General features: G+C 37.6%; 1 pseudogene; it reads right to left on the reverse strand.

The window, feature by feature from the left end:
* Positions 1 to 38,045: 38,045 nt before the first annotated feature.
* LOC131280728 (AP-1 complex subunit sigma-2 pseudogene) lies at positions 38,046 to 38,773 on the reverse strand (annotated as a pseudogene).
* Between the last annotated feature and the right edge of the window lie 33,316 nt (positions 38,774 to 72,089).

Here is a 72,089-nt window from a genome sequence, read left to right on the forward strand (position 1 = left end):
AGTCTGCATACTCAAAATCCTTTTCTAAGATACCACAGGATTCTCCTCTAGGAAGCTAAATTTGTTTTTATTCAGCAAATTTCATGTACTTTGATGTACCCATACATTTATACTTACACATAAAAATTATACTTAAGAAAATAATGACAGTATTATTTGCAATTTTAAACTCTAGCCTTTTAAAAAGAATCTTTCAGGAATATTTTAAAACAATACATTGATTTTATATTACATAATTTGAAGGCCATTAAACTGAATTTATTTTTTAATAGGTAGAGATTAAAAACAAAATATAGCATTGTGACTTTTTTATTTTCACTCTGTCTCTCTTTGACCGCTAGCTTCTTTAGAACCTCTCAAAATTAAAAGAAAAAAGGATTACTAACAATACAACCAATAATATATGAAAAGTTTATTTAACCATACACTCCCCTGTATTATTACAACTTGTTTTTATTTTTAAAGATTTATTTTATTTATTTAGCCATCTCCCTCATTTGCGCTCACTGTCTGCTCTCTGTGTCCATTCATTGTGTGATTTCTGTATCTGCTTGTCTTCTCTTTAGGAATCACTGGGAACCAAACCCTGGACCACTCATGTTGGAGAGAGTCGCTCGATTGCTTGAGTCACCTCTGCTCCCTGCTTTGTTATGGCTCTCATTGTATTTCCTCTGTGTCTCCTTGTTGCATCATCTTGTTGCATCAGCTTGCCATGCCAGCCCTTTGGGCCAGCTCGCTGTCTTGCTCATGTTCTCTAGGAGGCACCAGGAATTGAAACCAGGACCTCCCATGTGGTAGGCAGGTGCCCAAATACTGGAGCTATAGCTGCCTCCCCATGCAGTATTTTTTAAAAGTCAAATTTCATGCCAAAAACCCACAGGTGACAAAATATCAAAATTTAAAATCAAAACAGGGTTCTGACAGTGCCTGGATTAGGGTGAGGTCAGGGTGAAGTGAGTGAGGCGTGTCACACAAGTGCACGGTTGGAGGGACCTAGTGGGGACCAGAGACTAGCCGCCAAAACCAGTGCGGTAAAGGTCCAGCCACCTCCCTACTCATTACATCTGCTTCCTGGCATGAGCCAGGCTTGGCCTGAGCCCACCACCACCACCTCTGCCCCCTTTGCCAGGTGCCTTCTTTCCAGTCTCTGCTCCATCCAGGGCTGGCTGGCACTGGTCTGGCAAATGAGACTTCAGCTGGAGACCCATGGGGAGTTTCTGAAGGTTTTTTCCTTTTTTCTTTCCTGAGAAAAAGGCCACACTCGTCAGATTTCTCCATGCCCTTCCTTCCTGTCCTGGAAACATCAACAGGATGCTGCAGCCGCCATCTTGAGACCCTGAGGACAAGGAGCCCAGCTGCCTGAGGCAGAAGGCAGGGGGATCCCAGTGCTCACCTCACCAAACCAAAGCCCGGCCTCACCTCCTCACTCCTCCTGGGTCAGAAAGATAACCTCTGTTTCATGAAGCCACTGTTAGTTAGGGGTTTTTGTTGCTTGCAGCCTAAAGTATTCCCAAGTAATTTAAAGTTCAGTGAATTTTATGGAATGATCTGGAAAATCTAGATAGAAGAGGTTAAAAAATAAACCCACATAAAGTCTCTCGACCTCAAAGGTTCACATCTGGGCAGGGACCCATAATCTGAGCTGAGGGCGCGGTCCATGTGCTTTAGTCTGGAGGACAGAGTTCCCGCCACCTGCCTTCCAGGAGCAGAAATCTGAGTGTTAGCCCCTAGGAAGGAGGGATTTGAAGTCCACCTCCTCACTCCCTGCCCAGCTGTCCTTGAGACTTCTGGAGTCCCATTCCTTCCTTCATCAGGTGGGGCTGTGGAAAGGCACAGACCCACGCCTCTCTGGGGCCTTCTCGCTACGAGCTACGGGTCCAGCAGGTCTGGTGGGGCCTGAGACTCTGCATTCCTAACAAGCTCCCTGGGGCACCGGTGCTGCCGGCCTGGGGACCGCACAGATTTTTTTTGAATTATGGAGAACGGCACTGGGCTGCGCGCTGTGGAAGCTGAGGATTCAGGTTGGCGCCAGGGTGGGACAGCGGCGGAGCTCGGGCGCCAGGCCCAGGACAGGAAGAGCGGCCTGGGGCAGGAAGCTGGCGGGCAGGCTCCGGGGCAGGGCCTTGCGCAGCCGCAGTGCGTCCTCAGGGCGGTCCCTCAGTTAGCAGGAAGTGTTTCAGGTTTCGTGGAGGAGACACCAGAAGGTCGAGTATTATTTGATAGGGTTGGAGTCAGCAACCCTGATGGTGCTGGGAGGGATTCCTCCTCGTCTTCCTCCACCGCGGGTTTGGGCGCCGCGAACCTGCAGCTGCAGCGCTTCCTGGAGGTGGAGACGCAGAGGCGGCGCTCTCAGCTGCTGGAGCATCAGAGGCCGATCTTCGTTGGAGAAGCGCATGGACTAGACTGGGCCAAAGTTGGACAATTGGGCTGAGGCCTGTTTTGTGAACTGCCTTGAGCACTTCATTGATACAATCCAATTCATCTTGAATCGACTGGAACAGACCAGAAATCCAAGCCAGTCTTCTCAGAAAGCCTTTCCGACCGATCTTGGCATTACCTCTTTGGAAAAGGAGGTACTTCAAGAAATGAGGAGCTGTTGATGGGGTGGTGGAAGAAAAGGCTACAGCGGGATTGGCTCTTACCTTTTATCACTCGTGGGACATCGTGTCATCTGAGCATGAACAGAGACCAGTTACTTTCGTGTGGGGCTTGAGGCTCATATATGTGCTTGGTTGCTTTTTTTAATGCTAATCTTGTGAAAATAACAGAGATGAATGCAAAACTCTACTAGATGCATATTACTGTCTGTGGGACTTCTTTTCTCAAAGTTCCATCAGCTGCTTCCTGTAACTTAACAGTGGGACCTCAGAGGTAACATTTGTCATTTGTGCCGATTCATTTCACATTTCTGGGGAGATTAATACACATTTTTGCATTTCAGAAAGAGCAGTGGTGGCTGCTGTAACTACAGGCCTTCTTATCCAGTAGTGTTTGAATATCAGTTCTGGGGAAAAAATTATGGAGTGTTCAAACTGTGCACCCTAGCTTTCTAGATCTCCCTTCCACAAACTATGATTTACTTAAAAACTTGTTTAAAGGATGGTCCCTGGACACAATATAGGTAGCTTAGAGTCTCAAGGCCTTTAGTTACAAAGGAATTTAGCCAGTGAGCATAATGTTCTTTACTATACAACCACAAGGAAGAAGTTAATTTAGTCTGTATTTCAGGGTACACAATTCAGATATATGTCTAAATTAGTTTTAAAGATTTATGCCAGTAAAAACTAACAGTGGTTTCATGTTGAGTGTATGCCTAATATAAATAAGTATAGATTTTAGTTGCTGCATCCTTTTCATCACTGAAATAAAAGCTTCCACAAGATTTTTTAAAAAATCATAGAATTGATATAAAATTAAGCCATGATGAGTTTGACAATTATTTTTATCAATATAGTTCTCCCTACCTGAAAATTTTATGCACATGATTTAACATACTTTGGTCTTAATGGTTTTCTCATAAATTATATTTTGTTTAATATTTTAAAAAAACATTAGCTCTATGTCTATGTCAGTTTCCTACTCCTGGTGAAACAAGTTACCATAACCCTATTGACTTAAAGCAACACAAATTTGTTATCTTGTAATTCTGGAGATCAGAGTCTAAAACTAGATGCATGGACTAAAGGAAAGGTGACAGCAGGGCTGGTTCCTGCCTTTCCTGCTTCTAGACACTCTTGTGTTCCTGCTCTGATGGTGCCATCCTTCGTATTCAAAGAGCATCACTCCAACCTCTGCTTCCATCTCCTCATCTCCTTTTCTGATGTTGACCTTGCCTCACTCTTATAAGGATCCTTGTGATTACACTGGATGTACATGAATAATCCAGGATAGTCTCCTCATCTTAAATTCCTTAATATAATCATATCTGCAAAGAACCTTTTGCCATTTAAGGTCGTATAGTCACAGATTCTATGGAGAACTTAGGAGAAACACTCTACTCTCTGCCACGATGTCAATAATTGTTATAAACAATTTATTGTATTGTATCATTTTTATCAATGATGCCAAAGTTTCAAACTTATAATCAAATCTATGCACTACTGTGAAAATTATTCCTTTGCTTTTATTCTTACAAGAATTCTTCTGCTAGAGGGCAAAAACCCTTTAGTATTTGAGAGATGTTTAGTATTTTTTTTAGCGGTATTTTAGTATTTGAGATGTGTTTAGCATTGAGAGGGCAGAGTTGAAACAAATTACAACTGACATGATTGACTAAGGGGAATGGTTTCTGGTCTCACCTAACCACACACACTCATTCACATGGTACTGTTCACCTTTGTGTATATCAAGAGGTTGGCTTGATTGCTGATGTGGGCAGGAATAAAGGTCAGCACCTCTGGCAAGTTAATTTTCTCCTAAAGCTTTTCTTCTTTGCTCAAAGAGGTTTTCTCTTCCCTGTTTTTTGTTCTGTTTACCTCAAATCACATTTTTTATTTCAGAAATGAAATTTTTGGATAGAGTTGAAGCTCGCTTTGTATACCTCTCCCCTTGCAGAGGTAATGATCTTCCTGCACTCTGCTTCTGTTGCTCTTGTCCATTTATTATTATGTACTTACAAGAATGTAGACAGTGCTGCTGTGACTACTCCTAACTTCGCATAAATGGTCTCATACAATACTTTTTCCTTGTTTATTTGTATGTGTAAAATTCACAATTTTTATCTACATTTATTTGTATTTTGAAAAGTGCTTTGATTCTCATAACCATAACCACAATCAAATTAATCACCAACGATTTCTCCCTGGCCTCTTTGCAGTCAACCTTTCTCCTACATCTCAGCGCCTGACTACCATGAACCAGATTTCTATCCCTACAATTTTACCTGAATAATATTTGATTATATAGATATAATTCAGCTATAAAAAGAAATGAAGTACTGATACATGCTACAACAGCAATGAATACCTAAAAGTTTACCCTAAATTAAAGAAGTCACGTACAATAAATTAAAGAAGTCGTATACAAATTATAGGATTACTTTTCTAGGAAATATCCAGATTTGACCAATTCATAGAGATGGAAAGCAGATTAGTGGTTGTCAGAAGCTGGAGGGAAGAGAGGTGTGGTAGGCTGATTCATGTACCCCAGAAAAAAATATATCTTCTTACTCCTAATCCATTCCTCTGGGTTAGAGCAAATTGTAACTAGGGCCTTTTGAATATGTTGTTTTTGGTTAAGGAGTGACCCAACTGAATGAGTTTGGGTCTTAATCCTACTGCCAGACGCTTTAGGAAGAGAAAGCCATGTGGAGTAGCAGAAGTTACAAGTCAGTGGAACTGAAGGAAAAAGGAGAGGGCATAGCCATGTGACAGCCACAACACTACCACAATGTTACCAGCCTCAGGTTGAAACAAGTCTTCTAGCTTCTGAAACCATGAAACAATTCCTATTGTTAAGCAACCCTTTGTGTGGTACTTGTCATTGCAACAGGGACATTAAGAAGGAGATATCTTTAGATTCTTTTACAGTGATGAAAATGTTTTGGGGGTAATGAGAAATGGTGGTTGCAAACCCTGTGAATGTACTAAATACTACTGAGTTGTACACTTTAAAAAGGTTGGTTTAAGTTATGTGAATTTTGCTTAGTTTAGAATAGACAATTCTAGTGTCCATCGAAGGAATTAGAGGGTGGCAAAAGAAAAAACAATGAGACTGCAGAGGAGGCTAAACCATAAATACAGGAGGAAGATTCTATGTTGTTTGTGTGGAGAGATGAGAGGGAAGATTAAAAATATTTTAGTGAACCAAAGTTGACAGAACTTTCTTATGACTTTTGTGAGGAGAGAAAATCTCAAGAAAACAAGTTTTCCCACCTAAGCCTCTGGCTGCCTGAAAGAGGGAATACTGGGAAGGGAACAAAATTTGAGGGAAATTCTGAGCACTGTTCAAACATGTAACATTTAAGATATATAGCATGGTTAGTCTGGGTATTCTGAACAATCAACACTCTTCACACAGACTGTTGGAAAAAGAAGGATGGAATTTACAATAAAAGAAGTACTTCAGTGATACATATGAACACATGTAAAGTTACTTTATACATATAAGTTATACATGTGTACATATGCATACAAAAATATGCATAATGGTCAGAAATGTTAGAAACTCAAGTAGAAAACAGCACCCGCTTAAAAAACATTGGTTTTCTTAGATTCAAAACAGAAATCATGAAAAATTTAAACCACAGAAAAGGAAAACATTCTCACCTTATCATCTGTGTCAGTTCCTGAAGAAATGAGGCATATTTAGTAGGATAAAATTTTAATAATCTACCTGGGTCTGAATGAATGGAAAAGCAGAAATAGAACATAAAGTAAGATCTTGCTATAGTAGGAAAAAGAGTAATTGATTTGCTATTTAGTTAAGTGCCTTTCATGACTTGGAGATATCATTGTCTGCTTATCTTTTAAGTTAGGAATCATTATTATTGCCATTTAAAATAAATAACTAAGTTTCAAAGAATTATCATACCCCAGGTCACACAAATAAATTCAAACACAGCCTAACACAGCTCAATCCTGAGTTTATAATTATTATGCTCTACTGCATACACTATCCTGTTTAAGCATTACCATACTTGCAGTGATTATCACTTTCTACAGAGGGCCTCATAGACAGGAACTATACCCGCTGTTTAGACTTCCACAACTTATTTAAAATTTGTCTGTCTTTGTTTAGTCAACTCTAAAATGTGAACCATTATGGAACTTTACATTTGGGGGGTTTATGTTGATTAAATTAGTTTATTCATATTAGAATAGTGCCTGGCACATAATCACCTTACAATTTCCTTTTGATTTAGTATACCATTATTGTGTCTCATTTTCATTCAAATATGTAGAAGAACTACACTTCACTAGTGAAGAAGAACTTCACTAATCAGCCCCATTTTATCACCAATTCAGTCACAATCCTATTTCAATCTTTTTTCTCTTTCCATCCCTCTAAGGGTAAACAAGGAGTCAGTACCGGTACAGGCCATTCAACACTTTCATTACTTACCTTGCTTCATCTCTCCTCTACATTAGCCACAGTTTCTCATCTGGTACCTGGAACAGTAACTTTGTAGCCTTTGCTCTTAGGAAATAAGATGCTCTCAGAGCAAATAAAAACATTTATAGTTTGCAAAATTGCTAAGAAGCTAACTCTCTAATTTTCCAGTAATCATAAGCCTTTAATAAATAAAGATGAATTTTGATGTTAATTATGCATGTTCCATTTAAAAATAATGGTTCATACCTCTTAATTCAAAAAGAGAGCATTTATATTGAATTGAGTACTTATTATAGTTTCCTGGCTTATCTGTTCTAAACATTCTTTCAGGAAAATTCTGTTTCCACTGAGAGTTGTCCACTTACTCTCTTTAATTTCTGTCTCATATTTATGAAATGTCTCTCTTTCTATGAATTTTATGATATCCACAAATGTTTACCAATAGTTTGTAATTTTGAATTGGTTTGGTTGATTATTTTATACCTTTGTGTTTACCAGTGGTTTTTATACCACCATTCATTGTGCTTGGGGTGCCACGTAATACATTCTGTGACAAATCACAAACAGTGTACAACGAAAATAAGAAATAAAAAGATCACAGGCCTGCACTTTAATAGAACTTTCTAAAATGAGAAAACTAATTTCAAACCAAGCTAAAGAAATAGTAAAGATCAGAGCAAAATAAATGGAATAGAAAAGAAGAAAAAAAAAGTAGAGACAGTCAACAAAACAAAAAGTTGGTTCTTTGTAAAGATCAACAAAATCGACAAGCTCTAATCTAAACTAACAAAGATAAAAAGAGAGAAGATGCAAATAAATAAAGTCAGAAATGAGATGGGTCACATTACCACTGACCTCACTGAAATAATAGAGATGAAAAGAGGTCATTTTGAACAATTGTTAGCCAAAAATTAGGCCATGTAGATGAGATGGACAAATTCATACAAAAATGAACTACCTACACTGACTCTAGAAGAAATAATGAGGTCAATAAACCAATCACAAGTAGAAGATTGAAAAGGTCATCAAAAACCCTCAAAGATGAAAAGCCCTAGGCCGGATTACTTCACAGGTGAATTCTACCAATCATTCAAAGGCAATCTTGCTCATACTCTTCCAAATAATTGAACAGGAAAGAACCCTAGCAAATTCGTTCTGTGAAGCAACATCACCCTAATACCAAACCAGGTATGAAAATACAAAATGACAGACCTATGTCTGTAATGATTATAGATGCAAAACTCCTCAACAAAATACTTGAAGATTCCAAAAACACATTAAAGACTTATGTACCACTATCAAGTGGCTTTTATCCCAGCTATACAAGGGTGTTTTAACACAAGAAAATCAATTACTGTAATGAACCACATTAATAAATTAAAAAAGGAAAATCATATGATCCTCCCATTTGATGCAGAAAAGACATTTGACAAAATACAGCATCCTTTCTTGATAAAAACACTCCAAAAGATAGGAGTAGAAGGAAGCTTTCTCAATATGGTAAAATGCATACATGATAATCCTACAACTAGCATTGTCCTCAACAATGAAAGACCTGAGAGTTTTCCTGCTGAGATCAGGAAGAAGACAATGATGCCCACTTTTACCTTTCTTATTAAATATTGTGCTAGAGCTTCTACCTAGAGCAATTAGGTTAAAGAAATGAAAATCATACATATAAGAAAGGAAGAAACAAAACTAACATTATTTACTGATGATGTGATCCTATACCTAGAAAATCCTGAAAAACACACAACAAAGTTACTGGAACCAATACATGAGTTCAGCAAAGTGGTGGGATACAAGACTAATATGCAGAAATCAAGAGGGTTTCTATTACACTGCTGATGTGCAATCTGAGAAGGAAATCAGAAAAAAAAAATTCCATTTAAAATAATAGTGAAAAGAATCAAATGTTTAAGAATGAGCCTAACCAAGTCAATAAAGGACCTGTATTCAGAAATCTACAAAGCATTGCTAAAAGAAACTGATGAAGACTTAAATAAATGAAAGGAAATTCCATGTTCATAGACTAGAAGACTAAATATCATTAAGATGTTAATTCTACCAAAACTGATTTAAAGATTCAATGCGATCACAATAAAATTCCCAACAGCCTTTTTTGTAGAAATGGAAAAGTCAATTATCAAATTAATTTGGAAGGGCAAGGAATCCGAAATAGCCAAAATCTGTTAAAAAAAAAAAGAAGTAAAGAAGTTGGAGGACTCTCACTTCCTGATTTAAAAGCATTATTTTTAGCTACAGTGGTAAATGCAGCATGGTACTCGCATAAAGACAGATAGGTTGACTGACGGGATGGAATTGAGAACCCAGGAGTGTACCCTCACATCTACAGTCAAGTGACTTTTGACAAGGCTATCAAGTCCTTTCAGTAAACCAAAAGAGACTATGGTTGGAGAAATGAATATTCATATCCAAAAGAAAGAAATAGGACCCTCATCTCACACCGTATACAAAAATTAACTCAAAATGGATCAAGGTCCTAAATATAAAAGCAAAAATCATAAAACTCCTACAAGTAAATTTAGGAAAACACCTTCAATACTTTGTGGTAGGCTGTCGTTTCTTAAAATACTCCCAAAGCACTAGAAACAAAAGACAAAGAATATTAATTGGACCACCTCAAAATTAAAACATTTCTGTACCTCAAAGGCATTTTGTCAAAAGGGTGAAAAGGCAGCCATTTCAATGGAAGAAAAGATTTTAAATCACATATACTATAAGAGTTTAATATCCATGGTATATTAAGAGATACTAGGGAAACGGACTTTGGCCCAGTGGTTAGGGCGTCCGTCTACCATATGGGAGGTCCGCGGTTCAAACCCCGGGCCTCCTTGACCCGTGTGGAGCTGGCCATGCGCAGTGCTGATGCGCGCAAGGAGTGTCGTGCCATGCAAGGGTGTCCCCTGCGTGGGGGAGCCCCACGCGCAAGGAGTGCGCCCGTGAGGAAAGCCGCCCAGCGTGAAAAGAAAGAGCAGCCTGCCGAGGAATGGCGCCGCCCACACTTCCCGTGCCGCTGACGACAACAGAAGCGGACAAAGAAACAAGACGCAGCAAATAGACACCAAGAACAGACAACCAGGGGAGGGGGGGCAATTAAATAAATAAATAAATCTTTAAAAAAAAAAAAAAAGAGATACTAAAACTCAGTAACAACAACAACAAAAAACAATAACCAGCTTTAAAAATAGCAAAATAGACCAAGAAGAAAAACAAATGATGGAAAAACACATTTTAAAAATGTTCAAGATCACTAGCTATTAGGGAAATGCAAATCAAAACAAGAATGAGATATCATTTCACCCCTATTAGAATGGTCACTATTAAAAAGTCTGAGAACTGTAAATGTTGGAGTGAATGTGAAGACATAGGAATGCTTAGTCATTGCTAGAAGTAATGTAGACTAGGATAGCCACTGTGGAGTACTGGCAGTGCCTATGAAAGTTGAATATAGACTTGCCATGTGACCTGACAATACCATTACTAGTTTTATACCCACAAGAACTGGGAGAGTGATAAGAACAGATGTCTGCACATCAGTGTTCATAGTGGCATTATTAAAAAATGACAAAAAAGGAATAATCTAGATGTCCATCAACTGATGAATGGATAAACAAATTGTAGTGTGTACACACTATGGAATATTATGCAGCTATAAGAAGAAATGAAATCATGAAACATATGACAACATTAATGAACCTAGAGGACTTTGTCTTAAGTGAAGCAAGCTAAACCCAAAAAGATAATTACTGTATGATTGTGCTATCATGAACTAAATATATTGTGTAAATTCATGGAGTTGATAATTAGAATATAGGTCACCAGAAAATAGAATGAGAGTAAAGAATGGAAAGTTGAGGGTTAATCTGTGCAGAATTGCTATAAAGGATGTTTATAAATCTTTGGAAATGAATAGAAATGGTAAAAGTACATCATAATGTTTATAACTAGCAAAGCTACTATATGGGTATTACAGTTGTTGACAAGGAAATTCTAAGGCCATGTATATTACTAGAAGGGAAGTTTAAAAATTTAACGTGGGACCATATAACATAGTAAAACCTCATATGAAATACAAATATGGATAATATTGCATATATAAGACTGTTTTTACAAAATAGCTTGGTAACGCGTAACTCATGAAGAATGGTTGCTCAGATAGTTGCACCAGAACATGTCATAAAAATATAGTGTAGGACTGTCTTCAGTTCTTTGTACAAAAACTGCCAAAGAGCAGAGACTCAACAATGTTTCTTGAATGACTTTGTGGGTGAATGGATGGATGGAATTTGTACATTTACACAAATTGTGGGGTGTTCCCTCCAAAGCAGGGATGTGTAGGTGTCAGTAATTTCAGCAAAAGCGAAGCTTTTGTCAGGCTATTACAAATACCACCAAAAATAAAAAAATGATGAGCACTCCACCTCCTTTTCTATCCCAATTCCTGGCCTCCATAATGCATTTCCCTTAACTACAATTTGAAGTTGCCCTTCTGCGACTGGAGATAACCCCAAGAGTTTTTATTACATATTCTGTTCAATTCATGAATTCATTTAGCAAGTATTGATTGAGGCTCCATTATGCATTGCTCAGTGTTTGTGTATGTGTGTATGTGTGTGTGTGTGTTGTGGGGACAGAAAGTAATAGCAAAATTTCTGCCCTCCATGAAAATGTGCTATCACTGTAGAGACAAGAAAGGCACCACACACACATATTGCTATATTGCCTGAGCAAGATAGAAAGGCAAGTGATGTCAATAATTTACAATACATTGATTAACTGTTACACAGCAAAGGGAAGCCAATGTGGTTTAAAGTCTTTAACAAGATGAGGTAAATTAGAGTAACGAATTTGCTTATTTAGTTTTATTTTCATCTTTTGAAAAAATGAGATTAATACTGATTTTGCTAGAGATTTATATGAGAATGAAGAAGGGAGTGAGTGATAAAAGAGGAAAAAGTAGTAAATAAGGCAGAATTTCAAAGTAAGTAAGACACAAATCAAGAAAGAGGAATGAAAAACATCTGCATACACAGGTAAGGGAAACAGGAAGGTTCCTGGGGTGGTCAGGAGCACACAGAACTCTTTGGATTCAAAAAGGGGACATCTGGAGAATAGTGGGTGATGTGTCTAGGAGAGTGGTTATGGCAGATTAATGCATTGAAATCCTAATGAGAAGCTTGATTTTTTGTTCTAAGCATTGTGGTGTGCTCTTTGTACTATTTCTCATGATTTATCTCCTGATTTTGATGGGGAACTTATGATCCATATACATTGTCACCTCCACACACCCATGTACTTCTTCCTGAGCCACCTCTTCTTTCAGAACATCTACTCTTCAGTAACTGTGTCCAAGATGCTAGAGAACCTCCTGTCTCAGAGGAAAGCCATCTTAATAGAAGGCTGCCTGGCTCAGGTCTTCTTTGTGTTTGCTGCTACAGGCATTGAGGCTTGCCTGCTCTCAGTGATGGCCTGTGACTGCTATGCTGCCATCTGCCACCCAATGCTCTATGCACAGGTGATGAGTAAACTGTCATGTTTGACGTTGGTGTGAGGCTCTTGGGTCGTGGCCTTCCTGGATGCACTTATCAACATCCTCCCGGATTTGAATTTGGACTTCTGTGAGATTCAAATCATCCACCACTGTGCCTGTGAATTGCCCTCCCTCTTCCTCTCTCCTGCTCTGATACATCCACCAACTCTGCAACGCTGCTCTGCTCTGCCCTCTTGCATGCCTTAGGGACCTGCCTCCTGCTTTTCTACTTGTATGCCCGCATTGTCTCCACCATCCTGAGCATCAGCTCCAGCTTAGGCAGAAGCAAGGCTTTCTCCTCCTCCTCCCACCTCACTGCAGTGAGCTTGTTCTATGGCTCAGCTATTCTTCGCCATCTAAAGCCAACCTCACGTTCCCCACTGGAGTTGATCCTCTCCATGCAGTACAGTGTAGTCATGCCCCTAGTGAATCCTCTCATCTACAGTCTAAAGAACAAGGAAGTGAAAGCTGCTGTGAGAAGAATAAAGCTAAAATATGTACAATGTCTCAAGGAACACAGAAGAGACAGAGAATGAAGGCAAGTAGGAAAGAACTGCAGCAAGACACGAAATGTGTGATATTAAGAACTTCCCAATTGCCCAATTTATGCATGTTGTAAGACACAGTATCAGGTCTCCCTTCTTAAAAATTGTCAAGGAAAATGTTGGGAGCTATTTTGCTTCCCATTACTCAGAAAAAACAATGAGTCAGCAAACCTCTTAATCGTATAGATAGGGTTAATGACATGACAATTCATACTTTTGAAAGTAATTCATATTAGTATTGACCCTGCATGGTTTTTTTTCCTGAATTTTTTATTTGAATTCATAACATTTTCCAAGAAGAGATCCTGGGTCTGTGAAGAAAGAAAAATAAGCACTTGGACTTCACGGGGTGGAAGAAGAGTGTGACTGGCAGTAGTATTAGGACTCTGGAAACTACAAAATTAGATGAATGTGTACAAGAGAGGAAGTCAGAATTTACCAGATATACCAGTTAAACTCACAGCTGATAATTTGCTGCCATAAAAAATAGGCATAAACTTAGCTAGTAAAGCAATGCACCTTTATTTTGTCACAGTTTCATAAGTCAGAGTCCAGACTCTGACTCTACAGGGTTTTCTACTTCATGTCTCACAGATCTGAAATTAAGGTTTTGGATGTTCTGGGTTCTTATCTGGAGTCTCTGGGAAGAAATCTACTTCCAAACTCATGCAGGTTATTGGCAGAATCCAGTTCCTTGCAACTGTTGGTCTGAAGTCTCCCTTTGCTTGTTGGCTGTTAATCAGGTAAACATATAAGCAGGATACTCCTATTAAAAGGATGGAGGATACAAGGGATTCAACAGAGTGAGGAGGAGGGAGAGACAAAGAAAGTGAGAAGAAACAAAGAGAGATGTGGAGAGGGGAAGGATTTAACAACAGCAAATAGTGTTGAATAATGTTAGGGAAGGAGTCTCTATTGACTGGGAAATAATTGAATATTGTCAAATGTAGAAGTTCTGTTTGTCCCAGAAAAAGTACCAAATTATGGGGAACTTGGGAGAGCTTTGAGAAGCCCTCTTACCCAGGACTAGTATGGATTCTTCCTTCTTCTAATCCTCCCTCTTCTCTTTCTGCAAGTCTTCCTTTTGGTATCTGTGCCCACCTGGTGCTCTCAAAGCACCTTCTGATGAACTCTAACTTTTATCCTAAAGAATATTTGTCTAAAAGCCATTGTTCCTAGTAATTCTTCTTGTAAAACATGTTCTTAAAATCTAAACTTATCAAATTTTAGATTTTATATAAGATAAACATATTTCAGCCCATTCCAACACACTGACTTGTTTTCAACATATTTTGCAGTTTTGCTTCCTTGTTGGATTTGGGGCAATTTTTATCTTCTTTTTATTGCACTATTTTTTAACAAATCAATTTTATTGATACATATTAATAAACATACAATTCATTCAAAGTATGCAATCAATGGTATTTGCAATAATTCCATATTTGTGCATTCATCACTTCAATCATTATTAGAGCACTGTCATTATTTCAATAACAAAAATAAAGAATAGGCCAAAAAAAAAAAAAAAAGGAAAATCCCTCACCTCTCAGTCTCTTTATGCTTCCCCCACTGTACTTGGCTGCTATTTCTGACTATTTTATCCAAAGTGAATAATCAATGGCTTTTAGTATAATCACAATGCTGTACATTCACCATCTCAAAAATTTTAGAACAATTTCTTTACTCCAAAAAGAAAGACTCTACACCCCATAGCTTTCCTTCCTCATACCTACATAACCGCTAATATCCTTTCACCTTTATAAATCTATTTATATTTACATTTTATATAAATGAAATCATATACTATGTAGTAGTCTGTGTCTGGTCTACTTCAATCAGTATAAATTTTTTTGTTTGATATTAACATTTTATATTATTAACTTACATTTGTTCAGCTCCAAAGATAAAAGGCTCTTATATATTGCAATTCTATACATATTCATATTTTGCATAATATATTTATATGTCACATAAAATATTTAGTTCATAATAGGGCGATCATACAGTATTTGTCCTTTTGTGTCTGGCTTGCTTCACTCAACATAATGCCCTCCAGGTTCATCCATGTTGTCATATCTTTTACAACGTCATTTCTTCTTACCACTGCATAATATTCCATTATGTTTAACACATCAATAGTTACATTTTTATCTTTCAAATTTTGTTCCACATGCTTTCAATGCATTCTTGGATATATTTGAAATAGAACTATTAACATACTACCATTTTACCTAGAATGATATCATACCCATTTTCCCATTCCTTCTTATTTTCAAAATTCATATTTTCAAGTATCACCTTCCCTTGTGTATATAAACTGAATTCAGTGTATTAGTCCCACTATGATTAGACATATTGTCAGCTTTTTCCCATAATACCAGTTGCTTCATTCATTTATTTCTCACATTGTTCCAAATTGTATCTCATGCAGTTTCACTGGGCTAATATTGCATTACACTATTTTGAGCATTTAATATTACTCCTGGACCTTGAAAAATGAGGTCAAATGTTGTGAAACTATTAAAATTCTTGATAGTGTTCAATTTAAATAAGACAGGACTAAAACACTGTAGGTAGTAAATCCAATGGATTTATGGCTTGTGTTTCAAACTCCTGCATGTGGGAGAAAAAAGACATTGCAATTATCCTGTTCTGACTAAAGGAATGTTTATAAATTCTTATACTTTTCAAAAGCAGAATCTCACTCTAAATTACCAGGGCAAATTAATTACTTTAAATTACCTTGGTATTGCCCAAAGAACCAAACAATTAAATAAGACAACCTTTCAGAATTACAGACTTTTAGAGTTTAAAGGTTATTTTCATAGGCCAGAGAAGCAATCTGACAAATTCTGTGGTGCTGCAAGGTCACTTTTATGACAAAGGATAGTGTCTGCTCTTCTGCTGCTAGAAGATAAAAGCCATTTTCTCTTTCTCATCTTGCCAAATTTTCCTTCACCAGCAATGGGCAGCCCTGGAGTTTTTAAAGGCAAGTGCTAAAATCAGTTTAGTTAAAGGCAAGGATGTTATCACTAACAAACTGAATACTGGTAATGTAATATCTCAATATTGTTCTTATTCTTACAGACAAATCTGTGTAAGATCCATTTTCTCTTGAATAGTACAACTTCCTTTTCCATGTGCACATTGTAAGAACTTCAATGTGCACAATTGTTTTGAAACTGAGTTGGAAAGTTTATATTTCTTCTTTTAAGCTATACATAATGCAACATATTAAAAAGATTATTGGTAAACATGAAATTTATTTCCAGCATCTCCTCAAATCTTTATAAAATATTTCCTTTAAATTCCCATGAAATTGTGCTGTTCGTTTTCAATGTACTGCCACTTGTCAAATTCTTTTTGATGTGCTTTATAATTGAGAATAAATGCTTTGTCAGGACTATAGACTGAGTTCCCCTTGTTAAGAAGATCCTACACTTTGATTTATTGGACTTACTCCACTCAGCTAACATGGAGTTGAAGAAGGTCAACCACCACAACATGGAGCTTAGAGTGTCTACAACTGGAAGCGGGAGGAGTGCATCCAGTACCCATGTGGAATCTAAGCCCTCACTTGATATAGGTGTGCAATGGACACAACCAATCCAGTGTCCACAGAGAAAATGTGGAATGGGTGTGGGAAGGGTAGCCATGGTGGCTGCTGGGTGTGGGGAACGGGAGGAAGAGATGAGATGTGGAGGTGTTTTCGGGACGTGGAGTTGTCCTGGATAGTGCTTCACGGACAATTACGGGACATTGTAGATCCCCCCAGGGCCCACTGGATGGAACGTGAGAGAGTCTGGGCTATGATGTGGACCATTGACTATGGGGTGCAGTGATGCTCAGAGATGAACTTACCAGGTGCAATGGATGTGTCATGATGATGGGAGAGAGTGTTGCTGTGGGGGGAGTGGGGGGCGGGGGCGGTGGGGTTGAATGGGACCTCATATTTTTTTAATGTAATTAAAAAAAATAAATAAATAAATAAAAGAAGATCACCATCATGCCTGTGATAGCTAATGTGAAATCTAAAGCTACGTGAATATACAGGTCTATGATTCTAATGATCAGTACCTCCTCTCAGTAGAGAATAGGTTAGAGAATGGTCAAGTTACAGACTTGTTCTAAAGAGTAAGCTGAGTGTTGGAGCTCTCTAATGGAGCATTCAACCTCATTTTATGGGACTATTATAACCCCACATCTGGATGAAGATTTAGGGATACTGGAACCTCTCCTCTAACAAGGGTTGGAAGATGATACATGGCAGGGCTGATAGCCTCCCCCATTGCAGAAGTCAAGACAACCGAGTGATAGCTATGAGTAAAAACAAGTTTCCAGAAATGAAAAAGGTGTCTTTTTAATGTATCATGCCTTTTTCCTTAAAAATACAGATGTCACACAAAAACACAATAGTAGGAAAATCTTCAAGAGTGATATTTTTAGTGCAGACAAGGGTATTATTACAAACACTGGTTCCACAAATCTAATACCATCATTGCACAGTAAAACAACCCTGGGAACATCAATTGCTAAATGCAAAGCAGATAACCCATTGTAAAACTGGAAATTATCAATTCTACATGATCAAATCCAGATCATACTACAGACATTTAGGGAAATTTTCATATAAATTGTTATATGCAGTTGTCACACATACTATTTCAGATAAAAAGCACTGGCATCGTGGGGAGTTTTAACTCAGAGCTGTGTGACATGTAAGAACATTCCAAAAAGTCAGAGATGTTTAAGTCTTTTGTCTATTATAGTAATAGTCAAACTAATACAATATTTTACTGTTCAGGCATAACTGAGAGTACAGTAACATTAACCAGGTATAGATCTATCATTTTTAGTAAGAATCAGGTTTACTAGATCTTTGGGAGTAATTCTGCTTTACCTGACAAGTGAGATTCATTGATCAAACTGGAAAGTTCAGGAAGAACAGGGTAGAAACTGACAGTCATCAGGGGCCTTCTTTCTCTTTGACACATGCAGATTTGATCACGGTGGTGGTCTTTAGGTTGGTTTTATTCTATGAAGGTAGGAAGAGGATCAGCAAACTTGCCCAATCTCCGCGTTGTGGGATAGTCCTCAAAAAAACTACAACTTCCAAACAAGAAGACAGAAAGAAGAAAGAAGTTATCAATGTAGTGCTTCTGCCTTAAAAGCATTGTCATACCCGAATCCAATTCAGAGGTAAGAAAACATGAACCTCCTGTACTTGAGAACAAGGAAGGGCAGGTCTGCACTAACAGAAGACAAATGGAAATCTAATTAGAAGTAAGCATGTATCTCGAATCAATGTCTTCCTATGGAAAACAGCTAGACTAAGTGCTGTCCTTTAGGAGTTTTTCATGAATGTCATCTCGTCACAGATTGGAACTCAATTGAAGCATTCTAGAAGGTTGCTGGAATATGGGATTGAATGTCACAGACAGATGCACCTGTTCACACAATTTCAGGCCACCAGGAGGAGTGTCCTACAAGCTTTCCCTGCTCATCTCGAGATCAAGTGGGATGTATATCATTGGGCACTTTGCCTGAGAGAAACAGAGATTAATAAGATGTCAAAGGGTAGGGGCAACATAGTTTTCCAGTGGGATGTATAGATCCAAAACTGACCTTAGCACCTGATCAATAGAAAAGTAAGATACAACATCTAATAAGACCATTTCCAGAGAGTTTTGGATATCCACCACTAAGAAACCTTGATAGAAACCCCACCACCAGCCTGTGAACCCTATCCACCTAAAAATGGAGTTTTTGATGCACTGTAATTATGTTCTATAAAATAACAAAACATTATCTATCAAATTGAAACCCTACTGGTAAGTGGCCAGTACCAAGTTTGATAGTTAAATTGATTTTATCGTTTTTTTTTTTTCGAGGAAAGAAAATTCTACAGATTGAGATGAAGCCACCTTTGTAGGCACCTCCCTTTGTAGAGGTCAAGACTTTTAGTTTGTGTCTTTCTCTTCCATTTACTAGTATGTACTTACAAGAACATATATAGTATCTTTTTGAGTATTTTCAACTTTGATAAATGGCTTCATTTAATACTTCTTTCCTTTTTAATTTAGATGTAGCAAAATTCACTCTTTTACTGAATATTTCTACGCATTCTGAAAAATACATAGAATCTTGTAAACATCACTACAATCAAGACAGAGAAGAGTCAGGCACCCACAATTTCTCCCCAGCCTCTTGGTATAGTCTTCTTCTAACTTCCAACCCCTGATGACAACCACTATACAATTTTCTGTGTCTATAGTTTTGACTTTTCTAGAATGTTATATAGATCTTTCCTGTACTTTTCTTGTTCTTCATCCTTATCATGAAATGCCAAAAACCAGTATGCCAGTTTGGATCTCATCTTCAGAGACCATTTTGACCACATCTACCTCTTACTCTTCATCTAACGATCAGAGTCAGTTAAATACCATTGTTTTACTCACCATATTAAGTTCCTTTTATTCAGGTTGAAATACATTTTTCACCTTGATTCTGAGTGTTCTATTTCATATTTTTATCCTTGATTTATTGACAATAATTAACAGGAAAATATAGAAATCTCAGATTAACTAGATACATTTCGTATTATCTTCTACTATTTATCTCAAAGGGAGGGCTCAGCTCTCTTATATTAACTCAATTTATTCCAAAGATTATGATCATACTTTTCATATGCAACTTCCACCACTGGGATCCTGTTCTAGAACCATAAAAATTTGTAAGTGTCTTGTCAATACTAAAAAAGTAGTGAGGTAAATGATATAGTTAAGCTGCTATGAATTTTAGGAGGGTTTTGAAATGGGAAAAGAACAGACTGGGAAGCAGGAGAGAAGACAAATATTGAAATATTCTTACAGCAAATTTGCTACAATCCACAAAGTATGCACAGAATATTGCTGACAACAGGTGATCAGCCCTTGTTCCTTCACTTCTGTCACATTACAATGCACGTAGCAGCCTCTCTTGGCTTCCCTTCTGGATTCCAATGCTTCCTGCCTTCTGGTTGCTCCCAGTTACAGCTTTCACTCTCTCTGTGACCTTCCCTACAAGGCTTTCAGCAATAAGATTAAGACCCATCCTGATTCAGCTCGGCCACATCTTAACTGAAGTGACCTCAACAACCTGCCCTGTTTACAAGAATTCACATCCACAGGGTCACAACATCTAATGCCAACCTCAGGCTCACCTCTGGAACTGATTTTCTCCATTCAATAGGCTGCAGTTAATCCAAAGTGAATCCCCTCATCTTCAGCCTGAAAAACAAAGAAGGGAAAGCAGCTGTGAAAAGAACCTTGAGGAAAGGTTTGCAAAGTCACAGGCAGCAGACTGTAGAGAGACAATGAATTATGAAAGAACCACTAGTTTCAGGAAATCTGATGATTTATTACTAAATGTTATTACTAAACTCTTCTAGATGGCCCATATTTTAGATGCTGAAGGATACTTCATAAAAGCTTAAGAAAGAAGCATAAAGGCTCTTTGAAGATAGGGTCAGGGTGGGGATGATGGTTCAGATTAAATACTGCTCAAAGTCTGATCAATGGAATACCCAGGCATCTCTACCCAAAAAGTTTTGGTTAACCATAATTTGATTTATTATTCACATTGTTTTATTGGCTCTTGGTAAAAATATATATGTATTGAATTATTTGGGGAATTAAATGTTTAAATGTGCAGAAAGTTACTGAAAATCATAAGATTTCATTACATCATGTTGGGTCTCAGGGGAAGCAAAGTTACAGACCAGAGATCCATGAAGGGTATGAGCTCTGACTGGGAGACCCTGAAGATGGACAAAAGTGATAAAAGTTCTGGACAGAGCAATTATCATTTGAGCGATGTGGGTGATGCCATGTGGAGCATGAGAGGGACTGGTATTCATTCTATGGTAAAGGATGAAATTTAGTCCTCTCCAACATTTCACCTCCATTTTGGCATTCTTCTTACCATTTAGCCTACTTGGAGAAATCAAGGGTTTTAAGGCGATTATTTGGGTAATTTTCTTTTTATTTTAACAAGTATTATGAAATATGCAGTGCTTATATGAATCACAAAATTTGTATTTTTTGAGAAATGTTTCCATGTCATTGCATATCTTTTCAAGTATGATAACTTGCACCCATTTAGTGTTATTTTCTGTATGTCAATAATGAGAAAAATAGTAAATGCAGGTGATTAATATATTAAACCATTTTAAGTTCTATTATATTTTACCTAAATTTTTAAATATATAAACATATCATATATGAATCATGTCCTATTTAATAACATCCGTATTTCCAATTTTTAAGTTATTATAAGAAAGCATATATCCTAAAGAAAAGATGATGATAATGAAAAAGTAATTCTACTCCCAATATTTAGGTATATTTTTCTTTTAATACCTTCCATACATAAAACTTTAATGTAATCAGTTTACTGAGGAGTCCCAAATCCATGGCATATAAACATGAAACTGTTCTGGATTTTTTCAAGGGCACTACATTCAACCTAACTCTGTGAAATTCCTATTCCCTTTTTTCTCAAAAAGATACTAGGCCTATCTTTAATGTTCTGATCATTTTTACTAGTAAAGGTACATTCTAATTAAAGACACATCCCAAACTTAACTTAGGTCTTACACCTCTCTTTCCTCGAATGCAGGTCTGAGCTGCGATCCCCATCATTTTGAGGAGGACTAATCTGGCTCAAAGACACCCCCTCCACCATCTCTTCCAGTCTCAGCTCTTCCAACGTGTGGGACAAATGGGGAGAGGGAACAGAACAAGTGACTCCAGCTAACTAATCACTACTGATTACCACTAGTTTTCTCATTAGCTATGTCTGACCAGGCAAAGGACCTCTGGCAGTTGTTCAAACGTTGGCTCTGGGGACAGTATGTAGGACTTCTTTTGAAGGTCCTGTTGTTCTCCTCAATGCAATTTTTCCTGATCTGGAAGACTCTTTGCAAACCCACCTCTTCTCTAGCACCAACAACACCCCACAGCTTCTTGCTGCAGAAAAACTTCTTCCAATAGATAGTCATCTTGGACGTGGTAAATATAAGAGAGCCTAAACCTACCTTTTCCAATTCATTTTTCCCTGGCTCAGATAGGCATAGAGGAAACATCAACAAATCTAAGGCTGAAGCAGAAGGCCAACAGTGGAATGAGATCTTGGTCTCATGTACTTGTAGGCAGCCTCTGTTTTTTTGAGTGGTTCTTTTTTATATATAGATATATTTTAAATGTATTTGTTGAAGTATACCACTCATATATAAATATATATAAACAATAATATTTATGTACGTATATATATAATCTATATGTATGTATATATATAAACTCTACAACTATGTGTAGTCATAGTTGTGAAGTTATGAAGCAAACATAGATAACAACATAAAGGGCTCTCATACCCCACCCTACCACCAATATCTTGCATTGTTGTGAAATATTTTTAACTAATTACTAAAGATCATCCTCAAGATATTACTATGAACCAAAGTATCCTACATTTGGTGTATTTTTCCCCCAACCCACCCTATTATTGTTATTATTTATATCATTTATACATGAACACACATGAACAATAAGTATAAAGTAAAAGTTGTGAACTTACAAAGCAAACATGCATAATATCATATAGGGGTCCCACACATCAACCCACCAACAACACCTTCCATTGCTGTGAGACATTTGTTACAAATTATGACAGAATATCATCAAAATCTTGCTACTATCTATAGATTCATTTGGATTTTACAAATGCAAAGCAAACCTTCCTTCCCCATGAGAAGGGGAAGACAGTTTACCCTTATCAATGCTAAATTCCCCTAAGGCCAATCAAATGAACATGCTTCCCCATTCTTTCCAATCCTCGAATTTTTAGGAAGCCAGGAAAGAATGGGGCTGGTAATAGCTAGTGATGGCATCATAGGTACTGCGGTCCCTTCCTTAGACTTGGCAAAGGGTGTATGATACCATTATTAGCAGATAGCACTAATTGTAGGGTATTAAGCATGTTATTTTCAGTTGTGCACTCTACTAACAATTCTAATACAACAAGAAATGTCTTACTCAATGTTATTTTATATTAGTAGCATAATCTTATATGCTGTAATTGCCATAGGCCCACACACATAAATCATGAGACCACCTCTCCTTCCTAGAGTTTTGCTTTTCCCCTGCCACTGTGTCCAAAATACTACAAAACTTCCTGCCACAGAGGAAAGAAATCTCAGTAGAGGTTTCACGTTCTCTTTGTGTATTCTACTACAGGATTTGAAGCCTACCTGCTCGCAGTGATGGCCTATGACCACTATGCTCCCTTCAGCCACCCTCTGATCTATGCCAGTTGGTCAGATAACCATATCCAATGCAGGCATTCTGGTGAAAGATATGAAGACTCATTATTCCTCACCCTCCCCTCCCCCAGAATATTCACATGTGGCTAAATACTAGGAAAATTGTCCATGTCCTGAATGCTTACTTGGAAACAAGTATGTCTGAGAATGAGAGTGTTGAAGGCTTTACCATTTTAAGAAAAACATGGATTTCTGAAGGAATCAAAACTTTGGATTCATGAAGCAGGTGGGGCATGAACTGCAACTGGTCCCTTCCCCAAAGACAAACCAAAGGAACTGAAGGTGACTGGAAGTGGTAATCAACTTGCTAGAATATAAACCAGGAGCACAGAGGTCTTCCATAAGGTACGTTGCTCTGTACAGCTCACCTGGAAGGTAGCAAATGGGCAAAAATTCCAGACCTCCTGGGATGGCACTGACACTCTGCTGATTCTCCTTCGGATTCCCCCGAGGATCAGAGTCCATTGTCCTGATGGTTGGTCTTGCAGAATTGATAGCTTCCTTCCCACTACTCTTCCTCTTGCCGGTCTCTGAGCAGCATGCACCAAAGTCACTTGGTTCCCAAAACTCTACAGTAAGGATGAAAAGAGAAACCAAATGTTTCTTGGGTTTGAAGAAGATGGTAAGTGTAGGGAGGAGGGTGCAGTAGCAAATTGGTAGAACCAAGCTTAAGATACATGGCAACATCTTGATGGACAAAGAGATAGTCAGAGAGAGGAAAGCCAGTCAGGAATCCCACTTTAATCAAGAGCTGAAATCTCCTAGCATGGGAAATGTACAACTTTAAAACTATTTACCTAATGAATCTATGGATATGACACTCTTAGAGCAATAAAGAAAAGATTAGAAAGTATTAAACCTAGTGTGGTGAGAAGAGAGAGAAACATGGAGAAAAGGAATAAGGATGAAGAAAGGGGAGAGATCATAGAAGTATGGAAAAAGTGCAAGAGGGAGATCCTGAAGGAAAAGAATCGGGAACTCAACCCAACCCCTGCAGCACTGAACATGTGGCTCCTCCAATACTAGTCCATGGCTGCCCCGATGGCTGAAGAGATGTGAAGGCAAGAGCAGAGGGTCTCCTTTTGGTCACTTCTGAGACAGAATTTTTTAACTTGGGATGTAAGGGGCCTGGGTTCTTTCATCAGACTGTAGGAACCTTGAACATATCCAGGCAACTTTGATTATCCAGACAAGTTTGTTGTCTTTCTCCTTCCTTCTTTGCGCTCCTCCTGCCTCTTGGTGTCTCAGTTTCACCAGGTACCTCGTGCCCTCACACTGTCATCTGCAGAATTCCCCTGGCTTTTGAGGAGCTGGCCAGTTCTTCTAAGGACAATTTGTACAAAAGAAATTTTCCCGAAAGACAGGAAGTGACGTCAGTTAAAATCTGTATTTGTCAAATTTCAGATTTTCATTTAAAAGAGTATTATTTCAGGTCCTCCCAATATTTTCTTTGATTATAGATTTATTTTATTATTTTGTCTACTTTGAGAATTTCAAGGATTTTCAGCCAATCTACCATTCCCTCATTAATCACATTTTAACAAGTGATTTTACAATATATCTACTTTATCAAGTATACAGTTCTTAATATGTGATTCATTAAATTTCCCCTCTTAAGTAATCTCGTCTTTTGTATTTGCTATTTTATTTATCTTTGTAAAATTTTTACGTTATATGCACTTCTGAAGCAAATTAGCACCTACCTAAAATTTCATTCTTATTTTCCTACCGTAACACTGAAAATACATTTTTTAAATTAAAATATTTTAAGCTCCTTTTCATTTTATGTTCATTATATTAAAGCATCACGTTATTAATTTGTGTAATGATAATCAACAAACATATTTTACTAGGCATTCTACTTTTTAAACATTATAGTATATGAAAATGCCTAACAATAGTTCTATGTACCAAAGAAAACTTACATTTATTTATAGGTCTATTGCATTTTGCTTTGTCTTGTATAGAAAAAAATCTTTAATATGAATCTTATGCATAGACACAATCATATTTTATACTCAATTTGTATGTAGCATTTTTAACTCACCAAAAAAATTAACTTTTTCACTTTGCAAAATCATGGAAGATATAAATTTTTCAATAGTTTATCTATTCCTTCAAATGCATATATCATAGTTTATTTAAAAATTTCCCTGTTGTTGACCATTTCTAACAATTCACTGTTAACTTTTAAGAATTCTTTAATTCCTGTAAAAGTTCTAAAAACGTTTAGATCTGTGTTTCAGTATTATAAATGCCACTAATTTAAACATTTCGGTACAGACATCTCTTTCTATACTTAAGTTTAATCCCAAAGTTAAGTTACTTAGACGAAGGGAATTAGCACCATTAAGGCTATTGAAATCCATTGTCAAATCGTTTTCCAGAAATCATTATACCAGTTTACATCAGTATCATTATTGTTTGTTGGTGCCTTTTTCACCCCACACTCTCTTGCATTGGGTTGTGCCATGTTTAATCACAATAATTTGATACACAAGAAAAACCACATCATTGTAAGTTCAATTTCCATTTCTTAAACTAATTTTATTATTTACCATGTTTCTGTACTAATTATATACTATCCTAATTACGTAAAAGTTATATTCATTATACAAATAATCTGTTCACATACTTTATCCACTAATTTACAGCACACTTAATGGTTTTCATAACAATGTGATAGTGTTCTTTATGCAATAAAAACATTAACCTTTTAGTCAAATACACTGTTAGCTTTCTTTTTTATTTTTTGGATTCTTCTTATTTTTTAATTATTTTTTAAAGATAGATTATATAAATGTTACATAAAAAATGTCGTGTTAGATTTCTATTCCAGAATAAAAATTAACACAAATTTAAGAGTTTAAAACATCACCCACGGGTGGCGGACTTGGTCCAGTGGTTAGGGCATCTGTCTACCACATGGGAGGTCCATGGTTTAAATCCCGGACCTCCTTGACCCGTGTGGAGCTGGCCCACGCGCAGTACTGATGCGCGCAAGGAGTGCCCTGCCACGCAGGGGTGTCCCCCGTGTAGGGGAGACCCCCATGCAAGGAGTGCGTCCCGCAAGGAGAGCCGCCCAGCGTGAAAGAAACTGCAGCCTGCCCAGGAAAGGCCCCACACACACAGAGAGCTGGCACAACAAGATGATGCAATAAAAAGAAACACAGATTTCTGTGCCACTGACAATAACAGAAATGCACAAAGAAGACGCAGCAAATAGACACAGAGAACAGACAACTGGGGTGGAGGGGGAGGGGAGAGAAATAAATAAATAAATAAATAAAAACATCACCCACTTATTGTCTCACAGTTCTACAGTTCAGAAGTACAGGTGGGTTGCAGTGGGTTCTCTGCTTAGGGTGTCACAAGTCAGAAACCAAGGCACACAGTCTCATAATCATAGTCATCTGTACTGAGGACCCATCATTGGACCATCCTTCTTCACTTGTCTTTGCCCTTGTACTTGGGGGATTGCTCCTGTTCCTTTGGGGAATGTGACAGTGCTCCCCTGACTAGGAACTCAGCAGGCCCTCAGTTGCTGTTTGTTTATATAACTGCTATGAAAATACCCAACAAATATCTGAACATTTTTGTATACCGTATATACATTTTGTATACCCTGGAGAATTCCCTCCTAACCATGTGTCCCCCATCAATAACACCCCACACCAGTGTTCCTCCCCTGCCATAGCTGAACCCCTATGTGGCCCAAAAGTTCTTCAAGAATGAAGCCTAATATATTGCCAAATTCAATTAGTAGGAAAACGAAATAGTAATGATAGGTTTAAAGTTTAAAAATAGAATACATGCCAATTTAGAAAAAAACTAAAATAAAGTAAAAAATGAATTGAGGTATTAAAAAATGGAAAATATAAAACTTTGTTTTTGATGTTTTTGCCTTCATGAATTTTGAGGACCTTATGTTGAGTGAAGCAATACATGACATCTCTGACATGAAATAAGCAAACCAAGCTGTCTCAGAGAGCTAGAGACTGGATCATAGGAAATTAGGGGGCAGGGTGTGAGCTGATGCCTACATGGGCAAAATCTAAGATAAAGTGGAGCTAAGTAGTTGTACAGGGAAGGGATTAGACGGGGGCATAGGGATACTTTTGTGTGGAGCTTTCCAGGCTTAGAGGGGCTAGGGTTGGGAGGATGGGTCACAGGGCCCAAGGAATTTGGGGGAGGGTTGAGAGGAACAGATGAACAGATGGGGGATTATCGGGTATGTGGTTGAAATTATAATGTTGAGAAAACTCTTCAGAAAATATAACAAGGATGCATTTCATGTTTAAGGTGCTTAATAGGGGGCATCTGGCACAGGGGCAGGCTAGTAGGAAGTGTGTGACTGCTCATCTTTCATAGTGTGTTATATCATTGTGTTGAGACTGATAAAATGAGTGGGAAGGTATACCCCATCCTGGGGAGGCCTGATGTCCTCAAACATAGGGAATTGTGTCTATCGAGAGAATTGGCAGCTCCCAAAGGGGAGGACAGTCTACTGTGTCTAGCCCTCAGCATTGTTGCAAGTATCTGTGAATCTGGCCCTTCAAGAGGTGAAGCTTGGTTGTCAACTGTGGGCACTGAGGGAAGGGGGAGAGAGGAATAGAACTGATGGAAGCAGCGTAACTGGGGGGCAACGGAAGTGTTCCAGAAGATCGTGCAATGATGGATATGGATATAGGATATTTTCACCAATAATGTATAAAAGTCTATAGGCTAAAAAGTAAACCAAAATGCAAACTGTAATGTAACTAAAAATTTAAAAAATTGTGCAGTCTAAAATATAAATGATAATGTAAACCAAAATGAAACCATGTTTGGTAGCTATGTTTCAGTATCTGTACATTTCTATAGGCTTTGACAAAATTTAAAATGGCCTATAGCCATCATTGCGAGATCATGCAGAACAATTCCAATGCCCTGAAAGTGCCCCATGATCCATTTCTTTTATTCTTCCCTCCCCCTCTGTAACAGTTTAATATAATTGATGAATTCCAAAAAGAAATATTGGTTATGCTTGTAATCTGATCTGTACCTGAGCATGATTGAGTTATGTTTAGGGCCTTGCATCCCCACCCCTTGGTGGGTGTGGACTCACAGATAAAAGGCATGGTGAAGAACAGAGTTGCGAATTTCTGATGTTAGAGTTTGATGCTGAAGACCTGGGAAGTCAGCACCCAAAGGAAAGAAAAGTCAGCACCAGGAAAGAAGGAAACTTGAACCCAGAGAAAAGCAAGTCCCAGAAAAGTAGGAACCCAGGAAGCCTGAACCCTCGCAGACGTCGTCCATCTTGCTCCAAATAGACTTTGGAGAGGGAAGTAAATTATGCTTTATGGTCTAGTATCTGTAAGCTCCTACCTCAAATAAATACCCTTTATAAAAACCAACCAGTTTCTGGTATTTTGTATCAGCACCTCTTTAGCTGACTAATACACCCTCTCTTAGAACCTATGGTAACCACTAAGTTTCTCACTGGTTATTGTCTTCTGTCATTCCACTTTCTCACGTTCTTACTTTTACTTTATTTCTTTCAGACTTGAAGCTTGATAATCCCTCCTTTCATCATTCTAACTGAGGCATTTTATTACGAGGTATAAACTTTCCTTCCTAGAATTAAGATATTTATTTGCTAACATGCAATCAGATATTAAGCAACCTGTTAAGATTGAATTTAACTTCTCTCAAAGGATGATGCCACAAACATAAGGATTATTTGTACCGAGAGGACTGATGAAGATGGGAAAGAAGGCATTTCATTTAGGCTTGAAGCTTTCATAAATTTTTCAGTGCCTGGCACACAATTCTCCCTGCAGATATGTTGAATAAATGAACATTTGTAGAATTGTACTGGCTTCTGCATAATTAAGGGATACAAGTATTCTGTGTTTAAGTATGAGAAAACTCTATGAAAATGTTTATGACACTTCCCTATATCAAATAATGAATAAAAACTCTTGATTTTAGATCAGAAATTTTATTAGTTCTTTTATGCTTAGAATATAGAAAACAAAGTCCTATAATTTCCTCATAGTAAAACCATCTGGTCCCATTTTATCCATAAGTTGGACAATTATGTTCTGAATAAAAGAAAAAGGAAAATAACCTAGAGTACAATAATGTGCTACAGATTAGCTCCCTTGCGAATTTACAAATGACTTTCTCACCCCCATAGGACCATAAGGAAAATGCCACTTTCTAGCAGAATAATTATTTATTTATTTATTTATTTTTATTTTGTCCCATTCAACCCCACTCCCCCACCCCACCTCTCCCCCCCCCCCCCCCCCAGCAACACTCGTTCCCATCATCATGACACATCCATTGCATTTGGTAAGTACATCTTTGGGCACCTCTGCACCTCATGGTCAATGGTCCACATCATGGCCCATACTCTCCTCCATTCCATCCAGTGGGCCCAGTGAGGATTTACAATGTCCGATGAATGCCCCTGAAGCACCATCCAGGGCAGCTCCATGTCCCAAAGATGCCTCCACCTCTCATCTCTTCCTGCCTTTCCCCATACCCATCAGCCACCATGTCCACTTTTCCCAATCCAATGCCACCTCTTCTATGTGGATACTGGATTGGTTGTGTCCATTGCACCTCTATGTCAAGAGGAGGCTCAGATTCCACATGGATGCTGGATGCAATCCTCCCACTTTCAGTTGTAATCACTCTAGGCTCCATGGTGTGGTGGTTGTCCTTCTTCAACTCCATCTTAGCTGAGTGTGGTAAGTACAATAAATCAGATTGTAGGTGCTGGAGTCTGTTGAGGCTCAGGACCTGGCTATCACATTGTCAGTCCAGAGATTCAAATCCCCTAAATATATCTTAAACCCCAACACTAACTGCACCTCCAGCACATTAGCATGAAAGTCTTATGAAGAGAGATCCCATCTGAGTCCAGATTCATCACATATAAACACCATTTCCAAAGAGGGGCCATCTGCCCTGGTAGTTAACCCCATCGGCCATGACCATAACTCCCATGGGTCTCTTTAGCCCTCAAAGGAACCAATATCTGGGGGTTGTATCTGCTTTATCTGTCTCTCAGAATAATTTTTTTAATCCACTTTTCATCCTTCTTTTTTAGGGCCCCACTGCACAGCAAGTCTTCTTTTCTAAGTTTCCAATAAGTGCTTTAATTAAGACATTTCAAATACTCCCCTGTGCCTCATGCTGTTTACCTTTCAAGTTAATTGACAACTGTGCAATTAGTGAGTCCAGAGCTTGGCTTCAGGTTGAGGCTTTAGGGAATATGGGGCATTGGACCAACTTCTCCTGGATGCCAGAGCCAACCCATGGCTGCCTAAGTACAGATGGCCTCCAACTGGTCCCATTAGAGGGTTCTTTCTTTAATTGACGCTCTTGCACAGTATTCAGAATCATAGAGGAAATAAATGAAGAGTTGCCAGGTTACCAGACCTGAGAGTACTGAACAAAGATTTGATGAAATGCATGCCAGTTGCTCATGATATGAAGTTCTTTAGAGAAATTGTCCTTGTCTTTCCCTATAGTGACCTGTCAGTATAGCTGCCACTGTAGATAAAAGTATTGAGGAGATAACCTGATTATGAGGCATTTCAAGTGATCTTAAACTATTCTAATGCCTAGCCCTCATTGACAGCAAGGAGAAAAATCTATGTATTATGATGAGAGTTAGACACCTGTGACACAAATTCTCTTACGGGGAGAATTTACCTATGATGTGTCTACCCATGATGAGAAAGCCAGAACACTGGAGAGCTGTAACTGCCAAGAAAGACCCAGAACATGGTAAAAGCTTCTTAGATTCTCTTATATTTTTCTTCTTAAAATGTCTCTATATATGTTTTAATTCTGCTGTCTATTCTCTCCCATACACAACACCTTTCTACTTCAACAATCACATTCATGCCAGGGCTTCCTACACCTTTCCTCTTTTCAGAGCTGGAGATAGAAATAGAGACGATGTACTTCCCTAGATGGGACCCTGATGGATCTCTTACTTCAAATAGTGCATTTGTCCCAGTTTCCTGGGACAGCTTTTCTGAAAGGTTTATTTCCCTCTCTGCATAAGACTTGGGGACAGGGACGTCAAAGAGCCTGGGTATAAAACCTCTCATGCTTCAGATCTTAAAGACTGCAGGAAGTTGAGACCTGAAATAAATTGAGGATATTAGAGAGGACTGTTGGAGCTACTTTCCCCCCGGCTTACCCAGACTCCACTTAAGGGAACTATAGGAAAAAATTTCACTTATGTAAATCACCCTTAGATACAGTTAGCACTGAGACAGATAGATAGTGTAAAGGTGCCTGCCAGAGACACTTGAGAATAATTTCCCATGGGTGATTTTACAGTTGGCCTCTGCTCCTGCTTCCCGTGTTGACAGCCTTCTCCCCAGATAAGAATCCCTCCCCATGCATCTAGGGTCTTAAAGTAGCCTTCTACCTCCCAGGATCTCTGAAGCCATATTGTGCAGGTTTCCTTCCACACACATCCTTCACATGTTTCTTCATTCTAGACATAACTTGGAGCAACCAGTAGAAACAAAGCTCTCTTAGACATGTCTGAAATCTTTTCACATCTTTTACTCTTCATCATAATCAGCTACTGCTTCTTTCACTTTATTCTTTTTCTGTTCTCACCCATGTGTAAATCTCACATCAGAGACTCACATGTCACTATGAAATGAAGCCAATGATTTCAGTTCTAAATAGTGAAATGAAGGTTTAGCATTATTTTCCTCATAGTTGATTGACAGTTCAATTGGCTGTTTTTACTCTTGCATCAGTTTGAGGTGCTCTTTAGCAAGCTTGAGGGAGGATGAGCTCCTTTCTTTCTGATATACTCAAGATTGCATGATACAAAAAGCTGCTGCCTTCATCCACAGAGAATGTAAATGTGAGAGAGGAAAGAAGGTTATCCAGAGAAGCTACACTGCACCTGCTAACACTAGACCTCAAAACTTCTCTGGACACTGTGGTCTGGTCCTTCTTGTGTGAAAATGCAAGAATAGAAGCAAATATCAGGAAGATAGCTTGAAAACATTCAAGGCTTTTGAAATATTTGAAAATATCTAAACCCATGAAGAGAATGAGACCAATTTACCATTTTATTTGCTTGTAGACATTTCAAGTAAATGTTTGGTTTTAATTTTGTCTATGATTTTTTCCCATGTAGTATCATCAAAAGTAACTTTTCCAGTTGATTATTCTTCACAATCACTGGATTTCAGCTAAAGTCCTGTGGGCACACAGAGGTGAACACTGCCCTGTTTATCCAGGCTCACAGGTAACCTACACATGGGTATAATATGGACTCAAGCGGGGCTGATGGATTTCATATTGAGATCAGATTTAAACTCCTCTTTACAAAGAAATAATAGGACTTGAGATGAGGCTGGAAAGCCTGTGATAGATTAGAACAGTGGAAAAAGGAGGAGGAAATTTGAAGTGGAGAAAACCGTGACCTAAGACACAGAAACAAATACGGCAGTCAAGTACAAAAAATAGATTAAGGACAGATAAGAAAGAATTCTGTGTGCCAGAATTGAAAAGTGGTCTTTAAAATGTGGACCAAGCCCAAACACTGGGCTGAGAATTAGAAAAAAAGAATCAAACTTATTTTCTGATTCTTCTACTTATTGTCAATATGAAATTACAAAATCTCACTAATTTAAGATTTCAAATAGATAAAAGGGGTGACATAATTCATGGAATTATTATAAATACGAATTAGTATTTAGAAAGTATGTACAAAAATATCCTATTAAAATTTAACATGCTGTTTAGGAAATGAGAAGGCAAGGATTATTTTGAATGGGCAAATAATTATTGGGGATTGAAGGGAGGAAAAAAGTTTGGAACTCATGCAGATATATGCCAAAATGTTTTCCAAGCATAATGAGTAAAACATTTCACAACCGTAGGAGAGTGCAGTGAATGTAAACAGCATGAATGTGAAAGTGAGCCAGCAATATTCTTCATCCAGTAAATCCCTGTGGAACAGGAATAGGATCCTCTGAAGTACCTGAAGACTGACCTAAGATTGGCAATTAGCAAAAAAGGATAAACAAAGCTTATTGAGATGTAGTGAGGGTGTCTTTGAGATGGCTGAGCAAGGAGTCCAGGCAGAGCAAGGAGGGATGTGTGAGAAGTGCCGATGCCCTGAAGGACATAGAAACAATCAAGGAGAACTCATTCCTCTTCCTATTTTAGTCTAAGAAAATATCTTCTATAAATGACCTTGAGGAACCACAGCACCATCACGGGGTTCATGCTCCTTGGGCTGTCTGCTGACCCCTACATCGAGACCCTGCTCTTTGTGCTCTTCCTGGTGATTTACCTCCTGACCTTGATGGGGAACCTGATTGTGCCGTTGGTGATGAGGACTGATTCTCACCTCCACAACCCCATGTACTTCTTCTTGAGTAATCTATGATTCCTGGACCTCTGCTTCTCTTCCGTTATGCTGCCCAAGGTGCTGGACCTCCTGTCTGAGAGAAATCAATTTCAGTAGATGGCTGCTTTGCTCAGGTGTTCTTTGCCTTTTTCAGTTCAGGGACAGAAGCTTGTCTCCTCTCGGTTATGGCTTATGACCGCTATGCTGCCATCTGCCACCCATTGCTCTATGGCCAGGAGATGAGCAACCAGCTCTGTCTGAGGCTGGTGTTGGTCTCGTGGGGCCTGCCCTCTCTCAATGCACTCTTTATTGTGTTGTTGGCTATTAATCTGGACTTCTGTGAGAACCAAACTATACACCACTATACCTTCGAGCTGCCTGCTCTTTTTCCCTTGCTCTGATAAATCTTTCAGTAGCAATATCCTGCTCATCTGCAGGTTACTGCATGGACTCAGAAACTTCCTCCCCATATTCTTCTCCTATGCTCGTATTATCGCCACAATCCTTAGCATCAGCTCTGCCACAGGCAGAAGCAAGCCCTTCTCCACCTGCTCCTCCCACCTCATCACAATGATCATGTTCTTTGGCTCAGGTTTCCTTTGCTATCTCTTGTTCCGCTCTGGTTCTTCCTTGGATTTGCTCCTATCCTTGCAGTATAGTGTGGTCACACCCTTTCTGAATCCACTCATCTACAGCCTAAAGAACAAGGAGGTTAAGACAGCTGTGAAAAGGACATTGGGGAAGTATCTGATATTTTAGGTAGTGTAAAAGGCACAGTTACTCAGTAAAATTGTAGAGATTTTTTTTTTTTCATCTTCTCTTTTGACCACACCTGCTCTTCTACAAAGTAGATCAATAAGACAACAAAAGAGTTAGGGGAAAAATAAGATGAGAAGATGATGATGTCATCAAATCCAGAATCTAATTGTGAAGGGCTCTGGAAAGGAATAACTATCCCCTCGTTGACTGTGCTTCCTGTCTGCTCTATGTTTCCATTTTCTGTGTGATTTCTGTATCTGCTTGTCTTCTTTTACAGGCACCATGTACTGAATTGGGAACCCCCCACATGGGAAAGAGATGTTGCATCAGCTCACCATTCCTGCCCATCACACCATCTCACTGCCTTGCTAGTCTTCTCCAGGAAGCACCAGGAACCGAATCTGGGGACTTCTCATGTGGTAGACAAGAGCTCAATCACTTCAGCTACATCCATGTCCTGCATGTAATTTTTTAAAGAAAACTTTACTAAAAAGATAAAAATGCTTTGTTAACAAAAAAAAGCTGGACTACCTGTGGAATATTATGCAAATGAGAAAACTACATGCTAAAATGACATAATAATGCCATTGTGGAAGACAGCAGAAAAATTTTATCCTAAAATGCATTCTCTAATAAACAAAAAAAAATAAAAATTGCCTGAGCTCAAATCTATAATTTAGAAAAATGATAAAAACTAATGTCAGAAAATGAAGATAAAAAAATTGAATAAAAGCACAAATTAGTGAAATTACAAAAAGCAAAATGAAGAAAAAAATCTGGGTTACAGTTATTTTAAAAATCCCCAAAGTTTGACATAAATCTGTAGAAAATGTTCAAGAAATAAAGGAAAAAGTCACTAGCACACGACTGATACAAAGAAGAAAAATTACAAGAAATGCTAGGATTCATTCTAATAAATTTAAAACAGTATTAGGTTGAATTTTCAAGGATTATATAACTCAAAAAAAGAAAAATGAGCTGCTTCATGTAAAACAAACAAGAAAATTTTCAAACAAGTAGTTTGAAAAGGACCACAGGCTCTGCTAGTTTCAGATGAATCTTTCCAAACTTCAATGTTATATGCATTTTTCCAAAGTATAAAGTTGGAAAACTGTCAATGCAATCAAAAAGCTAAAGTAACTCTCATTCAAAATCTAAAATATCATCTGTCTTTAATGAATATTTAGGCCACAATTATAAATAATGTATTAATCCATTGGTTCTAAATGTATGCTGAAAGAATATTTCATGACCAAGAACTGGTTACTACTGACCTGATTCCTCAAATCAATAGGTCAAATAATCATATGTTCACCTGATAGAATCTCAAAAGGCATAAAATAAAATTCTATAACCATTCTACCTGAAATATTTAACTAACAAAGATTCATATGATTCTTTCTTTATTAATAAAAAATATTTTACTTTAAACAGTACAATCTATGCTTCATGATAAAATGTCCGATTGGAGAAAGTACAGTTATTTTTTTTTTATTTTTTTAAGGTTTTAAAAGCGGCATTTATTGACAAAATAAATGTGTAGATAAGCTCTTGGTAGCATGGAATCCCATTTTTTAATGAACTTGAAGTACATGAAGACTCCTTATATCTTCCGCCATTTATCTTGTGTGTGCTTATAACAACCACCACATTCAAATGTAGGTGAATTTTCAACATTTTACTGAAAAAAAAAAATTAAAAAAATTCTTCCTTAAGCAGCTAGCTCTCCATAGTTTGACAAACTTTTGGAAAGAGATACATAAAAATACTGTGGTGGTGTACATTAAACATTTATTACTAACTGGTGATGTGCTAAGACAATGATCATGTAGCCTAAATATTGGTTGCGATTACAACAAAGCTTAATCCAGCCCAGCATATACAAGTGAAAGAGTAAACCGTGAAGACATGTCTAAATACGTATGAGTATGTATAAAAGTGATACTGAAACAATTATACATATAGCTTCTAAAAATATAGTGCCCACTAAATGCCATTTTACCTCATTCAACTCTCATTTTTCTATGAAAGGCGTCTTTTAATTTCTCTAGGATTTCTGATAGCCAGGCAGTACCAAAGAAGGGAAGGAAGACACCATAAAGTTTGCTTCCCTTCTAAATAACAGGGAAGCAAAAATAAATTTGGCTTTCACAAGCACCCTAGAAGGAAAACTGGTGCTTTAAACAATGATTTATGCAATGCTTTGTGAAAAGACCCACGCATTTTCTGTTAAGATACTGTTAGGAAGAAGTCCTGATAAATCAACATTTCCACTTTATATGGGGCATCAAGACAATGCAACTATCTAAGCCCCCTCTTGATATAGATGTGGAGTGGACACAACCATTCCAAGGTCCACAGGATGGAGGAATAGAGTATGGATTAGAGTGGACTTACTGATATTCTATTCATGAACTATTGTGATTAGTAATCGAAGAAAATGTGGCATTGGTGTGGAGAAAGTGGCCATGGTGGCTACTGGGGGTAGGGAATGGGAGGAAGAAATGAGATGTGGAGGCCCCCTTAGGACCCGGAGTTGTCCTGGGTGGTGCTGCAGGAACAGTCACCGGACATTGTTATGTCCTCCCATGGCCTACTGGGTGGACTGTGGGAGAGTGTGGGCTATGATGTGGACCACCGACCATGAGGTGCAGCGGTACCCAGAGACGTACTCACCAAATGCAATGAATGTCTCACGATGATGGAGGAGATTGCCGCTATGGGGGGAGGATTGGGGTGAGGGGGTTGGGGGGTATATGGGGACCTCATATTTTTTGAATGTAATATTAAAAAAATAAAGACAAAAAAAAAAAGACAATGCAACTAAGTGACTAAATGACTACAACCACAAGGATTCATCTCAGCAGTCAAACATACCTTGGCCTTAAAAAAAAAGTGCTCATTATGAAAGAGCCGATCCTATGTTCCTTGTCACAGGTTCAGAATGCCTAAGAAACAATTTTTTGTGTAAAACCGCATCATTCTAATTAAGTCATTTTAAATCTCTATTCCCTTTTTGTTTTAAGGTATATAGCTTCCAACAGGCATCTTTGGTATAAATCTGTTTTAGAAAGTCTCAACATAAGAGTTAAATTTTCATTCATTATTTAACATGTCAATTCCCTTTATTTTTATTTATACTGAAATATTGCACTGATCTTTGGTTTCATAAAACCAGGCTTCACATTATAATTTAAGTTTCCTCTGTCAAATATAGTGATGTAATAAATGCACATTGCCTGACTGTGTCACTTGCATGCATACACATTAGATGAAGAGAAACGAACATTCAAACTTTCATCTATCCAGAAAAGGTATCTTTCTTTCCTGCAGCATTCTAATTCATATTTAAGACCCGCAATTTCTCACTTGAATAACCAAAGTTCCCTTAAAAAAAAAAACTAGTATTTTTGTTTAGGTCTGAATGAAGCAGCTTAGCACACAGTAATACTGATAAACATCGTACACCATTAGTTAACATGGACATGAAGGCAGTGAACAGCTACAGTGTGTGAAATGCCACAAGAAGTCATCAACAAGGGAGGAGAGTTATGTCAGTCCAGTTTCTTCAAGAACACTACGTGGGGTTTCAGCTTCCTCCTGCAGGAGATCTGCCTGCTCAATTGCCTTGAGGACATTTTTCTTGGATGTTTCCTGAACTTCCCCTCCCAAAAGAAACTCATCCAAAATAAAATAAGCTTTCTCAAAATTAAAGACGATATCAAGTTCACACACACTGCCAAAATACTTGTCAAGCAATTCCACGTAACGATGAATTATTTCCAGGGTAATTAATTCATTGTCCTGATCCTCAATAGAACAGCAAAAATACAGACTAGCATATCTTTTGTAAACAATCTTCAGATCTTGCCACTCAAGAAACCTGCACATTTTAGGTTTACGTGCTAAAACAGTCTGAACAAGTTCCCTGGTAATCTTTTTCTTCTCTTTGTCTGACAGTGGGACATACCATTTCTGCAGTCGAAGCTTTCCCTGACGACTAAAAAGCAACATAAACTGCATCGTGGCCGCGGGCCGCGGGCGCGGCGGAGGTTGGTCGGCAACTGCGCGGCGGCGGCGAAGGGGAAACCCCTGTCGCCGCGGTGAAGAGGAGCAGCCGTTTCAGCGCGGGGAGCAGAAAGTACAGTTATAATAAATAACATGAAAAGAACATTGCTGTTACCCATAGTAGTTAACAGAATTGTAAAATTCTCCTCAAGGCAAAATGCTATGATAAAATATGAGATTTAAATTTAGTAGGGGGAAACTATAATATTTATAACTGAAATATTATCTACATCAAGAAACCTATGATTTTATATTAGAAATTATAACTTAGTAGTATTCCAAGAGAATTTAATGATGTGAAAATGTGAATATAGTCATACATTCAGTAGCTTCTACGTATCAACAACTACTGTTGCGCAAACAATAAATATGCATCATATAGAAAAGAATCCATTCACTATAACAAGATCAATAAAATTCTCAGGATTAAAATTATAGTAAGTACTTAGAACCCATATGAACAAAACAACAAAATTGAATGAAATAACTGTAAAGACACCTAAATTAATAGAGGATATATTCACAAGACATGCTTTCATCTTCAAATAACAAGAATGTGACTAAAATTAACATATACCATAAGAATATTTATCATTGACTTAATAAGAGGTCTGCAGATAAATCATTCCACGGTTGGCTCAGTATCTCAATAAAATTATCTGTTATTGTGATTCTTTCCACCCATATGCTATGCCACCCTCTATTACTGCATTTCACCTTCAGGCTTGTCCCTATTGCTCCAACTCTAGGCATCAGGATCTTACAGAACACCAAACAAAGCTAGAGGCAGAGGAAGCATTGGTTTAGCCTGTTCTGAATTTTGTGTAAAAGACATCATTCTAAATACTAAAATTGAAAATACTGAAAGTATTCAAGTATTGATGAGAAGGTGGAATAATTGGACTCATATCCATTGCCAGTGACAAGGTGAATTCATTCCATCACAACAGGAAACTTTTTGCAGTATTTACTACATCAAAGCGATATATCATCTCCATGACCCGAAAAAGACATTCCTATGTGTACACCAAAGAGTGATGAGTATATTTAGGTATGAAAAATACTACTAAAATGTTCATGAGACTTTTATACATATAACCAAATACAGTAAATAGCCTAAATATTCATCAACTGGAGAAAAAATAATTTTTAATATAGTCATAAAATTTCATGTTATACAACCAAAAATACTATGGACAAAACATAAATGGCTCTTAGAGATATTATAGGATTGAAGCCAGACTACATAGTACTTGATTTCATTTATATAAATTTCAAACAAGATAAGTGATAATTGATGAGTCAAGTAGGCATATAAATTACCCATATAGAATGGATTAACTGGGAAATAGTGAGAGGAAGATTTATAAGCTTGTGAAATGTTTATACTCTTGACTTGTGTTGCAGTTACACAGGTGTACAAATATGCATAAGTTCATGGAGCTGTACCATTAAGATGAGTGCACTTTCCTCACTTTATTATATATTTTATAAATCAATAAATAGAAAACAAAGCTAAATGAAAAAGATCCTTTCTTGAGCATATTCTCTCAATTCTTGCTGGTATATATACTCTAGGCCTGCAGGTGCTTTGGTAAATAATTGCTTCCTCCTGTAGCAGGGCAGTACTTTCCAAGCTTTTGGTCTAGAAGCCGTAGGGAGAGATGAGAGAGGGTAGGTAATGTCTTACAAGGTAGATACCTCAGGTAAAGCTTCTGAAAGTTCTCCAAGCAAAGAAATGATCGTAGTGTCTAGTAAGGGGTTAGTGAGTGTGGCAGTTTAAGTTTATTTTATGAATCCCCAGAAGAGAGAGATTATGTTTATAAACTAATCTATTCCTCTGGGTGTGATACCCTCTGATTGCATTAAACTCAGCTGAAGGGGCTTTGATTAGATTATTTGATAAGATTGATTTAGGGCTTATTATTGGACTACCCAGTGAGGCCCCAACCTCTTGGGACTGATATAAAGGGACTCACGTAGACAGATAGAGGGAAATAAAGGAAGCTGACATATTTTTGAGTCTGCACTATGAGAGAAGAGATTCCTTAAGCACTAAGTCCCCCAGAGGCTGAGCCCACAGAGCATCTCAAGAGGAGACCAGCCCTGCTGTATGTCTGATAGCTCACAGCTAGACTTGGGAAGAGAGCAGAAAAAACAACTGATGAAGGAGTCCCAGAAAGAGACAAGCCCTATGCCAGCTTGCACTTGAAATCAGGAACAGTTGAGTCTGAGAGAGAATGCTGGACAGGAAGGCAAGGACCAAGCAGAGATCATCCATCCTTTTGCTTCAACATTGGAAGTGGACTTTGGTAAGAAAGTGCCTTTTATGGCCTTGGAATGTAAGCTTTTACCCCAAATGAGTACCCTTTATAAAAGCCAACACATTTCTCATACTTTGCATCAGCAGCCCTTTGGCAAACTAAAATAATGAGGCACTTCTGCACGCCCTGTGATTCAAGAGATTCATGAACCTCAAGCACATGCATCCAGATGTGGATGTCTACAGCCCCACTCCTTTCCTATTAGGACCCTGACTTTAGCAGAGGAATATTCTGATCTGTGAATTCAACCCTCTTTAAACTTCAGCTACTCTAGTAATCAAGTACTGGACCTTATTTTCAGATTTTCAGCACAGCTACACTTAGGTACAGGAAACTGTACCTAAAGGCTTTCAGACTTTCACACCATGTCCTAGAATGGTAGTTGCTAACCCTAGCTTGTCATTTTACAACAAGAAATAGCTGCACAATACTCTTTATTATTGTCTCCATATCTTTCAAGAGCTAAAGATATCCTATGTTCAATGCATCACTTTCTACCTGTATCCAATTCCAATTCCTTACAGGTAAGAATTGTGTAGTTGTGATTCTGCAGCAACGTTAGCTACCATGCAGCAGAAGGTCCTCAGAAAAAGAAGTTCAGAGACTGACAGAAGCTGCATGAGCCTGCATTGAAGTGATAAAGATGTGAGCACATGTTGCATAGGTAGCAACAGCATCTGCTACATTATGAAAAGAAATGTGAAAATAATAAGTGCATAGGAATTCCAGAGACCATTAAGTCCAGTATTTAGCACTAAACAAACATTATGATTAAAAAATGGATAAACCTGGTGATAAGGCAAAGGCATGAGTTTTCCACGTCACAAAAAATAAAGACAATTAAAATATAGAAGCAAAAAATAATGAAATCTATGCACGAAAATGATAGCTAAACATGAAGCATGCTAGAACATAGCAAGATTATGAGCAATTGATGGAGTGTAAAAAATTGTTTTACATGGGATGCTTAAAATATTTTCCCACAAAATTAGTGATGCTAACAGATTGAATAATGCTACTGTTCCACAGTGACTACTGCATCAGTTAATTATTGTTTTTATTAGTTTTCCACATAAATCTATAAACATAAAAGATACAATTATAGTTTTAAAAAACTTAGTGCATATATTAAAATCCTGAACAAAACAAAATAATGATAAAGCAGAAAAGTGTTCAGAGAAGAGAGAGACTGAAGGAGAAAAATAGTGTAGTGGAAATAATATCCTCACCTTTCATAGTAAGGAGTAAAATACCCTGTCTAAAATTGACAGAACAAGAAACACAGTTGTGCCTGGAGACTACATTTGCCAAACTCCTTTGTCTACTTCTTTTCAGTTTATTTTTTTAAATTTATTGAAGTGTATCACTCATAAATAAACACACATAAACAATAAGTGTATAATAGTTGTGAACTTACAAACCAAACATATATAAAATATCAAACAAACATATATAACATCTCACCCTACCACCAATAACTTGCATTGTTTTTAAACTTTTTAAACTAATGATTAAAGAGCGTTGTCAAAATATTACTAGTAAACAAAGTAGTTTTGTCCTAACCGATCTGGTTGTTATTATCTCTATATCATTTATATATGAATATACATAAACAATTAAGTGTAGAGTAAAAATTGTGAACTTACAATGCAAACATGCATAATATCATACAGGGGTCCCATCCATCAACCTCCACCAACATCTTGCATTTCAGTTTAGATTTTGCCAACAAGAGGAACTCACAGGGAAACGGTCTTTGGCCCAGTGGTTAGGGCGTCCGTCTACCATATGGGAGGTCCGCGGTTCAAACCCCTGGCCTCCTTGACCCGTGTGGAGCTGGCCCATGCGCAGCGCTGATGCGCGCAAGGAGTGCCGTGCCACGCAAGGGTGTCCCCCGCGTGGGGGAGCCCCAAGCGCAAGGAGTGCGCCCCGTAAGGAGAGCCGCCCAGCGTGAAAAGAAAGAGCAGCCTGCCCAGGAATGGCACCGCCCACACTTCCCGTGCCGCTGACGACAACAGAAGCGGACAAAGAAACAAGACGCAGCAAATAGACACCAAGAACAGACAACCAGGGGAGGGGGGGAAATTAAATAAATAAATAAATCTTCAAAAAAAAAAAAAAAAAGAGGAACTCACAAAAGACCAAGTAGAAATTGGTGTCATCTTTGTCTCTCAGACATTGATGAGCAGATACCTGAACAAAAGTAATTGAAGACTAAGAAATATGGGGCTCCAGATTATGGTAAGTACTTTATAAATTCCCCCAAAAGTATGGTGCTAGTATCATACACCAGAAATGGCAATATGGATTAAATCGATAAAAGTATGTAGGATGCAACCTTCTGAGTTTTCCTTGGCCTTAGAATAGCCTGGGAGAACTTTAGATTTCAAAGATTTATGCTAGTGGCACAAAGATGCTAGCTGGAATGACCTCTGCTGTATTGGATTGGAATTTGAGTAATAGGTATGAACTCATGGTTTTATATCTATCTACACATGTATGTGCATTTGCATGCACAGATACACACACGCACACACACACATTCCCTAGTTCTGTCCTCTGAAAGGACTTAAGACAAGAGACCCTCTGTTAGCAAAGAGTCCATCGAGAACCCAGATCTTGATTTCTATGTACCATTCTTCACTTAAAAGAACAAAGGGTCTTTGAAGGAATAGATCTTTCTAAAACTGGGACAGGAAAGCTAGAAAATGAGCGTAGAACATATGTTGTACCTCATCTTGCATATATATAGGGATATGGAGTAAAAATGAATGTACATGGCAAGAGTGTACATTTGGCAGGAGTTGAAGCTGGGAAATTGATTTGGAAACAGACTGTGATTGATTTATTGATTGGTTCTTGAGCATTCCAAATGCATTTATTTAATAAGTTATTGTTGTGTACCTACTAAGCGCTTTATATTGCTTAGAATTGGGTTTACGCAAAGGATTATCATCGACCCCTGAAATAGAGGATCTCAGTCTTTTCATTTAACTCATTTAGGAATTAAATGTGAGAAGGTTATTTTGGGGAGAAGCAGAAGAAAATTTCTTATAGATAAAATAATCCCTGGTGGAGAGAGGGAGAACCAGACAGAAATTACAGAGCAGAGGGGGCAGTGATAAACAGAGCAGTCAGGGGGGAGACAGGATCCACTCTGAATTACCATAGAACCCTCGGGCGAAAGGGCAAGATTGCTGGATTGGGGAAGAGGCCTCTTTCTGGGGAGACATAGAAGTTGGATGAGGAGTTCATACTCAGAGTTTTCCAGGTTTTGCTACAGAAGCTAGCCATTCTGGGCCTTCATGTTGTGGGCCACCGCATACGTGGAGAACAGTTTGACCTCTTGAGCTGCAAAGAAGCAGTTGAGGAGGGAGAAGATCAAAATGGATTTCATTTCTGCAGCTAGTGGCGTTTATAATAATTTTTCAAAGCAGTTTCACCATTTTACATTCCCATCAGGAATGTATGAGATTTCTAATTCCTCCACATTCTTTCCAGTACTTAGTAAGTCAGTCTTTTTAAATTTCAGTCATTCTAAACATTCTAATAGTTGTATGGTGGTATCTCATTTTGGTTTTATTTTGCATTTCTCTAATGACTGATGATGTTGAGCATTTTTCATGGCTCATCTGTCATGATTTACTCTGTCTCATTTTTATGTCAACAAAACAATCTCAATCCCCTCCCAAGCCCACGGCAAATTCCATAAAGCACAGATGCTGCTTACATAAACACTGCAGATGCTATTTGGTGAAGTGTTTGATCAAATATTTTGCTCATTTTTATTGCGATGAATGTTTTGTTATTGTTTTGATATATGTTGAGAGTTCTTTATATGTTCTGGAAACAAATACTTAATCAGATATGTGCTTTGCAAAAATTTTCTCCCTAAATGTGTTGGTCTTTTCATTCCCTCAGTGATGTTTTATGAAGAGCTTAATCTTTTATATTTTGATGAAGTCCAATTTATCAATTTTGTCTTCTGAGGAATGTGATTTTATTGTTCAATCTAATAAATCTTTATCTAATTCAAGGTCACAAAGAGTTTTCCTAGAACTTTTATAATTTTAAATTTTATATAAATGATTCCTTATGGATTAATTTTTGCACGTGGATATCCCATTGTTTTAGCACAATTTGTAATGAAGGCTATTCTTTCTCCACTGCACTCCATTTGTGTCCCTGTCTAAAGTAAGTTTACATATATATAAACTTATTTTATTTCTGGATTCTCTATTGTGTTCCATTGATCTACTTGTCTATCTTTTTACCAATATCACATTGCTTTTATTCCTGTGATTTTATAGTAATTCTTTTTTGCATATATAAGACCATTTTTCTTTGCAGCTGAACAAATGAAAGTTAATACTACAAAATGTGAATATCAGACAAAAACCAAAAACATTATACTAAGTGAAGAGACCAGACACAGAGTACTAAATATTGTATGATCCCATTTATATGAAATGTAAATATAAATCAATTTATAAAGAAGAAATGAAATTAGTGGTTATGCAGATCTGAGAAAGGAATGCTAAGGGGTGTAGAGTCTTTCTTTTTGGAGGAATGAAAATGTTCTAAAATATTTGAGATGATGAAAGTGCTACATTGTGATTATACTAAAAACCACTGATTATACACTTTGAATGAATAGCCAGAAGTACCAGCTATGGACAGTGGAGCAAGCATACAGAGATTAAGAGGTGAGGAATTTTCTTGTTTCTCTGTTTTTTGTTTATTGAAAATGATCTAATAATGATTAAAGTAATAAATACAAAATTGTGATTATACCAAATACCATTGATTGTACACTTTGGATAAATTGTATGCTTTATTAATAGGTATTAATAAAATTGATTTGTTTAAAAAATACACTCAAAATTTTCTTTTTAAGTCTTTTGAATGTTTTCTAATCAATTTGTCTTTTTATTGTTGAGTTGTATGATCTCTTTGTATAACATGAATATTACAGCCTTTCAAATATGTGACTGCCAAATAATTCTCTCGTTGAATTGTCTGCCTCTTCACCTTTTTTACAAAATCCTTTGAGGTGCAAAAGTGTTGAATTTTGAGGAGGTACCGTTTATCTATTTTTTCTTTTGTTGCTCGTACTTTGGGTGTAAGTTTTAAGAAACTATCACCTAGCACAAGATCTTGAATATATTTTCCTATATGTTCCTCTAGGAGTTTTATGGTTGTTGTTTATATATTTAGGTCCTTGATCCATTTTGAGTTAATTTTTGTATAAGGTGAAACCCATGAAAAAAATGTGCAACATCCCCAGAGATTAGGGAAACACAAATCAAAATTACAATGAAATATCATTTCACACCTCTTAAACTGGCTTCTATTAGAAGTCAGAAAACTAAAGTTGGAGGGGATATGGAAAGATAGGAATGCTTATTTACTGTTGGTGGGAATGTGGAATGTTACAGCCACTGTTTGGCTGTTCCTAAGGAAGTTGGATATAGACTTGCCACATGACCCAGTAATACCATTACTAGGTATATACCCAGAAGAACTGAGAGCAGAGACACGAACAGATATCTGCATTCCAATGTTCATAATGGCATTATCTACGATTGCCAAATTTGGAAACAACCCAGTTGTTCATCAACTGATGAATGGATACACAAATTGTGGTGTATACACATGATGGAATATTATGTTGTGGTAAGAAGAAATGAAGTCGTGAGAGAAAGGACAACATGGATGAACCCGGAGGGCATTATGTTGAGTAAAACAAGGTAGGAACAAAAGGACAAATTAAGGATGAATGTGCTATTATGAACTAAATACATGGTTTCAAATCATGGAGTTAATGATTAGAGTAAAGGTCATCCGAAAATTGAATGAGAGTAGAGAGTGGAAATTGAGGGTTAATCTGTGCAGAATTGGTAAAAATGTTTGTTTGTAAATTTTGGAAGTCAATAGAAATGGTGAAAGCACATCATAGTGTTTGTAACTAGAAGAAACATTACATGGATATGACTGTGGTTGAAAGGGAAAGTCTCAAGTTATGCATGTTCTGAGAATGAAAGCTAATACCTGTAAAATGGGACTGTATAAAATTATATGACCAATGTATAACATAAGTATGGGTGATAATGCATATATGTCTGTTTTTTCAAAATATAAATCAAAATATGCTAGAGAGAAGGAAAAAGAATAGCAACTATGAATGGCAGGATAAGCATAGAGAGATTGCAAGGGGATGAGTTTTGTTTGTTTATTATTATTATTATTAGAAAAACGAAGTGCTTTCAGAAGGACTGAAGTGATAAATGTACATCTATGTGTTTACACCATTGATTATACACTTTGAATGGATTTACCATTGATTGTACACTTTGAATTGATTTACACTTCATTTAGGTTTCAATAAAATCAATTTGTACACTTTGAATGGATTTACACTTTATTTTGGTTTCAATAAAATCAATTTTTTAAATACAAAATAAAATGAATTTTATTTTATTGATTGTACACTTTGAATAGATTTAAACTTTATTTAGGTTTCAATAAAATCAATTTTTAAAAAATACAAAAATAAAATGAATTTTTAAAAATGTGAATCCATTTTCTTCAGTTACAGATGTTTGTTAAATGTTTACAATTATTTTGCAAAATTCAAGAGGGCTAGTAACCCAGTTCTTTGTATCCTGTCTTTGTCTTCTCCTGGTGGACCGTTGGTAGGATCTGTGAATGAAAGTTCCACAAGATGGTCTCTTCTCCCTAGATCAAGCCTGAGTTTTGTCCATAGAAAACTTACCCAATAGAAGAGTGACCAACTGGATTTGAATAGTGGATATTGTTGGGGTATCTCCTGTTTGTGGTCAGTGGCTTCATGTATTTACTGCACTTTTCTGGGTTTAGTGAGCTGAAGCCCAATTCTGCTCTAAATCCTCTCCCCCTCCTTTGCAGACCAGGGGTAGTTCTTTGGCAGAAGGTGATGCTCTGCTAATTCCCTGGTGTTTATATAACACCTCTCACCTTTCGTGTCTCTCCCCTCTGGCAAAAGTACTCTTTCCTGAGATATAAGAATACTTGAACCTTTTCTCTTTGTGGCTCTGAATGGAGATTCATCCAAACTCGGTCTCCTGGATACCTGCTGCTTCTCACTGTGTACCTGACTAGGGGTCAGAGATTTTAAGTCACTTTTTTACCCAGAGGAGAACATCAGCTTCTCACTGGGGCACTCCAATCTGGTGTCACTGTTTGAGATCTGGAGGTTACAGGCTTTAGGTCTGTAGTTCACAATGGTGGTGGCCCCAGTACTAGGAGATGGTTTGGAAATTTGAGGAGTTTTGGTTGTCACACTGATTGGAGGGAGTTACTAGTACTTAGAGAATAGGGTCCAGCTATCCTGCAATGTGCAGGATAGTCCTGCTATTCTGAAGACCTTTCCTGTGCCCACCTGGCGGACATTAATGTAGGTATAAAGATTGCTACAAATTAATGAGTCCAAAACCTGACTGCATTTCATACCAAACACAAAAATTTTATCATGGAGGTAATATACAGTGAAATTTTTAGGAATGCACTATTGTGTAAACCAAGGGTTTTTTTGGTTTTTTTTTTGTCTTTAAGATGATTTTCAACATTTCAGAAAATTCCACCACTGATGGCTATGCTGCTCATGGTGCCTGATCTCTCAGCAGGGCACATCTGTGTCCATATGTGTTTGCATCTGCTGTGCTAAACCTGGTTTTGTGTTAGGGTCCAGCATGTGACTCCTTTATTATGGCTTCTGGTGTAGGTGTATCCAGGCATTTCTATTAAAATAATTATGTTACAATGAGTTATTTTCCTTTTATATATCTTTTGTTGACTGTGTTGATTTGAGTCTTTCATCCAACCCCTAGAAAAGTATGTTCTTAAATAGAACCTCCTGTGAACCTTTGGTTAGATTAGATCAGTTGGGGGTCATTTGATTAGATTGCTCCAGTAGGGTATAGCTCAGGGTGGTCTTAATCCTCTTATTGGAGTCCTTTATAAATTAAGTAATAAAAGCCTCAGGCAAACAGAAAGAAGGACTCAGAGGTAGAGAGAAACCTCTAGAAGTTGCAATAATGTAACTGGGAGTGAAAAATCCTACAGACAGAGCAACCTGAAGCTGAAGCAACAAGGCCCAGAGGAGAGAGGAGAGAAAAGCTGACCCTGACATGTGCCTGATCTCCCACAGCTGAGCTCGGGGAGAAAGTGAGCCTGGAGGAGAAGGCAGAGACCAGCGGAGCCACCACTGTACCTTGCCACGTGGCAGGAGTCCAGGATCACCAGAAGCTGAAGTTCAGTGAGGTGAGATCTCTGATGATGCCTTGATTTGGACATTTTCACAGCCTCAGAACTGTAAGCTTTTAACCTAACAAATTCTCTTTATAAAAGCCAACCCATTTCTTGTATATTGCTCCCAGCAGCTTTTAGCAAAGTATGACATTGACATTTAGCATATTATATTGATTTTTGTGAAATTTTATGTGAGGCTTTGTGATATTATCTGTGAATTTCAATAAAAAATAATAAAGGGGACATTACAGCATATTGAATTTAAAATAGTCTTAGGTCTCATTAGTGTGACTGCCTACTCTGGGGGTTTCTATTTCAGTTACTACAGGCTGGAGGACAATGGTGGAGAGCTCAGACACTGGCGCCAGACTGCAGGGTCTAAATCCCACCTCTGCCTCTTGCTAACTTTGAGACCTGGAACAAGTTTCTCTCTCTCTTTATGCCTTGTGTTTTTATTATTATTATTTATAAGATATGTATTTATTATTATTTATTACTATTATTTATAAAATATGTATTATAATACATCATATGGTTTTTTGATGATTAAATGGGTTAATATAAAGCACTGGGAACACTTCAAGTATTCAACTATTGCATTAAAAGTTTCACTGTGATCAGACTTACCAGTCTTAATTCTCCCTACTTCATAATTTAGAGTCCAGAAGAAAATAAACTTCTTACAGTGCTGCAGTACAGTATAACAGATGTGATCTTGTTTACATTACATCAAAAGGATGTGAGGTGGGTATGAGCGTCACAAGGAATAAAACTCAAGCACACAAAGATTACACTTGACTGAATTTGACTTAGTCTTCCAGTCTCTCTTATCCTTCTGGTAATGAAGATTTTAATGAGGCCAAATTCAAGGTAAACTCAGCCAACTGAGACTAAACTCAATCACTGGAAAATGCTAAGTTCATTCATGATTCTTCCTTTCCCCTTCCTCTTCCCTTCTCTCTATTAATATTCCAAGTGTGAGGCTTGAGGGCTATAGAACACCCAGACATTGGTAGGGAGGGCCTGTCTAGCTCATGGTCATTGGAATTGGACTATTGCTGCTCTCACAGAGATGACTGTACTCGTTGGTCACTGGCACACATCTCTAAATTTGTATTGCCAGGACCCCAAGCAAGTCCTGTCTTCTTGTCAGCATTCAGAACTGTGCAAAGGTTTGCCTCATCTATATGCCTTTTCAGATGTGTTTGTTCACTTTGAGCCTCTTCCATAAATTCTTTGGGACTCAGGACCTCTCAGTTGTATGCCCCCTCAGAGCTGGGACACATTGAGGCCACAAACATCTTCTTAGACTACTGTACTTGAATACTGCTACTCTATCATTCAGGAGGCAGGTGGGGCCCCAAACTAATATTGGTGCCTTCCTGAAGCTCCCAGTCTCTGAGAAATATCGTTGGGAGCCAGACCAAGTTGAGAGTTGCAAAACTTGTCTACTTCTATTAATCTTTCCACCATTCTAGTCCCCAAAACTCAGATCCTAGAGCAAGGGTTCTTACCTTGAATTGAAATAACTTGCACTTGAATCGAAATAAAAGAAGTCATTATTGTAGTGGGTATGTGTTGGTACAGATGTGATATACTTATTAAATAATACACAGTATAGTGTGGACTTAGTAAGGGGTCCATGGTTTTCACCTAACAAAGGGTCCGTGGAACAAAAAATGGTTGTTAAGTACCCCTGTCCTAGGGAATCTGTGACATACCTCCCCAAGCCCTTCCTAGCCCCCAGGCTAGCCAGACTATTATCTCCTTTCCTCGTTATAAGAACACAAGCTTCCATGCACGTTTCCCATATCCATTAGCAGGGAGCTCAGGCTTTAGGGCCTGAGAATTTTAGGCTCTTGCATTTTAGAATTGAAAAAAAAAATCAAGATTTCTAACAGCAGTTTATTCTGGAGAAATAAATGGGGATTCAGGAATAAAAGTCACTTTAAAAACCACAAAGCACTGTATATACATAGCATACTATTGTTAGAAAGAAGACACTAAGTAAAGTTTGGAAGCTTGAAGAAATTGGACAAGGTTTGGAAAATGATTCTTGAAAATAGTAAAGTCAACTGGAACTGGATAAGAGCTATAGGCACGCAGAGTGGCCTGGGAGGAGTGGTCAATAACCCTAAGGGGAGTGTTCTCCTTTCCCCTTTTGTAGCATCCTGCCTATACCTTGTACTCCACCCAGGCACCTAACATTGCCTCACCCTGACCCTAAATCATCCTTTCCAAAACCAGCCCGTCCAACAGCCAATTTAGATATGTAAAACTATTTCCCTAAAGGGAATTATTCCAATTTCATTATTGATACATTTACCTAAGTTTGAGTTTATAAAATACAATCTTCAAAATAAGAAGAGATAGGTTTTTCATACTTGAAATACATACTTTTTAAATACATACTCTTGAATGTATTTAAAGACTATGTGGAAAGCATATAGTATTACAAAGAAGAAACAAACCATTAACCAAAAACAATTATAGGGAAGCAGATGTAGCTCAAGTGATAGAGCTTCTGCCTACCATATGGGAGGACCTGGGTTTGATCCCTGGGGCCTCCTGGTGAAAAAGAAGAAGAAAGCATGCCCATGCAGCAAGCCAGTGCCTGCGCGAGTGCCCACATAGTGAGTTAGTGCCCCATGCTAGTGAGTCGTGCAGCAAGATGATGCCACATCAAAAGAAAGACAAGGGGAGAGTCAAGGTGAAGCAGAGCAGGAATCAGGAACTGAGGTGGTGCCATTGACAGGGAACCTCTCTCCCCATCAGAGGTCTCCAGGATCAAATCCCAGTGAATCCTAGAGGAAAGAATATGAGAAAAGAAAACCAACACAAACAGCAAAAACAGCAGGGCAGGAGGAGGGGAAGGGGAAAATAAATAAACATATCTTTAAAAGAAAAAAAACCAATTATGGCTATCATTTTGGTGAATTGTTTGCATCATTTGTCTACATATTGAGTTTTATATCTAAGTTTAATTTAGATACTTCTTATCAAACTCTATCTGCAATTTAGTAGGCCTTAATTTTTCCTTAGCATATTGTTTTAATTCTTAAAATTTTATTTATCAAACCAACCTTTTCCATAGTTGTAATTTCTAAGATTAAAATTCATCTATTGAGCAAAACAGTAACAGCTAATAGAGGAAAAATTATTACTACAAATGATGAGTGATATCATGCACTGATTTACTGGTATTGGTACTGATGTAAGCATTTGCTGATATACACCAAATTCATCCCTAGACTGCACTGTAATTTTTATCGTATGTCTTGTGAGTCCATGTCACAATCTGTTATGCATTGATACTTATGAAACTGAAGAATGTCTGCCCATGGGCTCCTGGGGTTTGCTGACTAGGGCCAATGCTTTAATATTCTTCATATATTCACATTCCCATTTATAAGCACAGGAGTAATTTAGTCAATACCTGAGGTTTAACAAATTCATGCATAACACTTCATCATATATAAACTTAATAAATATCCAATTTTCTTTTTTCTTCACTTTTCTTTTTATAAAAGGAACTCTTTATATGTAATTTATTTAGGTCTGTGGACATGTCCAATCAAGATATCTGACACTGTCAACTTCTTCTTCTAGGTAAAAATTTCCCACACATTATTCACTGTTCTTCTAAACACACAAGGCAAGTGTTTGAACAGCAACGGCCAATGATCAGAAAGGGCCTATATTATGGGCTACTCAGCAGCCTGTGGTGTAGTCTGGTTCAAATTTGTCAAAATATTATTGTCTTGTCCAATTAGGGTCTCTTCATGTAGAATAAACTGGCCTGAAATAATGATTTAATTGGAAACAAGTGAGTCACTGTCATGACAGAATACTTAGAATGAAGAGGATGTGGTCTAGTTCAACTAAAAGTACTGTTCTGTATCAAGAGGGGGCTTAGATTCCACATGGATGCTGGATGCAATAAGGTCCACAGGATGGAGGAATACAGTATGGATTAGAGTGGACTTACTTATATTCTATTCATTAACTATTGTGTTTAGTAATCGAAGAAAATGTGGCATTGGTGTGGAGAAAGTGGCCATGGTGGCTGCTGGGGGTAGGGAGTAGGAGGAAGAGATGTGATGTGGGGGCATTTTTGTGGGTTGGAGTTGTCCTGGGTGGTGCTGCAGGGACAGTTACCAGACATTGTATGTCTTCCTATGGCCCACTGGGTGGGCTGTGGGAGAGTGAGGGCTATGATGTGGACCATTGACCATGAGGTGCAGCGGTGCTCAGAGATGTTTTCACCAAGTGCAATGAATGTCTCATGATGATGGAGGAGGTTGTTGTTATGGGGGAAGGAGTGGGGTAAGGGGGGTGGGGGTTATATGGGGACCTCATATTTTTTGAATGTAACATTAAAAAAAAAGACAAAAAATTATAAAAAAATAAAATAAAAGTATACTGTTCTGCCTGTGTCCTGGCTTCATAGTAGCCCCTGCTCTTCCAGGGAATGGGTGTTACTCCTTTCCTTGGACTCCATTCAACAGCACTACTGCGATAAACTTCCCATGACTTGAGCTATGGTTGTCTCTTGCATCCCAAAGAGCCTGGCTAGAATGTTTCCACATTATTTGCTTATGCATTAGAGTGGGAGACCCTCAGGATATGTGTTACTCACTCTTCTTTTGCATTTTGTTTTCTACCCTCATTTTTCACAATGGCACAAAAAAATTTTATTTCTGTAGTTACAAGAGAATGTTCTGTAGATATCCTTGACTTCAGATTTTTAGCTTACCATTTTCTATTTGCATGAGCTTAAGGGAGGTGTGCCATTATAGGAGTAGAATTTTAAAATCCTGAAAATCCTCAAAAATAGAAGAAAACACCATCTAGCATTGAATAAGTCCCCAGAGGGACAGAACCACCCCTCTCATATCTGAAATCTAAATTTGGTGCTAGAAATTTTGGGCAAATGCCCATTCATACAAATTGGTTCTTTAGTGATTTGTCTTGAGGAGAAATGGTTTTGGCCAGTTTACCTAGGACAATCTATTCCCATGTCTGATATATTCTCATCCATAAATGTGTAAAACTAGTGTCAGTGTTAGTAGTGGTCAGTGGAAGCCAAATTCAAGGTTGTCAATTAAGTAGGAAGATAGAAAACATTTAATTCAGATCACACTGTGAAGGAGTTTAGCATTAATGAGCATTGAAGAGGAAAGTAACAAGAACTGGTATCAAGGGTGAAGAATTCTTTTTTTTATGTAAGAAAAAATTTTCGCCATATTAATAATGCATGGGAAAAGCAGTAGAGAGGAAGAAATTGAAGATAGATTATGAAGAACTTTAAATAGAAAAACTGCCAATGAGGGACATTAGATTAGCCTGATTAAGTCAAATGTTTACTATGGCCAGGAAACCTGGATGGTTTACTTGTCTGTACTTGGGCCATGAGTCCATCAATGAATGGAGAGTGGGCTACTGTGATTAGGATGGAGTTTGGTCCAGGGGTTGTGAGATCATCCCTAGAACATGCCCTCATTCACCATCATGGTTTTATCTACAACTGTCCACTTCTTGTCTCCCATTTGTACTGTACTTTGGATGTCAGCTTACAGTCTTTCTGTCTTCTCATTTTCTGATATCATAATAGGGAGTTTCAGCATTTATTATTCTGAATCATCCAATAACCTGATCTCAAATTTTGTAGTGTCTGACTCCATCCTCTGTTGCTCAAAATGATTTCAGCCTTGTACCTATTTGATGACCCTCAATATCTGATCATCCATCTTATTGAATGGTCCCAAATCTGTAAACTTTAATCTCAGATTGTAAACTTCTATCCTGCAAGGTGCTAGATGTCTTACTTACACTATGCCTCTCTGAAACTCAAAAGTCTTCAGTTCTTCCTTGTATCACTCTATAGCGGGTTACTAGTGATCTCCAGAAACATACGCCCAACTCTGAACCCTGGAACCTGTGAATGACATTATTTGGAAAATGGGTTGTTGCAGATGTATTAATAAGATTTCCAAAATGAGATCATCCTGGATTTAGTGTAGACACTAAAGCCAATAGCAGTGTCCTTATAAAAGAGAAACAGAGGGAGAAGAGAGACACAAACAGAGAAGTGATTGGAAGATGGAAGTGGAAATCGAAGTTGTACAAACCTCCCAGACAGATGCCTGGAGCCACAAGAACTGGAAGAGGCAAGGAAGAAATCCCCCCCAGACCCCTCAGAGGAAGTCTAATCCAGCTGACTCCTTGATGTCAGTCTTCTGGTCTCCAGAACTGAGAGAATAAAACGAGCCTCCATTAAAGTAATTAGTTACAGCAGTCTTAAGAAACTAATACACTCTCTATCACTTCAATGAAGATTCAGTTTTCCCTCTTTCTCTCCTGAACCCATGATGCATAATTTTAGAACACTCATGGCCCTGCATTCCTGTCTTTTTCTTTCCTTACATTCACAAGCTCTACTTTCCTTCTCCATATCTATATCTAGGATATTAAACGATGTGTGATTTATTTTATGCTTCAAACCTAGACTGACCCACCAACAAACCTATTATCTTTCTTTCTCCTTAAACTTAACAAGAAACACCCACGAGATTATCTTGTTTTACACTTAGCAGGGAATATCTTAATCATTTTCCTTCATACCCAAAATTCTATCTACATCTGCATGTAAATTTACCACCTTTTTTTTCAGTGTCACAGAAAAACTAACTCTAAAGAATAAACTTCCCTAACTGGTGTATGAGGGAGAATTTTTTACGTTTCCTCCTGGGACTTGCTGTATCAGTCTCTCCCATTTGTCCTATGGTTTTGACCTACCTTGCGCTACTATTTCCTTTTCTATAGGTATAAAATGCCCTGTTTTTTCCCATCTTCAAAAATAAAATACAAAACTAATCATCCCTCAACTCGGTAATCCTGTTCCTTATCTCTCTCCTTCCCTTTAAAGTCATGCTTATCCTTTGATAAAATATTTATTCACCACCCAGGCACTGACATGGTAAAAGATGAAAAAGTCAGAGCCTCTACCTCCAAGTAGTCTGTCTAGTGGGAATGACAGATATACTAGCAGGTAACTGTATTACAATGGCCTAACGTAAACGGCATACCACATACCCGGTATTGCAAGAACTCAATGGATGGATAATTAGCATAATCTGCATGGGGAATATCAGAAGAAATTTATCTGAAACAAAGAATTATCTGAAAGAACAATCCTTGAACTGGTATCTTCATTTCCTTTGGACCCTACCTTCTTTGATTACTGCAACATGACTCCATTGATGATTATTTTATGTACATTAAAAATCTGCTTTTTAGGTCTCTTTGATGTTACTCCTGGATCTAAAACAACTCTACTTTGGTCTAAACTACCATTTCCACTTCCTCAACAATCTCTTTAAATGACACTCTTCTCCAGATTTGTGTCCTGAAATCTTCTATTTCTATTGTACATATCTCTCCTGGCATTATTTAACTCCATGACATCAATGACCATCCATATGTTTATGTCTCCCTCATGACCATAGAACCATGCATCCTATAGGATGCTGTAAATACATCTCAAATGCAAAGTATACAACACTGAGCACATTTACTCATGTTTTCATTCAATGAATATTTTTTTAAATACCCACAGTGAACCAAGGACTTTATAAAATCTATTCTCCATTATATCATCCCATGCAATTTTTTTTCAATTTTCAGCCTTTGAGTTCCTTTTCTAAAAATATATATTTGTATTTAAAAAGTTGTAAACTTATAAAGCATTTGTGCACATGTATAGAATTCCCACAGAAAAACCTTTCACAAACACATCACACCATTGTGGATCATTTGTTACAGATTATGACATAATATCATCAAGTGTACATTTGGCATAGTTTTCCATACCTCTTTATTATTAACACAGGGCATCTTGGGTATTGATGAAAAAATATTACAGTATTGCTGTTAACTATAGTCCATAGGTTACATAAATTGTATTTTTCTCTTGCTTCTCCACATTTCCACCACACTACAATAGTATTGTACATTCATTCTAGATCACAGAAGGACATTCTTGCATTTGGACTAACAACAATTGTCATCACCCTCAGTTCACTATGTTATTCAGTTCCTAAATTATTCTCTAGCTTTCTTTCAAATGACATCTACATCACTAGAATATCCTTTTCAGCTACAATCCCATTTATAAACCAGCTTCTACTTATTATGTCTTACCATCAAATCTATCCATTTCTACACATGTACATTTAGGTCAATTAAAGCTTAAACATCAGTACACTGTCACAGCCCTCCACTTATCTACTAATAACCTATACTCTAGGAATTAACTCCATGCATTTATTCTTTGTATTTATCTCATAAATTTAGTGGGGAGTGGGGTATATGGAAACTTGTTATATTTTTTATTGTAACATTTTGTGTGACCTATATATCTTTAAAAAAATTGTGGCGATGAATGCACAATATTGTGATTGTATTAAAACATTGATTGTACACTTTGGATATATTGTATCTATCCAAAATCAATAAAACTGCTTTGAAAAAAAGAAACCACCACCTACCATCAGGTCTTGAAGAGGCTTTCCTATATTTTCTTCTAGGAGCTTTTTGGTTCTAGCTCTTATATTTAGGTATTTGATCCATTTTGAGTTAATTTTTGCATAATGTTTGAGATAGGGGTCTCCTGTCTTTCTTTTGGATATGGATATCCAATTCTCCCAGCACCATTTTTTGTTGGACTGTTCTTTCCCAGCTTTGGGGGTTTGATAAGCTCATCAAAAATCATTGACCATAGATGTGACAGTCTGTTTCTGAACCATCATCAATATGGTTCCATTTGTCTATGTGTCTATCTTTATGCCAGTACCATGTGTTTTTACCACTGTAGCTAGGTAACATGATATAAGTCCAGAAGTGACTGTTATTCCTTTTTAAGATGTTTCTGGCTATTCAGAACCTGTTACATTTCCAAATAAATTTGATAATTGTGCTTTCCACTTGCTTAAAAAATGCTGGTGGAATTTTTATCAGGATTGCATTAAATCCCTATATCAATTTGTGGAGAACTGACATCTTAATGATAGTTTTCCAATCCATGAGCATGGAATATTCTTCAAATTTTTTAGGTGTATTTTATTTATCAATGCGATGCATTGTAGTTTTCTGAATACAAATGCTTCACATACTTCGCTAAGTTTATTCCTAAATATTTGAATTTTTATTGGCTAATGTAAATGAAAGTTTTTCCTGACTCCCTCCTCAGATTGCACATTATAAGTGCATAGAAACACCACAGATTTTGTGTATTAATCTTGCATCCTGACACTGTACTAAAATTGTTTATTAGTTCTAGCAGTTTATTAGTTCTAGTAGTTTTCTTGCAGATATTTTGGAACTTTCTAGATACAGGATCATATCATCTGAAAATAGCAAGTTTTACTTCTTCCTTTCCAATGTGGATGCCTTTTTTTTTTTCTTGCCTGATTTCTTGAGCTAGAACCTGTAGCACTACATTGAACAACAGTGTGACAGGGACACCCATGTTTTTTCCTGATCTCAGTGGGAAAGTTTTCAGTCTTTTACCATTGAGTACAATGTTACCTATGGGGTTTTCACACATGGCCTTTATCTTGTTGAGAAAATTTCCTTCAATTCCTAACTTTTGTATTATTTTGATCAAGAAAGGATGCTGTATTTTGTCAAATGCCTTTCCTACCTCAGTGAATAGGATCATGTGATATTCTTTGATTTATTAGTGTGGTGTATTATGCGATCGATTTTCTTGTGTTGAACCACTCCTGTATGCCTGGTATAAAACCCACTTTATCATGGTGAATAAAATTTTTAAATGGCTATGATGTGGACCACTGACCACGAGGTGCAGCGGTGCTCAGAGATGTGTTCACCAAATGCAGTGAATGTCTCGTGATGATGGAGGAGGTTGTTGCTGTGGGGGGATGAGTGGGGTGAGGTGGGTGGGGGGTTTATGGGGACCTCATTTTTTTTAATGTAATGTTGGAAAAATAAATAAAGACAAAAAATGTGCTGTTGTGTCCAATTTGATGTACTTTGTTGAGGATGTTTGCATCTGAATTCTTTAGAGAAATGGGTCTGTAATTTTCTATTTGTGTAATATCTCTGTCTGGCTTTGTTTTTAGGGTGATATTGGCTTCATATAATGAGTTTAATAGTGTTCCTTCTTGTTCAGTTTTTTGGAAGAGTTTGAGTAAGATTTGTATTAAATATTCTTTGAATGCTTGGCAAAACTCACCTGTGAAACCAACTAGTCTTGGGCTTTTCTTTTTGAGGAGTTGTTTGATGACAATTTCAGTCAATTTACTTGCGTTTGCTTTTTGAGGTCTTCTATATCTTTTAGGGTCATTGTATGTTGTTCATATGTTCCTAAGAACTTTTCCAAATCATCAACATTGTCTAGTTTGTTGGCTTACAGTTGTTCATAGTAACTTCTTAAGATCTTTATTTCTGTGGAGTCAGTAGTAATGTGTTTGTTTTCATTTTTTATTTCATCTATTTTCATCATCTCTCTTTTTTTCTTTGTCAGTCTAGCTAAGGGTTTTCAATTTTGTTAATCTCAAAAAACCAACTTTTGGTTTTGTTAATTCTATTTTTGTTGTTGGCTAGATTTCATTTATTTCTGCTCTGATCTTTGTTATTTCATTGCTTCTACTTGCTTTGGGAATAATTTGCTCTCCTTTTCTTCCCCCCAGCTGTGTAGTTAAGTCACTGATTTTAGCTCTTCTTTTAATTGTAAGCTTTGAGAGCTATAAATTTACTCCTCAGCACTGCCTTTACTGCATCCCATAGGTTCTGAAATGTTGTGTTCTTGCTTTCATTCATCTTGAGATATTGATTGATATCTCTTGCAATTTCTTCTTTGATGCACTGATTGTTTAAGCGTGTGTTGCTTATACTCCATATTTTTGTGACTTTTCCATTTTTTTGCATCTTGTTCATTTCCAACTTTATCCCATTATCAGAGAAAGTGTTTTGTTTACTTTCATCTTGCTGGCTTTATTGTGATTGGCTTAGTGACCCAACATATGGTCTATCCTGGAGAATGACCTATGAGCATTTGAGAAGAATGTATATCTTGCTGTTTTGGGGTGCAATGTTCTGTATATGTCTATTAGGTTTAGCCCACTTGTCCTATTATTCAGTCTTTAATGATCCTCTGCCCAGATGTTCTTTCTGATGCTGAGAGTGGTGTATTGAAATCTCCAACTATTATTGTAGATATATCTATTTCTCCCTTCAGTTTTGCCAGTGTTTGCCTCATGTAATTTGGGTCATCCTGGTTAAGTGCATGTACATTTATGATTGTAATTTCTTCCAGCAAATTGTCTGGATTACTTATGTATAATGTCCTTTCTTGGCCCTAATAACAGTTTTGCTTTTAAAGTGTATTTAATTTGATATAAGTATAGCTCTCCCAGCTTTCTTTTTTTTTTTTTTAGTTTTTGTAACTGCATGCATGGAATATCTTTTATTAGCTTTTCACTTTTAATCTATCAGTATCCTTGGATCTAAGGTGTGTCTCTTATATCTGATAGATAGCATATAAATGGCTCATATTCTCTTATCCATTCCATCAGTCTGTGTCTTTTTATTGGGGAGTTTAATCCATTAACATTCAAAGTTATTACTGTAATGGCAATTCTTATATCACCCGTTTAAGCTTCATGCTTTATCTGTCATATTTTATTTTCACCAATCTTTTGACACTTTTAGTTACTTTTACTGATTTAATCTTCATTTCTAGACTCTCTTCCAAGCCTTTCTCTCCTGTCTTTCCTTTTCAGGCTGCAGTACTCACTTTAGTCTTTCCTGCAAAGTCAGTCTCTTAGTTACAAACTTTCTCAGTTTCTGTTTATCTATAAACATTATAAAATCATCTTCATTTTGGAAAGACAGTCTTGTCAGATATAAGATCCTGACTGGCAATTTTTCTTTTGCAGTATCTTAAATAAATCTTATCAATGCTTGCTTGTCTCCATGGTTTCTGAAGATAAATTTGCACTTAATCATATGGGATATTCCTGGTGTATTATGTGCTTCTTTTCTCTTGCTGCTATCAGAATTATCTTTGTCTTTGCTACTTGACATTCTAATTAGTATGTGTCTTGGAGTTGGTATTCAGATTTATTGGGATGGGTGTACACTGAGATTCTTGTATGTGGATATGTATGTTCTTCAATATGGTTGGGAAATTTTCTACCATTTTTTCTTCATATATTCCTTCTGATATTTTCCCCTTCTCTTCTGCTTTCTGGAACATCCATGACCTGAATGTTTGCATGTCTCTTGCTGGCTATTAGCTCCCTGAGATCTTGTTCAATTTTTTTCCATTCTTTTGCTCATCTGTTCTTTTGTATGTTGGCTTTCAGAGGCCATGTCTTCAAGCTCACCAGTTTTTTCTTCTGCCTCCTCAAATCGGCTAATATGCCTCCAGTATATATATTTTTAGTTAACTTATTGAAGTATATCACTCATACATAAACATACATAAACAATAAGTGTATAATAATAGTTGCGAACTTACAAAACAAACATGTAAAACATCATACAGGACTCTCTTAACTCACCCTACCACCAATAACTTGCACTGTTGTTAAATTTTTTAAATTAATGATTAAATGATTAAAGAGCATGTCACAATATTACTACTAACCAAAGTATTTTTCCCCCAACCAACCCTATTATCTTTATATCATTTATATATGAACATACATAAATAATTAAGTGTATAGTAAAAGTTGTGAACTTACAAAGCAAATACGCATAACATCATACAGGAGTCCCATACATCAACCCTCCACCAACAGATTGCATTGTTGTGAGATGTTTGTTAGAAATTATGAAAGATTGACAAAATCTTACTACTAATCATAGTCTTTATCAAATATTTCATGTGTTTTCCCCCCCACCCTATTTTTATTTTTTAAATATATTTTTATGACAGAAGTTGTAAAGTTATAAAACAACCATGCACATATGCAGAGTTCCCAAACAACACCCTTCCATCAGCACACCACACTGTGGTGGTAAGTTTGCTACAGATAAGATAATATTATCTGATTATTACTATGACCATAGTGAACATTTGGCTCACATGTCCATAATGCCTTTTTACCAACACAGTTCATCTTTCACATAGATATAAGAATATTATTACTACTAACCACAGTCCATGGGTCACTCCAGCTGTATTTTCCCATGCTTCTCCACATTCCCAACATCCTACAGTAGTGATATACATTTTCTCTAGCTCACAAAGGACACTCTTGCATCTGTATTATCAACCACAATTCTCATCCACCTCTTGGTTTATTGTGCTATTCAGTTCCTAGGTTATTCTCTAGCATTCTGTCAATTGGCATTTACATACCTAGATAACCATTTTCAGTCACATCCCCATTTATAAACCAGTTGTTACTCACTGCATGTTGCCATCCACTCTATACATTTCCTCACTTTTACAGTAAAGCTAATTGAAAATTCTACATATCTTAAACATCAGTAGTCCACTCAGTCTTTCTCCTATCTCCTTTATGAATCTACCACCTACAACCAGATCTTGAATGTATTTTCCTACAATTTCTTCTAGAAGTTTTATGGTTCTTGATTTTATTTCCAGGTTTTTTATCTATTTTGGGTTAATTTTTGGATAAGGTGTGAGATAGGGGTCCTCCTTCCTTCTTTTGGCTATGGATATCCAATAATTTCTGCACCATTTTTTGAATGGATTGTTCTGCCTGAGCTGTATGATTTGACAGGCTAATCAAAAATCACATGACCATACATGTGAGGGTCTGTTTCTGAACCATCAATTTGATTCCATTGGTCTATTGTCTGTATTTAGGACAGTATCATGCTGTGTTTTTTTTACCACTATAGCTAGGTAATAAGATTTAAAGTCTCAAGATGAGAGTTCACTTTTCCTTTTTATGATGTTCCTGGCTTTTCAGGACACTTTACCCTTCCAAATACATTTGATGATCATGCTTTCAGTTTTTTTCTTTAATTCTGGTGGAATTTTTATCTGGATTGCATTGAATCTTTATCAATTTGAGAGGAATTGACATCTTAATGATATTTAGTCTTCCAACCCATGAGAATGGAATGTTCCTCCAGTTATTTAGACCTTTTTTGATTTTCCATTAACACTGAGTTGCAGTTTTTGAATACAAGTGCGTTACATTGTTGGTTAAATTTATTCCTGACTATTGAGTTTTATCTGTCATATTTTAATTTCAGCACTTTTGACACTTTTGGTTACTTTTATTGATATAATCTCCATTTCTAGACTCTCTTGCAGGCATTTCTCTCCTGTCTTTTCTGTTCCAACTCTAGTACACCCTTTTGTATTTCCTGAAATTCTGGTCTCTTGCTTAGAAATTCCCTCAGTTTCTGTTTATCTGTGAATATTTTAATCTCACCCTCATTTTTGAAAGAGTCTTTCTGGATATAAGACTCTGGCTGGAAGTTTTTCTCCTGTGTATCTTAAATGTATCAAATCACTGTCTTCTTGCCTCCATGGTTTCTGGTGAGAAATCAGCACTTAATCTTATTGGATATCCCTTATATGTTATGCATTGCTTTTCTCTTGCTGTTCTCAGAATTCTCTCTTTGTCTTTGGCATTTGACATTCTGATGAGTATGTGTCTTGGAGTTGGTCTACTCAGATATTTTCAGATGGGAGTACTTTGTGCCTCTTGGACATGGATATCTATGTCCTTAATAGGGTTGGGAAATTTTCTATCATTATTTCTTCAAATATTCCCTCTGCCCCCTTTCCCTTCTCTTCTCCTTCTGGGACACCCATGACATGTATGTTTGCATGCCTTTTGCTGTCATTTAGTTCCCTGAGACCTTGTTGAATTTTTTCGGTTCTTTTCTTCCTCTCTTCTTTTGTATGTTCACTTTCAGAGCCCATTTCTTCAAGTTCACCAATCCTTTCTTCTGCTTTCTCAAATCTACTATTACATGATTCCAATGTTTTTTTAAAATTTCATTTATTGCACCTTTAATTCCCATAAGATCTGCTTTTTTTCTATGTATGCTTCAAATTCTTTTTTTGTGCTCATCCAGTATCTTCTAAATATCCTTAATCTCTTTAGCCACTTCATTGAATTTATTAAGGAGATTTGTTTGAACATCTATGATTAGTTATCTCAACTCCTTTATGTCATCTGGAGGCTCATCTTGTTCCTTTAATGGGGCCACAGCTTCCTGTTTTTTGGTATGTATTGTAATTTTTTGTTGTTGTCTTGGCATCTGGTTTACTAGAGATTTATTCTGGGTTCAGTTTTTCTCTTTAGTTTAAGGCTTCTTGCCCTTTCTCCCTTGCTGGTTGTGCAGTAGCAGCCATGCATGTAGTTGGTGTTGTAAATTGTGAAAGCTCAAGCTGCCCTCATTGTGCCTGGGAACAATGAAGCTTCTACCAACTTTCTCCTTTTCCAAGGGTAGGGACAGAGTCACAGCTGTGTGGAATAATCCAAGTCATGCAGGCCTAGACTGTAGTTGCCCAGACAGACTGATAAAGTTTCTTTTCTCCCCTGCCTAGGGTGGAGATGGAGCTGCAGGTGTGGGCAACAATCTATGCAGTGTATGTCTAACATGACCATAGTTGTCCTGGTAGACTTCTGATTTTCAATCTCTGCTGGCTAAAGTTAACTGCAGTTACCTGAATAGGCTGGTGCAGGTCCCACCAGCCTCCTCCCTGCCAGAGGTGGAGCAGAAGCCTAGGCTAGGCTGCATGCATGTTGAGCTGGGTGAAAGAAACTGGTTCTTACCTTCATGAGATTTTCGGTCAGCCCGGCTTCCCCTCAGGCTGGGGGCAGTCAAAATGGTGACCACTGGCCTCTTTAGGACTTGGGCTGATTCACACCCCATCTGTTCCTGGGGTTTTATCTTAGACAGCAAAGTCTACCAATCAGTAACTGAAATCAACGACCAACCACCTCTTCCTCTTCTGTTTCTGGGAAATGGAGCTTCCAATTCCATCCACAAAATAGTTTCTGGTGCGGCTTGTGCTGCCAGAGTGGGATAATCACTAGTCTTTGCGGCTTGGCCAGTAATTTCCCAGAGAGGCTGGCACAGGTCCCCAAATCTTCTTCCCTGTCAGAGGTGGCATTTGGACCTAGGTTGGAGCTGCAATCTGACCTGGATGGAAAGAAACCGGTCCCCACCCACCAGCACTGGGATTTTCAGTCTCCATTGCTTCCCCTCGTGCCTGGCACAGAATTAAGATGGCAGCTCCCCAGCTTCTTTCTGACTTGGACAGGCTCAAACTTCAGCTGTTCTCAGGATTATACTTTAGCCTGCTGAATTTACTTAACAGTAGCTGAAATTGGTGCCCAATTGCCTCTTCCTCCCCTGTTTTGGGGAAGTGAAGCTTTCAATTCCAGCCATGGAACAGTTCCTAAGGTGGCTTGTGTCTCCAGTGGTGGATGTGCACTGGACTCCATGGCATGGAGAGCTCTATTTACCAGTCTTCTCTGCAGGTGGGCAGTCTCCTCCTTCCATTCCTTCAAGTATGTTGCGGGATGTACTTCTAGTCTCCTGGAGCCTCCAAACAGGTGCTTCAGCTAACTCCAGAGAGCTTTGGGTATTTACTAACTGCCCTGTAGCAGCAGCTGACTCTAGTAGTTCCTTACCCCACCACCGTCTTGCTGGTTCTCCTGCCTCCAGTATATTTTTTATTTCATTTATTGTGCCTTTCATTCTCATAAGACTTGCTATTTTTCTATTTATACTTTCATATTTTTCTCTGTGCTCACCCAGTGTCTTCTTAATATCCTTAATCTTTTAGCCATCTCATTGATTTTTAAGGAGATTTGTTGAACATCTATGATTAGCTGTCACAAATTCTCTATGTCATCTGGAGACTTATCTTTTTCCTTTAACTGGACCATGTCTTCCTGATGTTTGGTTTGGATTCTAATTTTTTGTTGGTGTCTTGGTATCTGGCTTACTAGATGTATTTTTTATGGATGCAGTTTCTCTCTTTTGGGCTTTCTTGCCCTTTCTCCCTTGATGGTTGTGTAGTAGGAACTGAGGATGTCTTTGGTACTGTAATCTACAGAGGCTGAAACTTCTCACATTGCCCCAGGAACCAATGAGGCTTCGCCCACCTTTCCCCTCTGCCAGGTTTAGAGACAGAGCTGCAACCATGTGTAATAATCCAAGTCATGTAGGCCACAACCATCTGTAGCTGCACAGAGAGACTGATGGAGTTTCAAGCTCCATTCTCCCTTGTCTGAGTTAGGGATCAAGTTGCAGGTGTGGGCAGCAATCTATGCCATGCAGGTCCCAAATGACCACAGTTGCCCAGGTATATTGACATATCTCTGACCCCTCTCCTCCCCTGCCAAGGCTGGGGATGGTCGGACCCTCTGTAGTGCCCAAAAATCTAATCCATGTGGGCCAAATGTACTTGCTCTGAGAGGCTTGGAAACACTGCCCCCTCTTGTCCTATACAGAAGTGGATGGATCCACAGACACCCAGCAGTTCAGTCCCTGTAAGTCCTGGAGAGGCTGAGGAAACACCAGCCCCCTCCTCTCCTATTTGGGGGTGGGGGTGGATCCACTGGCATCCAACAGTCCAGTCTGTGCAGACCAGGCCAAAAGTGCCTGCCATTGCCCAGAAAGGATGAGGAAATACATCTCTTCTTGGGGGTAGGGATGGAGCTACAGGTGTCATACTATTCAGTATATGCTGGCTAAAAGCGCCTGTCGTTTCCCCAGAGGTGGGGCTGGTGCCTAGGCTAGGGCTGCAGTCTGATCTCTGTAGAAAGAAGCCACTCCCTACTATCATTGTGGTTTTCATTCAGCCCTACTTTTTAAAATGGCAGATACTGGCCTCTTTCTGATTGGACAGGTTCACACTTGAACTTCTCTTAGGATTTCACCATAACCAGCCAAATGTACTAATTAGTAGCTGAACTCTGTGGACTTTCTCCCATATTTTTGGGAAGTGGAGCTTTCATCTCCAGTCACAGAAAAGCTCATTAGGTGTCTTGCACCATGAGTGGAGGATGGGCACTGGCCTCTGTGGTGTGGAGTGCTCTACTTAATTGACTTCACTCCAGAAGGGCAATCTCCTTTCATTCTTTCAAGGATGTTGCGGGATTCTCTACTGGTCTCCTGGGCCCTGACTACTGGAATGCCTTACTCAACTGCCATCTTGCCCCCATCCTTTAACTTATTTTTGAGGATACTGAATCTTTCCTCATCTATGTCCAGCCTACTGATATTTCTACCAAAGGCAGTTTTCATTTTTGTTATGATGTGTGTATTAGTCAGCCAAAGGGATGCTGATGCAAAATACCAGAAACTGATTGGTTTTTATAAAGGATATTTGTTTGGGATAAGGAGCTTACAGATACCAGGCCATAAAGCATAAGTTACTTCCCTGACCAAAGTCTATTTGGAGCAAGATGGCTGCCGACAGCTGCAAGGGTTCAGACTTCTTGGGTTTCTATATTCCTGGGGCTTGCTTTACTCTGGCTTCAAGATTTCATTTCTGGGGCTGGCTTCTCTTTTTCCTCCTTAAGGTCAGCTGTAGACTATTAGGTGAATGGCTCTGTCTCTTTCCCCAGAGCTCTGGTTTAAGACTTCAGTATCAAACTCCAATATCAAAACTCCAACATCAGAGACCCTTGGATCAAAAGCCCCAACTCTGTCCTTAGCCGTGCCTTTTATCTTTGAGTCCCCACTCACCAAGGAGTAGGAACTCAATGCCCTAATGACATGGCCCAATCAAAGCCCTAATCATAACTCAATCATGCCCAGGTATAGATCAGATTACAAGCATAATCCAATATTTTTTTTTGGAATTTATCAATTATATCAAACTGCTACAATGTGTTTGATTTCTAGCATTTCTTTTTGTTCTTTCTTAGATTTTTCATCTCTCTGCTTACATTATCCACCTGTTCTTGTATGTTGTGCACATTTTCATCATATCCCTTAAGATAATTATCATAATTATTTTAAAGGTTTTGTCTGATAATTCCAAATTCTGTGTCATATCTGAATGTGCTTCCGATGGTTGTATCTCTGTTCTGACTTTCTGCCTTTAGCATGAATTGCAATTTTTTTCTTTAAAGTTGGAAGTGATGTTTTTGGTAATAGAAACTGAAATAAATAGGCCTTTTGTGTGGATTCTGTAGTAATCTTTCTAGTAGTCAGGTTACACTTAATGTTTGCTGTAGGGGAAGGAGAGAGAGGCTTCGTATTCCTACACTGTCCTTGCCTTTGTCTCCCTTGTTGTCTTTAAGCTTCCCTAAGAACCTCTCCTCAGATAGACTCTTCATTCTGGTGCCATTTCAGTGGTAAGGTGGTGGAAAAAAAGAAGAATCGTAAAATCTTGTCATTAAGTTTTAGTCTTTATAGAGCCTGTATCTCTGGAATATAGCCTTCAGTATTTAGCTGGCAGCTTAGAAAGATGTCCTAGTCAGTAGGTCAGACAGGATTAGCTTAAATATCTTTTCAGGTCAATTTTGAACATGAATCTGTCCTGGGCCTGTGTGTGGCAATTGAGATTATGAAGGAAGTGGGATCTTTACAAAGCCCTTGTTCTTCTGAGTATGTCCATCCCTGCCACTTTTTCCCCCAGCTTCTGATAGGTCTATTGCTTCCTCCAACTGTTACCCATTACACCAGGTGACAGCGGCTAATTTCTTTTCTTTTATATTCTTTAAATAGATACCACCATGGAAGTTGCCTCAGTCCTGAAAACACCCACAACACAGGTTAAACAAAGACAAGCTTTGTGTTAAAACTTCAGGGAATTACCGGACTGGTCAAAACACAGTCCCATACTTCTTTCAGAATTAAGTCTACATTGCCCTCTCTTATACCAGAACTTGCATTAGAATTGTGAAATACCATTTTCAAGGTCATCAAGTTTTTAGAACTATTTGTTATGAAGAAAAATATAATTTATACAGATGTTTGCACTTGGAAATTGAGTGCTGCAATAACAAATACCTATACAGGTAACTGGTTTCCGAATTTGGGAGCTGAGAGGTTTTTGTGTACCATGATAGAGAAACGTTAAAATATCTGAATGGACAGTTAGTAGAAACTGGACTTTGAGGATGCTGCTTGGGATTGTTTAAAAGGAATTAAGGAATGAGTTATCAAAAATTGGGAAAATGTGGATCCTTGATACATAATTGCAGAGATTCTATTTACAATGTGGTTTGCAGTTACTTGGAAAGCAGAAAGTGTACTGAATAAATTTGCTTATTAAGAAACCTAAATAAATTAACATATATGACATGCTCATATGTTTGAATCATCAGTTTTGTTATTTCTAAATATTACCCAATTTGATCTATAGATTCGTTATAATTTCCATCAAAATTCCATAAAGCAAATTATAGAAATTATCACAGGTTCTGCCTACAGGCTAGGAGTGGATATTGTATATGAAGTAAGAGAAAGCATTAGAGATCCCTGGGGACATCTTAGAGTCCTGCCTGCCGCATACATGGCAAAGGTCTTCTTCACAAGTTATAATGAATTCTTACAGATTAGTACTAAGAAGACAAAATTAAATAAACATGGGCAGCATATTCCAAACAATCATTGTATAAAAAAGATACATAATTTGACAATAAATACATTAAAAAAAAAGATCAACATCATTCAAAGTTAGGGAAATGCTAGGTAAACCACAAGGTGTTCCCAAAAACTTGTATTAGTCAGGTTTTCTAGGGAAACAGAACCAACAGGAGATATCTATAAATATTATGATATTTTGTAAAATTGTCTGATTGTCTCATGCTACTCTTAGAATACACAAGTTCACATTCCATAGGAAAGACTGCAAACTGGAAACTCCAATGAAGGTTTATTACAAATTCTTAAGGAGAAGATGACTGGCTGAAGTAGAGACAGGAATTCTCTTTTCTGACTGCTGAAATCATCACTTCCTATTTAAAGGCCTTCAGATGATTGGAGAAGATGTCTCTCCTTGCAGTAGACAATCTCCTCAGTTGACTATAAATATAATTAGGAGTAGATTAATTTACTAATGATTTAAGGCCAAGAAATGTCTTCACAGTAATAATTAGACCCCTGTTTGCTTGACCAAGATGACATAGGAGCCTAACCATCACAGTCCACCCCTTGTCCACTTGGCAATCATTCACATCATCTTAAGCCATACTTAATCTCTAAATAAAAAAACACCTGACATATTTTTTGCCTTATAACACTCTACTGCTCTGCACAAAACTTTAAATATATCAAAACTCTCCAGAATAGGGTGCAAATCCTTGGGTAGTATTCACTCTTAAATTTGTTATTCTATAACTTAAATATTATGACATAAAATTAATATGACTTACGTGATATGAAAAGGGGATAAGATAGGCAATAAAATAAAGATCTTTTATGTATAAAGCATATACTAAGCTACCCATAACAAAACAAGGAAGAAATATTTATTACCATTACAGTCCTTGTTTCCCTAACTGGTCACATGGTCGTAGTTTGTACTTCTCACTACCTTCTTCCACTACTCATTCCATGTCCCCACAAGATATTTAACTATTGGTTCTGGCAACTTTATTTATAATAGCCCAAAATAGGAAATGACATATATGTCCACCAGCAGGTAAAAGAATGAAATGTCATCAATGAATCTCAGAACTAGTATGCAGAGTAAACAAAAAGCCATACAGTAAGTACATGTTATATGAGTTCATCTATGAAACTCTAGAAAAATATAAATTTGATTTTAAATTACAAAAAGCAGATCAGTTATTACCTGCACCTGCTATAAACTAGGCCCAAGATCACTGGATATGCTAAACTCCATTGCATTTCCTCATACAACCAAACACATAGGATATTTTAAAGTTATAACATTTGACTAGAACAAAAACACTAAATGCCTTGTAATACATTTCACAGAATGTGTGAAAGAAATCTAAAATTAAAATTCCAAAGTATTTCTTAGGGATATTATATCCAGCTAGCTAAATGGAGATATATAACTTGTTTATGAATTGAAAGACTCAGTTTGTAAAGGCATCAACACTTGTCACCTTGATCTATAGATTCAATTCCAACCAGAATTCTAGACATTTTTTGCTGTCCACAATGTGATTCTACAATTTATGTGATAATACAAATGTTAGAATGGTCCAAATTCTCCAAAAAGAATAAACTTTGGAGGAACCCAATGTTACCAGATGTATAACCTATTAGAATGATAGTATTAGTACACTGTGTTTTTGGAATAAAAATAAACAAAATGGTCAATGGAATGAAAGTAATTTTCAAAATAAAAAGACACATTTTACAGTCCTATGTATGTATGTATGTTTTATATATCTATCTGTCTAGCTATACATTTATACAGTTATCTGGTTTATGATAAAGATAACGTTTCAGTGCAGTGGAGAATAACATAGTGCTTGGGCGATTGCAGTTCCATATGCAAAAAAGAATGAACTTTGATCCTTATTACACATTGTGTACACTAGCCAATTCCGTAAAACACAGAAGAACATTTTTGTAAGTTTAGAGTAGAGAAAAATTTATTAATTGAACATAAAATTTCAAACTATAATGGAAGAAGGAACACTGGACTGTATTAAAAGTAAAATTTTTGTTCATCAAAAGACAACATGAAGAGAATGAAAGGCAATCACGGAATGGGAGTAAGAGAGGTGTTCAACTTCATTAGTTACCTGGAAAATGTAATATACAAACAAAT

The sequence above is a fragment of the Dasypus novemcinctus genome, chromosome 12, assembly GCF_030445035.2.
Source record: "Dasypus novemcinctus isolate mDasNov1 chromosome 12, mDasNov1.1.hap2, whole genome shotgun sequence".
NCBI lineage: Eukaryota > Metazoa > Chordata > Mammalia > Cingulata > Dasypodidae > Dasypus > Dasypus novemcinctus.